At 38.7% G+C, this 72,089-nt stretch overlaps 2 protein-coding genes and 1 long non-coding RNA gene across 4 annotated transcripts; all 3 read left to right on the top strand.

Moving 5' to 3' along the window:
- Positions 1-1,545: 1,545 nt before the first annotated feature.
- On the top strand, positions 1,546-16,124 carry LOC141414103 (uncharacterized). Its single transcript, XR_012439193.1, has 3 exons — positions 1,546-1,593; positions 5,097-5,166; positions 15,496-16,124. It is a non-coding gene; the product is annotated as an uncharacterized lncRNA (long non-coding RNA).
- A 20,561-nt stretch (positions 16,125-36,685) lies between these two features.
- On the top strand, positions 36,686-37,867 carry Lce6a (late cornified envelope 6A). Of its 2 annotated transcripts, none has more exons than XM_074048082.1 (2): positions 36,686-36,787; positions 37,405-37,867. In XM_074048082.1, exon 2 carries the CDS (start codon positions 37,426-37,428, stop codon positions 37,666-37,668), a length of 243 nt encoding a protein of 80 aa, XP_073904183.1. In that variant the 5' UTR covers positions 36,686-36,787; positions 37,405-37,425; the 3' UTR covers positions 37,669-37,867. The 2 variants fall into 2 exon arrangements, with proteins under 2 accessions (XP_073904183.1, XP_073904184.1); XM_074048083.1 differs by lacking the exon at positions 36,686-36,787 and adding an exon at positions 36,807-36,893.
- Positions 37,868-51,974: 14,107 nt separating this feature from the next.
- On the top strand, positions 51,975-53,286 carry Lce7a (late cornified envelope 7A). Its single transcript, XM_074048969.1, has 2 exons — positions 51,975-52,061; positions 52,718-53,286. Exon 2 carries the CDS (start codon positions 52,736-52,738, stop codon positions 53,036-53,038), a length of 303 nt encoding a protein of 100 aa, XP_073905070.1. The 5' UTR covers positions 51,975-52,061; positions 52,718-52,735; the 3' UTR covers positions 53,039-53,286.
- Positions 53,287-72,089: the final 18,803 nt, after the last annotated feature.

Genomic DNA, 72,089 nt, shown 5'->3' with positions numbered 1-72,089 from the left:
ATGAAACATTAGATACTCCTGTTTTAAACATCCAGTTGTCTCTACTCCACTAGGGATATATTTCCCTTGGTTCATCCCCCCAGGCAATGTTCCTTCTGTACACAATCTCACTGTCTCTTCCACCTTTCCCCTTTCTCGTCTGTGGATGTCACCAAAGCCCATTTATGTAACCCCTGGAAAATCTGAATTTTCACTCTAATTATATGAATAATTCATCTCTCTCTTCTATAAACTTCATTCCTTCATAATTAAACAAAAGTCTTGCATTTTCTAACCAAATCAACTAGCCTGAGAAAGCAGCTATACTTTAAATTTTTTCTGGAATTTGCTTAAATAATATAGTATGCCATAAACTCTCTATCAGAAACTATCTTTCATTAATTTTCAGAGAGCTTTGGTGAGCCATTTTTTACATTTTATTATCATATTATTGTTGTACAGGGGGTACATTATGACATCTATAAAAGTTCTTACAATACACCGTAGTTGAATTCACCCCCTCCACCATTCTCTTTTATCCTCCCCTCCTCCATTCCTGGAATACTTTTAACAAGTCTCATTTTTCCATTTTCATAAATGAGTGCATAATATTTCAATGATATCCACCCTTTTACACACTTTCCTTATATGGTCCCCCTCTCCGACTGGTACCAACCCCCAGACAGGAACTGTTTTACCTTCCTATTCTCCGTTTTTGAAAAAAAAGACATTTTTGTTTGTTTAAGATAGCTATACAGGGAGTTTCATTGTGACATTTCATGCATATATGTAGTGTAACCTGAGTTGGTTAATATCCTCCATTTTTCTCCTTTCTACCTTAGTCCCCTTCTTAAGGTGATTTCAACAGGTTTACAAATTCTATATTCATTCTTATACAGAAAGTACATTAACCATATTCCTTTCTTAACTACATTCTTTTATCCCTCCTCTCCCATTAGTGATTCCCTTTAGCATGTGAGTTATTTTTATAATGTCTGTATTGTAAAGTTAGCTAAGAACAAGAATGACAATGTATTTTTCATAAAATCATGTAGGATATAGGCAGTGGAACCAGGATTCTTTCTAGGTCTGTTTGACACTAATCAATTGCTATAATACACAAACCCACATGTACACAAACATATGCTTACACATACACACACACACACTCACAGTCAACTTAAGATAGCTAAGGGTTACAGGAGTCTATAAAACTTGGTTTAAACCAGGTTTCTCTGAGCCATTGAGATAAGGTTTGAGATGCAAAAAAAGATAGTCAAGGGCTCAATCTCCAAAATTAAGTAAGGTAGATATTTTCCAGGGAGGGCAAAGTGGGAAATAATGGTAGGAATTTTCTTAGCCTCCCCTATTTCTTAGTCATATTCCAAGCTGAGAGTAGCTGCCCTGTGCCCCATGGAGGAAGGCAGGTGAGGAACATTCAGTCATCATCCATCACAGGATCACGTGGTATCAGGAGGCGGGTCGTCCCATGTTCTGTCTTGTCTCACATGCTAGGGCAGACCCCAAGGCCAGGATAAAAGGCAGTGAGGTCAGAGCATCTCCATCCACTCGTCTCCTGAGGTGTCCACAGATCCTGTGCTGCCTGTGATCTTGGTAAGTGTTCACTGGGAACAGGAGCCAGGGATTCCCCAGAGGGATGCTCAGACCAGAACAGGTAGGGGGGCTGGACGGGGTCCCTGGGGATGGAGGGCCACATGGTTAGAGACAGGCCTCAGGAAGACAAAGAGAGGACGTGCACATGGGCAGGGGTAGAAGGTGGCCAGTTGGAAATACAGTGAATTAGACAACTGTGCCTTTATACTATACCAAATTGATCTTCAGCAGGCTGGGCTCTAAGGTCAGAGAGGATTGAAGCCCTGACTCCATACTTTACTAGAATGACTTCAAGAAGGTCTGTCACCTTTGAAAGCAAAACTGTGACTCTTGTAAAACTGAGCCTGGAATAATTCTCAAAGAGTAGAAAAACAGATAATCGCCAGATCTTTGGGAAATTGTAGAAACTCATCAATCTATGAATCCAAACTAGAATTGGGAATCTCTTTAAAACATCAGATCCAACAAATTGAGAATCCCTGTCCCAAATATTAGTGTGAGATCTTGGTGTGCTAAACATAGCAAAGCACCAGATTAGAGCAGGGTGCCTGAGTTCAAATCCCCTGTCTGCATAGAGAATATGGTCTTCAGCTTCTCATTAACAAAGGAACCAACCAGTCTCCAAGAACACTTATGATTGTGCACACCCAAGGTTTTAAGGGAAAAAATCACCAAGGAATCTACTCCGATAGTGAGTCATTCATTTTCTTTCTTCATGGAAATATTTACAAGCCCAGTGAAGTTAGACAGTTTCATGGTTGTAGCTGACAAGGTGAGAAAAACTGTCTTCTTCACTTATTAGATGTTTAATTTTGGTAGTTTTTGTTCATACAACCTACTTAAAAGATATAACTCTAGACTATTTTAATAAGAAATTTAGAGGCAATTGAGATGGTGCCAGAGCATTTGTTAAGCTGTTAGAAGTAAAATGTCCATTGATTTATTATTTAGTATTATACTTAGTTCATCAAAATGAAGAGACTAGAAATGAAATGGAGAGAACAAGAGTGGGCAGGGTGGCCTCTGTGTCCTCTGTGTCCTCGGTCCCTCAGCTGCTGAACACCCACCTGCCAACATGTCCTGTCAGCAGAGCCAGCAGCAGTGCCAGTCCCCTCCCAAGTGCACCCCCAAATGCCCTCCCAAGTGCCCCACCCCAAAATGTCCCCCAAAGTGTCCCCCAAAGTGCCCTCCAGCCTCTTCCTGTTGCAGTGTCAGCTCTGGGGCCTGCTGCAGCTCTGGGGGTGGTGGCTGCTGCCTGAGTCACCACAGGCACCGCAGGTCCCACTGCCACAGACAGCAGAGCTCTGGCTGCTGCAGCCAGCCCTCAGGAGGTTCTAGCTGCTGTGGAGGCGGGAGCAGCCAGCAGTCTGGGGACTGCTGCTGAAGTGGACCCTGAACCTGGAAGAACAGACTTGGGAGGCAGCAATAATTCACATATTTCCTTCTACTGCTGAGCCTGCCCTTCTTCCTGAGAGATCTTGATGGTGCCTGAGCTCAAAACTAGAGGATTCTCTTGCAATGGAATCCAGGAACACCAAACTTCTCTTAAACACATTTACTGACCCCACTTACCATGTGTATGGCTTTTCTGGTGTCCTAATTTGCAGACCCTATGTCCCTCTTTGATTTATATCTTTGCATACCTATCATTATATGAAACAATAAAATCAGAAGTCTTCATTCCTTCTTGCCTTTACTGATTGTTACTTCTACTTCATTTTTCTTGTACTCTGTTCTTAACTTTTGGCTTTCCAGAGATGTCAGTATCTGCAGTCATCCAAATTTTCTCACTCTTCCCACTAATATTCCTTATAGAAAAACTTTTTAAAAAAACTTTATACATGGTTTTCCTGAGAGGCAGATTAAGTGTAAACAGTATTATGCCTTGTAAAAAGAGAAGCAGAAGTAGGCTGACTTACACACAAGACATCTGGAACCAAACTTCTTTTAGTTGATGCCCTAACCAATGCTTTTCCGTAAGACGATAAAACGAAATGCTAAACAAAATCATTCCTCATTTTTTCAACATTATAACCCATTTCCTAAACCATCTCAGCTCCTGAGGCACTATTTTAGACTGGTATTTCTTATATCTTCCTGTTTTGTTTAACTGACATAATTGAGATACCCTCTTCCCTTAATTCCTAACAAATACTAGGTAATTCTCTCCACTAGCATTAATCAATACCAGAGCCCTAATTAACTTCTCATCTAACACAGTAATCTATGGATTATGGAATATTCTATCTCCCTGCCACTCTCCCACATCTCATGCCAGCCAGAGGATTTAATTAAATATGAATGCAAAACATCTACCTGTCCCAGGACTTGACCATCTGACCACACACATCTTTCCTTTGACCTGCTCATTCACAGATACTAAGTTTTGTCCTTGGTCTCCATAGGAAGTGTTCCCCTAAAATACCAGCCAGCTACCCCCCAATACCACCCAGCTCTTTCCTTGTCAGTGAGTATAATACAGTACCTGACTTACTGTAGATGTTGGTGGACCTTCTTGTGGTCCAGTTTGCCACCCCATGTTTCAGCTAAGGGGGTCCTCTGTGCCTACTGCACAGCCTGTCTCATCTATTCCTCAAGTTTTGTGATGCTCCAAACTTTATTTAATCTTCCTTACAGTCTATCCTTTCCCCTTTGCTTCTCATTTTCCCATTCCTCACCCACCCAGCACTCAATTTTGCAACTAGCTTGGAAAGTTTATCCCACTGTAATGTGTCCAATAGCCTTCTCTCCTTGGAATACTTCCTGCTTCATAATGAACATACCTCCCAGACTTTTTTTAAATAGAAAACTCTAATTCACTTGATTTTAACATTTGTGCATAGTTTACTTCCTAGCTCTAAATTTCTCTAAAATCTTTGGAACTGTACATGCACACTTATCATTTATCCTTGTCAGTGTCATCTATTTTATATTGTAAGGACAAGGGTAGGGTTTGTTTAGCTTGTGGTGTAAAGGAGTAATCATTCGATATAAACATCCAGGCAATTCATTTAAGCACCACTTGATTAAAAGGGTCAACAATATCGCTTGTTGGAAGAGATGCTTTTCATTGTGTGTGTGTGTGCGTGCAATGCCAGTGAACAAAGATAATCTATCTCCTCTATCATTAGGTGAAAGGGTTGCTTATACAAAGTGGTCTGTTTCCTCAATACATCAAAATGTGGCAGTGGCCTCTGTTCATTGCAGGTTGGTGTTGAGCACCCATGAGGTGCATAACACTATGTTTGGAGTGTGCAAAAATATGAGCAATTCTCAGCTGGAAGCTTCAACTGCTGTTCCTATTACCACATCCAGCTGCCCTAATCTTTGGGCTTCTGGACCACAAGAGACAGATGAAATTCAGATCATGGGACAGAAATCAAAACTACATTTATAAATCTAGTTTTATTCTATTCCAATCCTTCAAGAACTTGGAAGTAACTTAGAAATCCAGGCTTCATACTTCAACATCTATATACAGTTTGCATTGTTTCCCCATACAGAGCACCTGGTTCTTGACAAGATGATTAATACGGCAGAACCAAGAAGGACCTTAACCTCTCCCTCTTTAAGGTAAATGAAAAGTATGCCTGAAAAATACGTCTTAACTGAGCAGGGAGAGTCATTATGTTTAGCACTTATATCACTGTGTAGAGAAGCTGGACACACTTAATTAGAAATGTAGGCCCCCAAAGTGACCACACGGAGAGGAGTGATCTGGCCAAGAGATTCTTTATTGCAGGCCTGAGAAGCGAGCTGCATGGGAGAGAGAGAGAGAGAGAGAGAGAGAGAGAGAGAGAGAGAGAAGGGCAGGGGCTTAAATACTCCTCAGTGAGACTTGGCACGATCTGATTGGTTAGGATGTTATGGTTCATGCTGATTGGAGGAAGGGGCAGAAGGGAAATTTAAGCTAAACATGAGGCAGGACCGTGACCCTGGGAAACAGAAACTTAAGGGTGCAGTAAGGACTGAAAACTATCAGCACCATTATTGCCAACATTCCTCCCTTTTTTGTTTGTTAAGAAAGGGGAGCATTGTGTCCACTCTGACTTCTTTGAGCTGGCAAGGGGCAGCCTAGGGGAAGGGAGGGTTAGTTGGCAAACAGTGTTGAGGTGGTGAGCCCCATGATGGCATACACCCAGGCTCCAAAAATGAAGATTTCCTCTTCCCTGAAGTTGATGAAGGTCCCTTGCAGCCACAGGTCATAAAGAGTCTCAAGCCAATCCTCTGACCTCTGCATGGTGGGTATCAGCCATCCATCTTCACGTAGGGAGTTGAGGAATTGTAGCAGGCATTCTGTGAGGGGTTCATGATGCCTATAACCCAGTGTCCTGGTAGGGTCCATTACAGGTGTCCTCTGGTTGTGCTATCAGGGGTTGGTATCCTTGAAGGAGAAGCTGGTTAAAGGTTTGGTTAGAGATTTTGTTGACCTGTGTTTGTAGAAACTTTAACAGACAAGGTAGGAAGGTGCAAAAGGCAATCAGCATGAATATAGGTCTGAGGAGGGGTAAGAGCCAAGAAGTGAGAGGAGAGTGTAGTAGGTCTATCAAGCTATTTTTTGTGGGCTTTCTCAGGAGGTCCTCGGCCAAGTCTGTTAACTTTTTGGTCTCTTTAGCTGCTTCCTTCTGGCAGGAGGCATTGTATGGGGCAGGATCCTCAGGCTCCTGTGTCCTGGTGGGGGCCCTCATAGCAGTCCTCTGGATGGTTTTGGAGAGGTTGGTATCCCTGGAGGTACAACTGGTTAAATTTTTGATTAGCAATAGCAGACATGCAGTGTGATACAAGGGAGGAAGCTTAAGAATAGGAGAGCAAGAACACAGGCATTAGGATGGGCATTGGCCAGGAGAACCACTGTGAAATGTTGTCCCTAGACAATTTCAAGAGTCCTCCAACTACAGATAGAGAAATGGGTGGCCATACATTATCTAAGACCCAAACAGGAATATTAAGAGGAGCATAAAATGGTGTCTGCTCAGGGACTGCATACCTAGGGATCTAAATTCTGCAAAAACCTATAACTGCCAGGAAAGTTGTAAGCTGTCTTATGGTAAGGGGGTTGGGAAATGGAAGATTGGGTTGATGCATTTATGACTCAGGGAGTGAGTCTGTCCCTTTAAGGCCACACTTAGGTAGGTGACCTGTGGGAGGCAGGGGCTGTCAGGATTTAAATGTAACACTCTTGGATGAAAGAGAGCTTTAGCTCATTATTTTATATAAATTCACACTTTTAACTTTTTAAATGTTTGTACCATATTTAGATAAAGTATAACATAATACTGTTACAAGGTGGTCATTTAAAACACATAAGCAAATATGTAAATGAACTCTGATTTAGTAGTACTTAAAGCTTGTCAAGATCAGCAGAAAACACAAATAATTTCTTTGATAAAATTTTTCTCTGTAATGGTTTTTTGTAGATGTTACTCAGAGCAGAACAATATTAAGATAACCTTGTTCTCAGATTATATTCAACTTCAATTTTATCACACATTGAAGCTTTTATTATACACTTTTCAAACTTACTCAGACCTTCATACAACATACTAAACCCTTTGATGGTTTGTCCTTATCCTTCCTATTTGAAACAATCTTTAGGACAAACCCTTCTTTACAAAATCCCTTCTCATCCAAAAAAACCATTCCTTTTTCCTTTAACTTCTCAAAAAATACATTTATTACCTATCTATATCCTTTCCAGTTGTTTACTTTGTAACTTGTATTTTAAAATTAACTTTTATAAGAATTTTAAATTTATTATAGGGGCTGGAGCAACTAATTAGTAGCCCTTATTGTTTTTAGGAATAGGCATAAGGCCTCATCATCCCTCAGGCTTGAGAGGATATTGTTTTAGGTGTGGAAACTGTGAGGGATTTTTGAGTTTTATTTGAATAGGGAGGGCCGTCCTGGCTCACCCTACACTCATCTCATCAGTCCACACTGTGGAATCTCTTTGTTCCTGAAGGAGGCGGCAGCAGAGATAGCTGCCTGGGGGGAGGAGAATTTGAGCTTTTAATTGAGATAGTAAATCCCATCCCAGCAGGGACACTGGAGTTTCAGGGACTATGAGGAAAGAGTGACAGAAGAGGAGGCCACACACGGCAGGCCAGAAGCCAAGTAAACTAGCACTCTAGGGGATGGCCAGATTTGCCTCAAGCGATAACTTTTGTCATTGGACTGGGGACCAGGAGAAAAAGGTAAAACAGAGAAATGGGCTCCACTGTCTAGGAGGAAAATGACCTTTTGTTTTTCTGCCATTATGGCTCCTCAACATTGATGCCAAGAAGTGGAGTGTGGACAGGAGGCTGGGACCCATCAATCTATAGGAGGTGGTACCTCGCCTTCCATCTGGTAACAGGAGCACTTAGACCTCCAATGGCTACCCTTGCAGAGGGCAGGGTCCCATTGGGGGCGGGGCTGTCTCCCAGGCTCTCCCCACTTAAGCATTCTCTACAGAAGTGCCCCTCCTGTTCACCATGGTAGCAAGTTCAGGATACAAGCCCCAGTCAGGTGGGGCCCTCTCTGAGAGCAGCAATGAGGCCATGGTGTTTCTTATCTTTTTCTCTCCTGTTAGTAAGGTCCTGGACATACAGACATAGCTATAAATATAGACATGGCTAGCTTTATTACTTGGTTCAATGGCTTTTCCCTTCATCTACAGTCTGAGGTTTTTACGAATATCTGGGGCTGACTGTTAGAAATTTATCTTTGAGGAGAATCTCTCTCACCTGTGACTCTGAGTCCACTGTGGTATGCTTTCTGATAGCATCCTTAAGATGCTGTACAAAGGTAAGAGGATTTTTTTTTTTAGGTTGTTGCTGTAAAGTAAAGTTGTTATTTTACATTGATACCTGACACTCTGGAGAACAAGTCTCTGAACTGTTCTGGGCCTTAGTTTCCTCGCTTGAAGAATGAGGGATCTGGTCTAGGTTAAACTACATTTTTCTACTATGAGATGGCTGAAGTGACATTAATGCCAATTATCTTCTTTACCATCTTAAAATTTTTTTAGTAGTGCTGGGGAATTGAACCCAGGGCTTTGCACATGCTGGGCAGACATTCTCCCATTGAGCTACTTCCTCAGCCCCAAATATTATTATTATTTTTTTTTACTTTGGCTGTGCTGGGCTTGAACTCAGGACTTTATGCTTGTAAAGCAGCACTCTACTGCTTGAGCTATATAATCATTTCCAACCTGAGTGGCCTGGGCCAGAACCCATTGCTTTTCTAATGAGATAAGAGTCTGGTCTAGTAGAAGCATAATATCCTTTCATGTCAGTTGAAAGGTTTGGATCACAGAGATAAAGGCTTGGATGTATTTGTCTGGGCATCAGTACAGCTGTTTAGATGTTTTTAAATTTCCCTTAGATCTGGTAACTGGAAGGGGACATACGACTTGCCCTCTTCCTACCATTGCCTGTTGGAGAGGGAAGCACTCGTTAAGAGGTTCTGAGTATTAGAGTGGCTTAGAAGGTAGAAATTTGTATAGGGGACCTCAGTTTACTTTTTTACTTTTATAGAAAAGGTCTAATTGGAGTATGGTATTGTAATTTAAGGAACCCTGTGAAGGCCACTTCTCTTGGTCACCCAAGGCATACTGAGGCCAGGCCTCAGTACAAAGCTTCCAACATCTACCAGCCAGAAGACTGGAAGGTGCAGGTCCCATCTAGAAAGAACAAAACATTAGGATCCTGTCTTTTAGGTAACAGCAGGCAGCCTCTTTAATAAAGCTTACCTTTTTAACAAAAATCATTTGTAAAGTTAGAGAAGGGCATTCAGAGGGCATTTCAGGCCAATAACAGTACCATACGGGACAACTAGTGTTAATATTTGGAGGCAAAAATTTATGTTGAGGCCAAAGGTATAGAAAATTCTAAATGAGAAGTTTAGAGACCACAGCAATGTCTATTTTGTTATTTCTGGAACTATAACCTTGAGCTAACAATTGGCTTACAATGACTGGGTCTGATGCTCTGAGGTCTGAGGTGGGGCTAGGATCAGGACTTGTGCAAGGCACCACTCCCTCCACACACACCTGGGACAAATGACCCTGACTGCCTAGGCCTGATCCTGCAGCCTGTCACCCTTCCCCACTTCCTGTGTACTCTGTGCGCATTTATTCTAGGGGAAGTGGCGGCAGGCCGCAGTCATCACCACGTGTGGCTGGTGACCCGGGATGTGCTGGGTCCTCTCTATGGATTTTCTTACCTATGGCAAGTGTTTTTGCTGTGTCTAGAAGCTGGCATCCTGTGCACAGGTGTGCCTGTTTGCTTTCCCTCTCCGGTCACTGTCTCAGGAAAAAGGGGCATTACATGTGGAGGAAGAGAAGCACTTGTCAGATGGCATAATCAAATAGGACTCCACCAGTGTAGCATGAGGCATACCTGAATAAATCCAGGGCTTGGTCTCAGCCCACAGGAAGGGAGCATGAGCTCTCCCAGAGCTGGAATCGCCTTGAGGCCAGAGTTGGCAAGGAGTGGCTTGCTTAACTCCATGATGGGGAAAGTTTTTCAGGAAGATAGGAAGAGATAGGTATGGTATACGCAGTGCATGAAGTCTGTTTACATGGGGAAGGAGGAGGTTTGGGAGAGGAATTGACTGATTTAGAAACTGGTTTACAGGCTGATAGAATCTGCACAGGGGAACAGAAAGTACAGAGGGAGGGTTTGAAGTACAAGTTTTGGCTTGCAAGTGGTGCAGAGAGCTGGATGTAGACAGAGGTATGAAAAGCTTGGACATATGGAATCTCTCCCCATCGGCCCGATCACTCACAATAGTTACATAGGTCCTGTAGAAGATTGGGATCTAAAAACCCGAAAAGGGGCAGTGACTTTGGTTGTCTAAAGGATAAGTGGGCCAGATTTGGGTGCAAAAGCAGATCAAATTTTTTTGTTTTATATTTGGGGTCAAACCCAAGGTGTCCAAATTATTGAGGAGGCATCTGAGTGGGGAGCCAGACGGCAAAGAGGAGGTGGCCCCCATGATGGGAGCCAGTCCCAAAGGACGAGGTTGGAAGGATATTTTGAATCGTGGGGCATCCCCACACAGCTCGAATATCCTGGAATGGTACAAGGTACACAAGAAGCAGTTGTCACTGCATTCAAGTAGCTTGCAAGGCCAAAAGGCTGGAGGCTGTGGGTCACCTGGTGTCAGGCTTTTGTGGTGTGGCTGAGAACACGAAAATAGACCCAAGCCACAGATGGAGGGAGGAGAACCCCCCTCTACTGTCTGAGCCCCAGAGATAGCCAAAAGGGAAAATGCTTAAACCCCAGAGACACTGAAGGGAGAGACCACAAAGGGAGCCCAAGAAGGGTATGTGGACTCACCACAGGATGTCTGGTATTGGATGTGAGTGCAGGCGATGGGGGGATGAGTCCTGGCCAGTCACGTCCTCAGGATGGTCATGGGGTGAGTTGGAATCCGGGTCCCACTGGGATTAATGGGGAAACCCGATCTGAGTCATGGCACCAAATGTAGGCTCCAAAGTGACCACACAGAGAGGAATGATCTGGACAAGAGATTCTTTATTGCCAGGTGGGAGACAGAGAGAGCAAAGAGAGGGAGAGAGAAGGGCAGAGGCTTAAATACCCCTCAGTGAAACTTGGCACGATCTGATTGGTTAGGATCTTATGGCTCATGTTGATTGGAGGAAGGGGCAGAAGGGAAATTTACACTAAACATGAGGCAGGACTGACCCTGGGAAACAGAAACTTAAGGGTGCAGTAAGGACTGAAAACTATTGGTGCCATTATTGTCAACAAGAAAAGCCTCACTTCTCCCTAAATTTCTACTACAATGGGCTTTCCAGTAAAATGCAGCTGAAAGAAGTAAATAAGGATGCACATCAAATCCATGTCCTCTCTATTACAGGAACTATATAGCACTGAGAAGGAAAATGTGTAATCCATCAGATTTAGTCAAGAAGAAGGATTACAATCTTCCTTTTACTCTTAAAACAACTGGGGATTTGGCTTTTGATCCAGGAGAATCATGAGAATAAACAATGTCATAAATCCTAGGGAATACTTCCTAAGCTAGTTGGAGATGGGTCTATATTGGAAGGCTTTCCAAACAATACAATGTTGAGGCCCTTTCCTTTCTATACAGGGGCTTATTTAGGCACTGGCAAAACATTTTGTAGTGCATGGATTTTTTGGTGCTTATTAAGGTCAGAGCTTTTACTGAAGCATTTGCCAAAATCATGACCCCAATTTGGTATCCTTCCTCTGTGGGTTCTGTGATGTGCACATAGGTCAAAGTTCTTATGGAAACTCTCCACAGTCAGGACATCTGGGTGGTCATTCACCTGTGTGTCTCCTCCAATATGTACTAAGATGTGAACTGTTATAGATGGTCTCTCAACACTCTCCAATGTGGGCAGAGATTTTTCTCTTGGGGGGTCTCTGGTGAATTAATGCCTGAGCGCTGATTGAAACACTTTACATACTCACCAGGTTGTTTCTCTCCCATGTCAATCCTGTGATAGATGAAATTCGGACTGTCAAAGAAATGTTTTCTACAGTCAGTACCCCAAAAAGTTTTCTCTCCAATATGGATTCTCCAGTGTATAATGACATACACAGTCCTACTGAAGCTTTCCCAATATGCCTGTATTTGGCACATTTATGTGGATTTTCTACCTGGTGGTATACCTGCTGCATGAAATGGGAATTGGAACCAAAGTTTTTGCTGTTTCTGAGCCATTGATAGGGACTTTCTCCTGAGTAAGGGATATTGCCTTAGGATTTCACCTAACTGTGTGTGTCTCTCTCTCTCATTCTCTCTCTCTCTCTCACATTCTACTGCTTGAAGCATACCACAAGCCCAGATTTCACCCAAATCTTCCCTGTGAGTGTCATTTTTCCTCTTTTCTCTACTGGAAATCTTCTTCCACTGTCTTCTGACCTGCATTTAATGTCAACAGATTTACCTTGAATAAGATGATAGGAAATTTTCACAAAATAAGTTTTTATTGGTCAGGATCCAATCCAGGATCTAACATTGCATTTAGTTATCCTGAGTCTTTAGTCTTCTCCAAACTATGACAGTTCCTTAATCTTTACCTTTCATGATGTTTACATTTTGTAAGAGCATTGATTTTGTAGAATGTCATTTGATTTGGGGTATATATGATGCTTCTCCTTGACCAATTCAGATTATGCAGTTCTACAGGGATCACAGATGTTCTTCTCAGGTCATGATATCAAGTCTCGCATGGTGTCTGCTTATCCCATTCCTGGTCATATAACTTTAGTGATTTGGGATAAGTTGATTTCTGCCAGGTTTCTTTGCATGTTACCACTATGGGGAGATATGGTGAAACAATTTAGATACTTATATTCATCAACTAATTACCAAAAATGTTCTTTAACATCCATTGTTGGTTCTTTTATGAAATAATTGTTACTATGCTATTATTATTGTCCTTGAGTGTAATTTGTATTTTCTAATATTGATCTTATTTCTACTACTTTGCTGAGGTCTTATCATCTATAAGAATAAAATATTCTTGTTGTTTATCTCTTCAATAGCCCATCTTTTTTCTTTATGCTAAATACCAAGAAGAACAATTATTTAGAAAGTACTTATTTTAAGTCTAAATTTATTCAGATCAAATAGGTACATATTGTTATTCAGAATAGTTTGCCAATTCATATTGCCACCCTCCAAAATTTAAAAATTTTAGAATGGATATTACTAAACCCTCAAACATATTGGATTTTGTTAGCACTGCAATCATTATTTTGAAATACATCAAAGAATCTGATAGCTTGCTCCCTGAATAAAAGATATTTCTTCATTGTTTTTATTGTGTCTGTTTCAATATTAGTAGAGTTGAACATCTTCCTCTTCTACATATGTGTGTGCTTGTGAATATGTATGTGTGTGTGAGAGAGAACAGACTACCAGTGTCTTTTGTTCATTAGGTTTTTCTATTTCTTTATTTTTTAATTTGCAAGATTTATTCATATATTAATGTTATTGATCCTTTATGTGGTGCATGTATTGTATATTTCTCTACTTGACTATTTGTCTTTTGTCTTGTGTATGGTAATTTTGCTATATAAAATTTATTTTAAAGTAATTTTAATTTATCAATATGTTCATTCATATATTGTAAGATTTATGACATTTTTTAATATGCCTCACATTAATAATGTTATACCTTAGCAGAAAATATTTAAGAAAGAAGACCCTATATTTCCTATCACTTTTAGACTATTGTTCATGGATTATTATTTTAAAGAAAGATTTTCAGTGATGGAAAAATCTAAATTTACCTTTGTACTGGTTTGTAGCACAGAAGGGAGGAAAGCATGGGATAGGAGCGTGACTGTGGGTGTGACTCAAGAGGCAGAGTGCTCCTAGCAATTGTTCAAACCCCAGTATAGTAAAAACAGAAACAAAAACATAGAGGGGAAGAATAAGGTTTCATAGGAAAATTAATTTCAGAGTGAATTTCAGCAGTGCTCCCAGCAGTGGTTTAAGAAGGCGAGAGAATAACAATGTGAGACAGACCTCTTGACAAAAATGTTGGTTCAGAGCTAGAGGCCTGGCTCAAGAGGTAGAGCGCCTCCTTGTAAGTGCAAAGCATTAAGTTCAAACCCCAGTACTGCCAAAAAAAAATAAAGGAAAGGGAAAATTTCATTGTGTGGTTCCAAAGTCATCAACAGCTAATGTCCAGGCCACACGGTTAGCCCCAGTGACATTACTACCATGTTGGTGACTCACTGCCTAAGTCCAAGCAGACTGATAGATTAGTTGCTTCCCTGTCTCAAGATTGAGGCACAGGGCGGATGACTTCCTCTCCCATAATTCCAAGAAACAAGAACTGGGTTCCTGAATGAACCAGAGCAAACACATCTTGGCCACTTCTCCACACCTGAGTCCATTGGAAAACCTGAGCAAAGGTTGAGTGCAGGTGAGATGGATGCAGATGTCTGCAGTGATGTCACATGTCACTGTACCCATCTCACAGTGTGTCTTCTGTAAGGATGACGTGAACCAAAGGATTAGCTATTTATAAACTGTAAGTCATGCTAATGCCAGTAACAAAATATTTTAAAATCTACTACCCACCCATGAGTGCATGTTGCTGATAGGAATATAAATATAAAACTTAAGTTGTCCTGCCAAAAGTCTGATTAAAAGTCTAATTTGTAAGATGGATCACTCCTACAATACCAGCTACTTGAGAGGTAAAGATAAGAAGATCAGATTTGAGGCTAGTCCTGTCAAATGTTAATGAGACTCAATCTTCATAAGCAAGCTGGATGTGGTGGTGGTTCATGCCTGTTATCCCAGTTACATGGGAGACATAGGTAAGAAGATTGAGGTGCCAGGCAGGCCAGGCAAAAATGCAGACCTTATAAACAACTAAAGGAAAAAGGGCTGGAGGTTTGACTCAAGTTGTACTGTGTTTGCCTAGAAAGCAGGAGGTCCTAAGTTCAAACCCTGGTACAGAGGCATTTTTGGAGCTTGATGTACACATTAAGTATGGGATGGAGCCTGGAAATTTTATTTAGGATATTGACATGACACTTGTCATAGAGGAATTACTTCAGTTCTAAATTAATCTTTACAAAATAGTTTCAATATTTAGATGACATGTGAAAAACAGTATTTTACTTTTTTTTTTTTTTACATAATTTGGTCTTAATTTTCTACTTGGTAAAATAGATGATGATCTCTTCCTAATTCAAAACGGCAGGTTAAGGTTCAAAGAAGATCCTTGGAGACGAGTTATAAGTATTGAGAAAGGATAATTGTGGTAGGAACTTGTTTTCTGTGTTTGACCCTTATCAGATAATTAAAATGTGTGGAATAGAAACAAAGCTGAAAGGACAAGAGCAGACAGGTTTATCTCTGAGTACTGGGTCTGACTTGTGTTTGATTCTCCCTCAGCTCCTGAACACCTGCCCACCATTACGTCCTGCCAGCAGAGCCAGCAGCAGTGCCAGCCCCCTCCAAGTGTACCTCCAAGTGTCCTCCCAAGTGCCCCACCCCAAAATACCCCCCAAAGTGTCACCCTAAGTGCCCTCCAGCCTCTTCCTGTTGCAGTGTCAGCTCTGGGTGCTGTTGCAGCTCGGGGGTGGTGGCTGCTGCCTGAGTCACCACAAGCACCACAAGTCCCACTACCACAGACAGCAGAGCTCTGGTTGCTGCAGCCAGCCCTCTGGGGTATCCAGCTGCTGTGGAGGGGGGAGCAGTCAACAGTCTGGGGGCTGCTGCTGAAATGGATCCCAAGCCTAGAAGAGCAGCATTAGAGCTGCAAGCTTCAGATGCCATCCTCCTTCTCCCCTTTGACCTGCCTTAAAGGCTAAAAGTTCCAAGGGAAGAAATTGAGATAAAATATTGGACCTCCCTATGGTCCAGAAACTCAAATTTGCTGAATCTTATCTACTTGACTTGTATCCATCTTTGTGCCTACTCCATAAAAATCCTATGTCAAAGGTCCTAACTTACCCCATGCCTTGCTTCTTCTAGTGTGCATCTTACTGATTAGAACAATAAAATAAGGAAACTGCTCAGCATCTCATTCTAAAAGGACCTCTATTGTCTTCTTTACCCTGTGATCTGCTAGAGGTGGCCTTGAAACCTCACAGGCCAGAGGGGTGCTCTGGCCAGAATTAGAATGGATGGGGCAGAATTGGGAAAGATAAGTGTTCTTAACTTGGTCTGTTCTATGTCAATCATCCAGAAATAGCATTGCTTTTAAATAAGCCTATAATGTGATTGGTTAAAAAAAAAAAAACCTCCATTTCTTCTGGTCTTCTTCAGAGACTTAATCTTTTCTCCACGCTCCTGCTCCTCAGTAAACTCGTGTTGTTACCCCTAACCTAGCCCCACCACCATGTCTTTCTTCTTCAAACACACATGTACACACCCATTCACACACATACACATGTGGACACGTGGAAGAAGAAAAGAAAAATGCATAATGAATGAATAAATAAAACACAAAATAGAAAACCTATCAACAAGTTTTGAAAATACAGATTTCTTACCCACAACTGCAATTAGTTTAGTTCTAGGTACATTTACATCTAAAATTATTCTCTTACTAGCCTTCCAGTAAGTCTTGTTTTTCTTTCTTTCTCCTATTCCAATATATCCTTTACATGTTATTTTTTTTCCAAAACACACATCCTATACCACATTTCTGAACTTATCTCTTCAATTCTGAAAAAAGCCGTGGCTCTCTAGAGAATAAAGCATGTGCTTCTCAAGAACCAACAGAACTTATTTCCAATTTCTTTTCTAAGATTCATAATTTCCCATGAAATCCAATTTTCTGCCACACGAACAACCCACAATTGCCCAGATATAACTTGCACTTGTATATCTTCATGCCTTTCTTTCCTCTCCTGGGAAGCAGTAAGTAGTCAGAGTTTACAGTTCTTAGCTTGGGGTATGTCTTCAGTACAGGGTATTTTTAAAGTGCTGCTATTGCTTCTGCTACTAATAATTACGACTGGCACAGTACTGCTCTCCCAGTAACCACTACATGGTAGCAGCATAGTAGTATGCTACTATTGGGACTAGCAACAGTACTTTCCTCTTCCTCTATCCAAATTATCCTTCAAATCCCTCCCCATCATCTGAACATTTTGCAATTCTATCCCTCCTTCAAGTTTACCTCAAATACCTCCTTCTACAACCTTGTCAAGTCGTGTGTCTTCTTAATCAGGTGGATGTTAAATAATCAGTCTACAACCCTCACACTGAGTAAACTTATCTTGTAGAATGTAATAAAAATGTAGCTTTTAAAGCTGTATTTTACTGTCCTTAATATTTACTTCCTGGGATGTTTCTCTGATTCCTAGATGAAAACATTGAAAGGTCTGGTAACTTTATAGCTATTTGCTTAAAATCACAAACTGGGTCTCAGTTCAGACATTAGAATATCCAGTCTGAAAAATAGCATCAACCCAAATTCAAGTTAGTGGTACATTTGTTCACTTCTGTGCTCCTGTGGTCTGGTCAATCACAGCATGAAGAGGGAGGTGGCTCCTCCTAGCCTAGTTTTTCACCTGATGGTTTTCCTGCTCCTACAGATTTTTTAATGCATTTTATAACACCCCAATAAAGATTAGGGGAAAGGGCACAGTCTCACCTGGGTGGGCACTTTTCTTCTGATAATGAGGGAAACCAGGCAGCAGAATCCAATTTCTCATTCGTCTCCTCTTGGGCATTTTAGTGTCCTTCCTCTGTCCATGATATGAGTGATGCTTCTCCCAGGAGAAATTATTCCAAAGGCAGCCCTGGTTCCAAAATCTTCTCTTAGACAAGGGATAAATGGCTCAAAGCCAGTTGCTTGCTCCCTTGTGTTCCCATGTCTGGTCACAATAAGCAGTCATGCATCATTTGGCTTATGTTTACAAAGGAACCAGAAACTCATCTTTGCTTAGGTAATACAGCTGGTTTCATTTCTTGAAGAATCAGGTCCTAGTTCTTCATAGATCCAAACCAGGAAGACACCTTTAGGCTTTTGCCTGGAAAAGGAGCATGATTCCAAGCTCCTAGTCCCAGAAAATTTACTTTTTTCTCTTTGTTTCCTATCAAATGCAAGTCCTAATCTGTATCCTGATATATCAGCCTGCAACTTTCACACAACTAAACCCCAAACACTATTACTGTTGCAAATTAGAAAATAGAATGAAATGAAATGTAAGGTTTTAAAATGTGACAAAACAAGTGTTAGGAATGGGGGAAAAGATGGCTGTTCAATATTTGGCGTTAGAGAATTTGGCTAATTGAAAAAAGTGTAAACCCTCATTTAGCAGCATTTGTAAGATGAGTACCCAGGAGTTAGCTAAATATTCTAGGAAAGTTAAATCATTAAGAAAGAAGTATGCATGGTCAAATTTTTAATCTTATATCAAGATTGAGTAAAATACTGTAGATATAAAAACACTTCAATTATAAAGAAAATAGGTATCCATGCATGGATATAAAATGAAATATCTTGCCAGGAAAGAATAGGAGAAAAAATGTTGCAGGATGAAAAACCAACATAGAGATATTAACGTTTTCTTTTTGCAGAGCTGGGGATAGAACCCTGGGCTTTGTGTATGTGAGGCAAGTACTCTATCACTGAACTACAATCCCAGCCCTGTCAGTAGCATTTTACACACCAATAACAAAATTGTTAAGAAAAAAAAACCAAGTAACCCCATTCACAATAGTTGTTAGTAAAATCCAGAACAAATTTAACCAAAAAATGAATAATCTCTACAATTAAAATTACAAAGAACTGATGAAAGAAATTGCAGAAGACACAAAAAGTGAAAAGACTTTTAATGTTCAATGACGTCAAAAAATTATTGTTAAGATGTCCATACTACCTAACACAATTTAGAAATTCAATGCAATCCCCATCATAATAGTAAAGGTATTCATTCTTCAAAGAAATAGAAAAATATTCTAAACTTTGTATGGAAGCACAAAAGACACTAAATAGCCAAAGAAATCTTGAACAAAAAGGACAAAGCTGGCAGCATCACAGTAACTGATCTCAAAAGGCACTGCAGAGCCATAGCCACCCAAACAACATGGACTTGGCATAAGAAGTGACACATAGATCAATGGAACAGAATAGAAAATTCAGAAAGAAATCCATGCATCTGCATCCAGTTGAACTTCTACAAAGGTACAAAAACCAAATATTGGAGAGAGATTGGATATCTACAGTCAGAATGAAACTGAATAGCTGTCACTTGCCAGTTAAAAAATTAAAGCGGATCAAAGCCCTAAATGTAAGACCTGAAATTATGAAACTACTGGAAGAAAACATAGGGGAAACCCTTCAAGTATAAGCCTTCAAATAGGTAATGATTTGTTTTAATAAGACTCCAAAAGCATAGTCACAAAAGCAAACATTGACAAATTAGATTTATATCAAGTGAAGAAACTTCTCCACAGCAAAGGAAATAATCAACACAGTGGAGAGACAATCTGAAGAAAGGAACAAATATTTGCAAACTGGCTTTTCCTTTGGATATAATCCATAATAGCAAAGTGATACCTGTACTCCCGTGTATATTGCAACATTATTCAAAATAACCAAGATAGGAATCAACCAAAGTGTCCAGCCATAGATGAGTAGACAAATGAAATGTCATATATAAACATACATATGTATGTACATAGATTTGTATACATATATACATATATCATTTTTATGGGTTTTCTGATGAAGAAAGATTTAATATTAATATAATCAAACTCAGGTTTTGTTTATGTTCTGGCTCTGATGTGTACACATGTTGGAAATCCTTCCCTACCAAAAGTCCTTAAGTTTATTCTATTAAATCATTTTTGAAATGTTTCAAATTTAATTTTCCATGTTCAGTCATCCATTTATGGAACTGTCTTTTATTATATAATGTTAGTTTAAGGTACTTATTTATTATGCAAATGGATAAGCAGCTGACACAGTACCATTTAACTAGTTGCTTACCTTTCTGCCACTGTTCTGTAATCCTGCTCTGACACATTTCAAGTGTTCATGAATTTATTTTTAATTACTACACTTTGTACATTGTTTCTTTACTAATAACTTATAGCTTTAATGGTAATGGTGTTGTAATTGCACTTGATATTTTGTGAGGCAAGTTCCCATGTCTTATTCTCCATGTGTATTCTGTCTATTCTTGGGCTTTTGCTATTTCATGTAATTCTAGAATCAGTTTGTGAAGTTCCTTAAAATTCTTATTGTGATTTTATTGGAACGTCATGGAATCCATACAGTGACTTGGAGACAATTGTCATGTTTAAGATAACACTTTTTTTTAAGCCATGGATATAATATAGCTTTCCATTTTTAATAGCTATTTTAGTGCCTTTCCATAAAGTATTTCTCTCCATTTGTACATCTTTTGAGACATTTATTCTTAGATAGCTCATATTTTTATTGCAAATATCCAGTCCTGTGCAAATAATAAATGACATTGTTGAATGCAACAATGTACCACATATGTGACATAATTGTGGTTCCATAATGCTATAATGAAATAGAAATTTTTCTGTTGGCCCAGTGATGTCATAAGCATCATAAATTGTAGCACAATTCCTTAGTTATGTGGGAATGCTGGTTTAAACAAACCTGTTATGCTGACAGTCATACAAAATATAACACATGTAATTATTAGTAACATATAAATGATAATGCTAATAAATAACTGTTACTAGTTTATGTATTTACTGTATTATATTTATCATTTTACTTAACAGTTACTGATTTTTAAATGATACATAAAATTATTCATATTTGTGGGGCACTGTGTGATGTTTCAAAAGTAGTATATATTTTGCAATGTTCAATTCAGGGTAAATGTATCTATCTCTTCACCCTAAATATATCACTTAGGATGAAAACATTCAAAATTCTTTCTCATCTTTTTAGAAATATATATTGTATTACTATCTGTATTCACCCTATCATCCAATATGGTACCAGAACTTCTATCATCTAACTAACTATAACTTAGTTCCTATTAAGTCCTCCCTACATGCCCATACCTATTGTTCCCAGCCTACTCTCAACTTCATACCTCTATTTAAATTTACCACAAACAACGTGCCATTGTTACTAAAGCAGCAGCTTCATACATCTCAAGGTTACTATGCCTCTTGATTGCATTATTTTCACTTATGATATTTAAGCTCACATTGTTTTCTTCATTCGTCCGTTAAGCATACAAAATCTACAGCTAATGTAAGTGGCCACATTGAGTAATCAACCTGGAAGCAAAACTAAAAGTGGTTAAGGACCACAGCAGTGAAAAATGAGTGATGGCTATTCTTTGCTATTAGGCATGTCTGCTTTCACCATAGTTATGAGGAGAAAAATAGAAGAAATGAACCAATTTAGGTTATAATACAGGTGTACATGGAAATGTTACAAAGAAACTCACCGTATAGATAACTTAAACAAACTAAGGGTCATTTTCTTTTACAAAATCTCAGAACAGTATGGCAGAACAGGTCATGTCTGGGGTATTGGTACCAGTGGGAGGAGGGAGAATGTGGGGAAAAGTATAGGAGGGTAAATATGGTGCAAGTGCTCTCTGTACACATGCATATACATGGAAAATGAGGCCTGCTGATACTATTCCAGGAATGGGGGAGAGGAAGATAAAGAATAATGGAGGGGGTGAATTCAACTATGATATATGGTATTTTGCAAGAACTTTCATAAATGCCACAATGTACCCCCAGCACAACAACTAAAAAAAAAAACTCAAAAAATGCATTTTGAATATGCATCATTAAAAAGAAAGATCTTGAGTAAAGCACAGCCACAGTGGTCATACACTGTGAACATCAAATTAAATATTAAAAACAAAAAGTAGGACTATAAAATAGGTACAGTGTGTGTGTGTGGAGGGGTACTAGTGGGAGGGAAAGGGTGAATGTAAAAGATTAAGGTGACAGTATATGGTTGATGGACTTCATATACCTATATGAAACAGGACTAAGAAACCTCTTCTAATTGCTTTAAGTGGGGTGGGGAGAGGGCTGAGGGGGAGAGACAATGGGGGAAATGTAAATAATATACAACATAAGTCTAATTGGAATTGTCACTAGGAATATCCCCCTGTATAATGAATATATCCTAATAAAATTTATTTAAAAAGATCTTGAAGAACAAAAACAAAGTTGCAGGAGCAAATTCAATGAATAAACTTAACAAAAAGGGAAAGTTGTAGATCAGATATAGAGAAACTTCTAAAGACCTGTCTTGAAGCCTAGACACAGAAGTGAACTCCTCTCAGCACCATGACAATCAGCCATAGCAAAAAGTTTGTTGTATTGAAACAAAAGGCTGGCATTTACTGCTAGCTCTAAGTGGTTTAAGTGACTCAAGAAATACAATGTGAAAGTGAGAGGAGAGTCAGAATGCTGATGTGAAAGCAGGTGAGGAATTTGAGGACACTTAAGATAAGGTACGTGGAGGAAAGTTACTCTTCAGTACAGACGAAACTTCCTTAATTATGGAAATGAATGCCTGAAAGGACTTTCACTCATAAGAAAGCCAATTCAATGCCAGGATTCTAGGCTTTTGAGGAAAGGATAATACTTTTTCTTGGAGATAATGTTGCTATGTACAAATTGAAACCCTCTGTGATCTGGCACAGGACCTTCAAGCATGTTCAATAAGTACATATCCAATGTACTTCAGTAGAAGCAAGAATTCAGGGATGACACAAACAACTTCTCTTCCAAGATGCCTTCGGAATTATGATTTCAGTGAAATGGAGAACTATTTGGAAAATAACATGCCTTTCAAGATTTTGCTTATTGTTGATAATTACCCCACACATCTACATTTTATTGGTGACCTTTGTTCTAGTATCAAAGTGATGTTTCTCCCTCCAAACATGATGGGATTTTTTGATCCAACCAATAAAGCAGAGTTACAGTAGCTTTTAAAGTCTCCACCCTGAGCAGGACATTGGCCCAGGTTATTACTGCAACTGAGGAAGACACTGACTCAGTTCTAAAAGGATTGCAGCATCTATCACTGCATCAGGAACTTTGCTTAGGCTTGGGTGATATCACCAAATTATATAAATGGCACCTGGAAGAAGACACGGGAGAGGTTGGTCCCAGACTTCAAAGAATTTGTCAAGGATGAAGAGGTTTCAAAAACCAATAAGGCTATGTTTGGGATGGCAAATACCTTTAAACTGGATGTGAATGGGGATGAAACTGAGCTCTCAGAGGTGGTTCCTGAACAACTGACTGATGAGGAAGTGTTGGAATTTTAACAGAAAGCATAATTGAGGAAGAGACAAGAGAAAAAGACACTGCAGAAAAGAAAAAGGAGAACAACCCTAGGACACAGCAGGAAAACAGTAACATATTCCTTCCCTTCATTGGTCCATTCCTCCTCTCAGTTCTGATATTTCCAACTCACCCCGAAAATTTTTCAGTCAAAAATATGCTAGAAAGTTAGTTAAGAACTTTCTGCAAATAGACCATGAACCTTGGTTAATTCTTTCTAGAAATATACATATAACATGTGTGATAAGTATGATAAAAATTAAAAATCCACAAAAATTATTCAAAAACTTAAAAAAGTGAGCTAATTCTTCCTTTTATCTCCAGAGTTCCCAGAACATTTTTAGGTTACATATTTCATCTTTAGGTTTTAAAAGAAGTCATGATTTTTCATTAAAATATTCAAATTATATGTTGCATATAAGATTTATTAATTTTATATTGTGTTTATTGTCAGTGATCTTGATGTGAAGTGATAAGTGGCCAAAACCTTGAACTTATTTTTTAATCCATGAAAAATCACAGATGTCTGGCAGACCAAACAGTAGGAATACATCACAGGAACATACTGGTGCTTGCCTCACCACTGCTGTGATTAACATGACCTCTAGATGTCCCTCTGTCATTGGTCAGTAACAAGATTCAGAGTCTCAAACTGATCCTTGGCAAATGCCTCCTCCTTGGCATTCTGGGAGGCTAGAAGAAGAATAGATTCCCTTTGGCTAAGTAACAAAAGGGAGCTCAAACACTACACCTACCAGGTGATTCCTTCCAAAGAATTCAACCAATATACTAATGAGTATGGAGGTGATTGCTGGCCAAAATGATGTAAGACCACTACAAAATTCCCAGAGAAAAGAATACTATATTCCCAAGAAAAGAATAAATATTCCAGTTGGGACCAGACACACTCTATTATTGCTCTTTACTTTTTTTGGTAGTATCAGGGTTTGAATTCAGGGCCTCATGCTTGCTAAGCAGATGCTCTACCACTAGAGCTATGTCCCTGCCAGCAATACTTTTTTGTTCAGGATTACCTTTTATACTTATATTATTTTGTGTTTCTACATGAATTTTAAGATTTTTTTTCTAATTCTGTGAAGAATGGCCTTGGAATTTTAACGGAGATTATGTTGAATCCATAGATTGCTTTCCGTAACATTAGCAATTTTAGCAATGCTAAATCTGCCAAGTTATGAACAAGGGAGGTGTTTCTATCTTCTAGTACCTCTTTAGTTTCTTTCTTTGATATTTTCTCCTTGACAGTTTAGAGGTCTTTAAGTCCTTGGTTAGGTTTGTGTCTAGATTTTTTTAAAGCTATTGTGCATGGGATTATGTTTCTGATTTCATTTTTCAGCAAGTTTGTTATCAGTGTGTAGAAAAGCTACTGGTTTTGGATGTTGACCTGCTATTTTGCTGAACATGTGCAGCAGATCTAAGGTCTTCTTTTGGAGTCTTCAGGGTTTTTAAAATATAGGGTCATATTATCTACAAACATGAATAATTTGACTTCTTACTTTCCTGTATGTATCCTTTTTACTAATTTCTCTTGCCTTATTGTTCTGGTAATGTTGTTTTTCTCCTTGATTTTATGTCTGTGCTATTTTATGTTTATAGACTTTCCTATGTTGAAGCATCCTTGTACTCTTGGAATGATACCAACTTGACAATGGTTATGATTTTTTAAATGTATGTTTAATTCTGTTTTCAAATCTTTTATAGGAATTTAAAAATCTATCTTGATCAAGGAAATTGGTTTTTAGTTTCCTTTTTTTGTCGTGTGCTTATCTGATTTTGGTATCAGGATAATAATGGCTTTGTAGAATGAATTTGGAAAGGTTCTCTCCCTTTCTATTTTATGGAATAGTTTGAGAAGCATTGGTGTTAGTTCTGTAGTATTCTGTTAGAATTTATCAATAATCTGTCCATACCTGGGGTTTTCTTGGCTGTGAGACAATTTACTATTGCTTCAATCTCATTGCTCATTATAGAACTGCTTAGGTATTTTATATCCTTTGTTTCAATTTTGGCAGGTCACTTTTGTCTAGAAATTTATCCATATCTTCTAGATTTTCCAATTTCTTTGAATATAAGTTTTCAAAAATGTTCCCTAATTATTTTCTGGATTTCAGTGGTATCTGTTGTAGTATCTCATTTTTTAGTTACAATTTTATTAACTTGAGTAGTCTCTTTTGATTAGCCTAATAGTTTTTCCATCTTATCTCTTTAGACAACCAATTCTTTGTTTCATTGATCCTTTGTCTTTTTTTTTTAGTTTCCATTTCTTTAATTGTAGTTCTGATCTTTATCTTTTCTTTCCTTCTACTAATTTTGTGGTTGGGCTAGTTCTTGTTTTTCTAAAACTTTGAGGTACATCACTAGGTTATTTATTTGGTATTTTTTTTGGTGTACTGGGGTTTGAACTCAGGGCTTCATGCTTGCCAGGCAGGTGCTCTACTTCTTGAGCAACACCACCAGTCCAAGGTTATTTATTTGAGATCTCTCTGATTTTTTAATGTAGGTACTATTAGCTATAAACTTCTCTCTTAAAACTTAGTTTTTGCTGTATCACACATATTGTGGTAAATGGTGTTTTCATTTTTCCCTGTAATTGTAGTGATTTTTAATTTTTTCAGTGGCCCACTGATCTTTCAAGATTACATTGTTCATCTCCACATGTTTGTATACTTCCTGTAGATACCCTTGCTTTTGACTTCTAGCTTTATTACATTATGATCTGCTAAGATAAAGGAAATTGTTTCAGTTTTTTCTCAAGATTTGCCTTGTGGCCTAAAATATGATCTATTTTGCAGAAAGTATCATCGCCTCTGAGAAGAGTGTGCATTGCGAAGCAGCTGTTGAAGGGAATGTTCTCAAGATGTCTGCCAAATCCATTTGAGCTACAGTGCTGGTTAGCTCTGAGATTTATTTGTTAGTTTTTTGCCTGAATTACTATCTTTTGACAACAGTAGGACATTGAAATCATCTACTGTTATTGTATCTAAACCTATCTCTCCCTTTGTGTTCAACAATGTTTGTTTTATGAAATTGGGAGCACCACAATTCAATGCATATATATTTATAGTTATTATAACTTCTAATGGAATGTTCCTTTCATTAGTATCTAGTATCTTTCTTCTTCTTTTCTGATTCATTTTGGCTTAAAATCTACTTTGACAGATGTGAGTATAGCTACTCCAACTTGCTTTCAGATTCACTTTGCTTGGAATATCATTTTCTATCATTTCACTTTCAGTCTCTAAATGTCTATGCCAGTTATCTGTGTTTCTTACAAAGATCAAAGAGTTAGATTTTGTTTTTCAATGCAATCAGCATTGTGAATCTTTCAGTTGTACAGTTAAGACCATCTTATGGCTACTGTTGAGAGGCATGTGTTAATTCTAACAATTAATTTTATTGTTTTTTGTCTTTCCCTTTTGGATTTGAGTACTCTGCTCTTTTCTTTCTCCCTTACTCATCTTAGAGGTTTGGTGATTTACTGAGTTGATAATATTATGTTCTTTCCTAATTCTCATTTATGTATTCTTCTACTGAGATTTTTTTCTTCTCCAGGCTCTCGTGATTATGAATTTCTTTCTTCTTTTCTCTGTGTGATATTTCTTTAAGTGTCTTCTGTAATGTTGGCTTAGTGTTCATGAATTACTTTGGCTTGTGGTTATCTTGGATGGTCTTTCTGTTTTGATTTTAATTTCACTCAACAGAGTAAACTTTATTGTAGGTTATTGACTCTCATGGAATGGAATATATCATTCCATGTTCTCCTGGATTTTAGGGATTCTGCTGAGAAGTCTGATGATTCTGACAGGTTTCTTTTGTAAGTAACTTGGCACTTCTCTTATGCAGTTTTCAATATTTTTCTTTGTTCTGTACTCTTGGCATCTTAATAAAAATATGATATGAAGAGGTTCTTTTCTAGTCTTTTCTATTTGGAGCTTTAAATGCTTCATGAACTTGGATGTTCATATATTTGCTTAGATTTGGGGGATTTTCTGCTAAGACTTCATTACATGAGTTTTCTATGCCTTTTGTCTATATTTCATATCTACATCAAAAAATTCATAGGTTTGTTCTTGTAATTGTGTTCCAGAGTTCCTGAAAGTTGTGGTCAGGACTGTTTTTTGTTGTTTTTATTGCTACCTGAATATAATAGTTCCTAAATCCATGATATTCTTTCTTCCGCTTGATCTAGTTTATTGATGTTGCTTTCCATTAAGTTTTAAAATTTGATTTATCTAGCTTTTCATTTCTAAGATTTCTATTTGCTTATTTTCTTCCCAGAACCTCTATTTCTCTGCAGAATTTCTTATCTAAGTCTTAAATTGGCTTCTTTACTACATTCATGTTTGACCTCCTTGAAGATATTGATCATTTTTTAAATTAGATTTTTGAATTCTTTGGCATTTCAACCATTTGGATATATTTGGATTTAGTTATTACCTTTTGGAGGAGTCATGTTGCCTTACTTTTCATACTTGTTGTGTTTCTTCATTGTGATTTTCACATTTGTTGGGATGGACATCTCTTTCAATTTTCTACAGGGATATTTTTAGTGAACAATTTCTCTTGAGGTTTCAATTACCCATTCTACACATAGGGGAGAAAACAGATCTTAGTAATAACAACAGTAGCAAAATAAATCAAATATTTAAACATAGTTAAAACAAAAGCAATTAGAAATACCAACTATACCTTAATAAGAATGGAAAATGACTGAGTTAAGATAGTATAGAATGAACAAGGAGGTTAAAAATTGATGAAGGTAACAGTATTAACAATAAAGTGATAAAAAGTAAAGATGGGGAGAGAAAAGAAAAAGAAGTAAGGTAAGTAGAGAAAAGGTATGTGGGATGAAAGTTTAAAAAATAATAGTGAGGGAAAGCAAAACAATAAAAAAGATAAGTCAACAGTCTCTCCAAACCAAGGAGATGGAAGATAATGATGTTTAGCTTTTATCTCAGGCTTCTCATTTTGAAATTTATAGGTGTGTGTGTGTGTGTGTGTGTGTGTGTGTGTGTGTGTGTGTGTGTATGTGTATGGGTGGAGTTGGAGGGGTTGTTTTCTTTCTCACTCCAGACAGGTCAAACCAGAAAGAGCTGCATGGTGGTTGATCCTTGCTCTGCTTTGTACACTTGTATGCTAGCAATGACAATGATCTCTGTTGTGATGATAGTGTCAGTTATTTCTGTAGGCAGGGCCAGTAATGCAGTGAGTGCAGGAGCTGCTGTCTAGCTGCTCCTGCTGACTGAGTCTATCAACTGCCCAGTTAGATGTTCCCTTCCACAGAGGTTCTCTACCACTAATGTCTCTGGAGCTACAGATAGGAAAGGAGAAATGATTAAAGCAATATGTATTGGGGAGTAAGGCTCAGGCACTGAGTGATCCTGCTTGCCCTGGCTTTTCTGGTCCCTATCCCAGACCCCACTCATATCCATACATAGCTGGTCTCACTCCTCTCTCACTCCTTTTCCAAGGGATGGGCCACTGTTTCTAAATTGAGCAACATCTGTTTCCTTGTGCAGCACTGCCTGTACTTCCCACCATATAGACATCTGTCTATATAGACATCTGTCACAACTAGTTTTGTGGGCCCACACTGACTTTCAGAGTGGTTACTTGCTTAGCTAGGGGAAGACAGGAGGCCTCTGGGGCTTGGTGATATAAAAATGCAGAGGTTTCTGCTGCCCTTGACTGAAAAGCCTGACAGTAAGATCTTTCTTAAAATGATTCACCCCAATCATGGCACCAGTTAGCAAACTTGAAAGTATTCTTGCTTCTTGCACAGATTACAGATATCCTACCTTAAATAGTATTTTGACAGAGTACAAACACTTAAATTTTTCCTTTTTCTCTTTCACTTAAAGCTCTGCTGAGGGTGATTCTCCCCCTTCCCTGCTATGTTTCCAAGCTCCTGATGATAGGGATTTTGTTTATCTTACAAATCTGAAGTTCAGTCTGTCTGGATTTCACTTGATTTTTAACTTTATTGCATTTACTATTATAATTCCTCTGCCTTTCACACCACCCCACCCTTGTTGTTTTTTTTCCAGTCACTTGGTAATAAAAGAATGTCCTGGGTGTCTCTAATCTGCCATTTTCCCTTCACTCCTTAGTTTTTTTAAAAAAATAATTTCTAGTATCAACTTAAGAGTTTGGGGTCTGATATTAAGATCCTTGATCCATTTTGAGTTAATCTTGGTATAGGGTGATATACATGGATCTAGTTTCAGTTTTTTGCAGACTGCTAACCAATTTTCCCAGCAGTTTTTGTTGAAGAGGCTGCTATTTCTCCATCGTATATTTTTAGCTCCTTTGTCAAAGATAAGTTGCTTATAGTTGTGTGGCTTCATATCTGGATCCTCTATTCTGTTCCACTGGTCTTCATGTCTGTTTTTGTGCCAGTACCATGCTGTTTTTATCATTATTGCTTTGTAATATAGTTTGAAGTCAGGTATTGTGATACCTCCTGCATTGTTCTTTTGACTGAGTATTGCCTTGGCTATTCGTGGCCTCTTGTGTTTCCATATAAATTTAACAGTAGATTTTTCAATCTCTTTGATGAATGTCATTGGAATTTTGATGGGAATTGCATTAAACATGTAGATTACTTTTGGGAGTATAGACATTTTTACTATGTTGATTCTACCAATCCATGAGCATGGGAGATCTCTCCACTTTCTATAGTCTTCCTCAATCTCTTTCTTCAGAAGTGTATAGTTTTCCTTGTAGAGGTCTTTCACATCTTTTGTTAGGTTTACACCTAGGTATTTGATTTTTTTTGAGGCTAGATACAAGAAAGAGTAGGAAATACTCTGGAGTTAGTAGGTATAGGTAAGAACTTTCTCAATGAAACCCCAGCAGCACAGCAACTAAGAGATAGCATAGATAAATGGGACCTCATAAAACTAAAAAGCTTCTGTTCATCAAAAGAAATGGTCTCTAAACTGAAGAGAACACCCACAGAGTGGGAGAAAATATTTGCCAATTATACATCAGACAAAGGACTGATAACCAGAATATACAGGGAACTTAAAAAACTAAATTCTCCCAAAACTAATGAACCAATAAAGAAATGGGCATGTGAACTAAACAGAACTTTCTCAAAAGAAGAAATTCAAATGGCCAGAAAACACATGAAAAAATGCTCACCATCTCTAGCAATAAAGGAAATGCAAATTAAAACCACACTAAGATTCCACCTCACCCCTGTTAGAATAGCCATCATCAGCAACACCACCAACAACAGGTGTTGGCGAGGATGCGGGGAAAAAGGAACCCTCTTACACTGTTGGTGGGAATGTAGACTAGTACAACCACTCTGGAAAAAAATTTGGAGGCTACTTAAAAAGCTGGACATCGATCTACCATTTGATCCAGCAATACCACTCTTGGGGATATACCCAAAAGACTGTTACTCCAGAGGCACCTGCACATCCATGTTTATTGCGGCACTATTCACAATAGCCAAGTTATGGAAACAGCCAAGATGCCCCAGCACTGACGAATGGATTAAGAAAATGTGGTATCTATACACAATGGAATTTTATGCAGCCATGAAGAAGAACGAAATGTTATCATTCGCTGGTAAATGGATGGAATTGGAGAACATCATTCTGAGTGAGGTTAGCCTGGCTCAAAAGACCAAAAATCGTATGTTCTCCCTCATATGTGGACATTAGATCAAGGGCAAACACAACAAGGGGATTGGACTATGAGCACATGATAAAAGCGAGAGCACACAAGGGAGGGGTGAGGATAGGTAAGACACCTAAAAAACTAGCTAGCATTTGTTGCCCTTAATGCAGAGAAACTAAAGCAGATACCTTAAAGCAACTGAGGCCAATAGGAAAAGGGGACCAGGAACTAGAGAAAAATTTAGATTAAAAAGAATTAACCTAGAAGGTAACACCCATGCACAGGAAATCAATGTGAGTCAATGCCCTGTATAGCTATCCTTATCTCAACCAGCAAAACCCCTTGTTCCTTCCTATTATTGCTTATACTCTCTCTACAACAAAATTAGAGATAAGGGCAAAATAGTTTCTGCTGGGTATTGAGGGGGGGAGCGGGAGGGGGTGGAGTGGGTGGTAAGGGAGGGGGTGGGGGCAGGGGGGAGAAATAAACCAAGCCTTGTATGCACATATGAATAATAAAAGAAAAATGAAAAAAAAAATAATAATTTCTAGTTGCTTATTGGCATTCTTTATTTGATAAAACATTTTTATCATATCTTCTTTTACTTAAGCATGATTTTTAATAATTGTTTAAATATAGCTACAATTGTTGTTGTAAATCTGTGTTTATTCAGTCTAGCCTTTGGACATTCTCAAGGGAAGTTTTTGAAGACTGTTTCTTTTTTTGAGTAACAGTGAAATTTTCCTATTTATCAACACATAGCAAATGGCTTTTGCTGAAAAATAATTTTTTGGCAATACTGGAGTTTGAGCTCTGGATCTTCTACTTATTAAGCAAGTGCTCTCTCAGTTGAGTCATGTTCCCAGCTTCTTTCTGGCCTATTATGTTTTTATATAGGACCTTCCACTTTGGGCCAGGCTGGCTTTGGACCATTATCCTCCTACCTCCACCACCTGAGTAGCTGAGATTATGAGCATTTGCCACCATTCCTAACTTGTTTTTGGAATAGGGTCTTGCTAACTTTTAGTTTAGGCTTGCCTCAAACCATGATCCTTTGATCAGTACCTTCCAAGTAGATTGGATTACAGGTGTGAAGTTCCACACCTGGCCCTCAAAAATGGTCTTTTTATATTATATTGTAGCATTTCTTTATAATGATTCTTCCCTGCCCCCTCAGAATTTGGTGTCATTTGCTTGTCTGCTTTTTTTTTTCTTTTTTTTCAGTAATTTACCTAGGCACTGTTTTAATTATTTGACTTCAAATCTCATATGCTTCCCCTCTTTCATTGGATGGTGACAGAAGGAAAAAAAGAAACTGACCCTTTTGATGAAAAAGGTTACACTAAGCTCATCTTTTTATAGCCTTAGGATAAGTCTGGATAATGTCTTCTCAGGTATAATCCTACCTGAAGCAAAGAAAAGCTGGGACCAGAATATCTCTTAGCCCTCCTTCCTGAGAAAATGTGATCAAGGCTGGCTTCAAAAATAAGATACTTGAAGGAGTAAACAAATACTTAGAATCTGCTTTTGCTAAAAAGCACTTACTGCTTACTTGGGAACACAAGTTAACTGGAAACAGCATTAAAAAGCTTATCATTCCTACCTCCATTTTACACCTATTTCCTGTTCAGAGCCATTCTCTCTCCAGTCACTTCAAAGTCACCTTGGATTCCAGGAAGGAATGCTTCCTGGAATGCTTTCTTAATTGGTAGCTGCTTTTAGGCCAACTATCGCTGTGTAGATGATTTTACTGGTCTGATTGATAACTTTGTGACAAGAATTGAAATTGCTACCAGATAACACCTTTTTGTAGTGACCAGATTGTCCCCCTCAAATGATGACAATGATAACAACTTCTTTCCCTCTTGATAACAACTAATCAGGCAACACTTTGACTGAGACTGTTTAATTATGTATACCTTTTGGCCCCTGACCCAATTCTTCCTCTACTTAAACCTAAAGCTCATGTCTATACCACACAGATGGCTGGAGTTCTTACTTTGCCTCTTCCTGTAGCATGCCTGTGCCACATAATAAATCTCCATTTTCTGCTCTTCATCACTAATCATCTCTTCATTTGGTATTGGGTATTCATATTTAGGTAATGGGATGAGTAGCCAGACCTGACATATGGAACCTCTGGGTTAGTACTCTGGCCTAGAACTGCAGGTTATAAGAGTCACAGTATAGATTTCCTGAAAACTTCTCTCAAACTGAACTCTGACACAATCTAAGTAAAAAATATACTCAAAATTATTGTTGAGGTGTTCACAAGTGTGATGCGGATTATCTCAACCTCATTGTGTGTGATTTTGTCATAATCTGAGTCCATATTTCATCAAATTAATCAACTCAGAACATAACATTGGGAAGGCATCCTGCAAACTAAAGAGTTTTGAAAATTCTAGCAATGGGGACTTTAAAAAATCTTTTAACCAGTATGTACAATGAAACATTGTATACACTGAAAGGGGTTACAAGATGTATGAGTCATAGCCCCTTGCTCAAAATGTTTACAATCTCAGATTTAATAATATGTTGATCATAATAAATTATATGCATAACATAATAAATGCTCTGAAAGACTTTCTTGCTCAGGAACCTAGTGCAGAGAATATAGGGGGAATGCTCAGAAGAGGAACTATCAGAAAATGGAAAGGTAAAAGAAAGAAAGAGAGAGACAGAGAAAAAGAGAGAGAAAGAAAGCAAGGGAGGAAGGAAGGAAGGAAGGAGAGAGAAGGAGGATGGAAGGGAGAGAAAGAGAGAGGAGGGAAGAAAGAAAGAAGGGAAAGAGGGAAGGAATAAGAAGGAGAGGGAAACAGAAAGGATGGAAGGGAGAGAAAGATGGAGAAAGATAGAAAGAATAAAAGTCAATCAACCATACAATGAATCCATTCATTCAGCAGAGGAGGGCATATAATGATGAAAGGAAATGTCAAGAGCTAAATATGAAATTATAAGATGGGGCTCAAGTAGACAGGTCCTTGAATGCTGACCAAAGGAGTCTAGATTTATCCTGAAGACATCAGAATGCCCTGATAATATCATAACATTTAACAGAGCAATTATTCACAGAAAAATAAATCAAGATAAAATATTTTAAATATATATTTGGAGAGTTGTCTCAGAAATATCCAGATTATTTGGGGCACCAGAGGAATGGAAACAAAGAAAAGTCCAGATGTGTAGGAATTAGAGTAGCCTCATTTGAGATAAGAGGCCTGGAGGTGCCTCTATTGCTCAGATAAATTGGATTGTGAATAGTGACTGGAAATGAGAAGGGATTATTCTCAGGAATGGGGTGCTGTCTTCAACTCATAGTAGTGGGAGCCATATCTCTACAGACACTGTCATTCTAATTTGATACATTTAAGCTTACTAAATCCACTTTCCACTTACGACCAGAATTCACATGCTTCTCTGTTTCTCCATCTTCCAGTTACTATCTTTTAATACATCTACTTTCTCTCTAGGTGAGAGTTTTGAAGGATGAGATGGGTCTTTTATTCCTTCTTATATACAGTACACAGTTGTGCTTAATAAATTTCAAGTTACAGAATTCTACTTTTAGATACAACCTGAACTAGGAAGAGAGGTAGAGTGGGGAATTGAAGAACATTAAATTTCTAGGGTCTTGATTTAGAACTAACTGGACTTATAAGTCCATTTGGAAGATAGTATAACTCTAGAGCCTTGAAAATCCTCTCTTTGTGAGCTAAGCAAACTTAGAAGCTGAATATACTCCTTTGTAAGTACAAATCTTTTTTGGAGTTGACCCCAACAGCAACCTATATGTAATTAAATTGGCTTAGTGAAAACGACTGCACCTAGAGATTTCTGTGGTTGATTTATTATAAGGAGTGATCTGGGAGAGATGTAAAGAGGAAAGGATACGTAGTTCACCTACAGCACTGTGCTCAGGGAAGAACCCCCAGAAAGAATCATCAGCCCTTTGATATGGATTATAAGGGTTGGGTGCTTATTGGTCAAATTCAAAGAAATGGGCATGTGATGCATCAGGCTTCCATAACATGGGTTTATGTCTTGGGTGGGGAAAAGGAAGAATAGATACCTTGGAGATTAGAGTCACATTGCCTTCCCACTAATGCTTAGTGCATGTAAAATACTCCTGAGGAGCAATCAGAGTTATTTCTTGTGCCTGAGGGGGTAGAGGAGAGGAAGGAAGGAAGAAGGGGTCTCATATCTGAGGTCAGAGTCTCTCTCTCTCTCTCTCTGTGACTCTCTCTCTCCCATCCTATAGGCTGCATACCATTCTCCCACATGGTGGTGGTGTTTTGCTCACAAGGACTTTTCTCATCCTTCGTCCCAACTACATGCAAAGTCTTCCCAGAAGAAGCAGGTGTGCCCCAGTAATCCTGCCCTGTTGGATTTTGGGCTCCAGCAGTAGCTCCTTTTTTGGCCTTCTCCTGTTTTGCATCCTAGATACATCCTTATACCTATCCCACTCCAGCACTGCTTTCCTTTGAGCTATATTTGACTTGAGGAATGTTTGTATGATCCCTTATAATTGCTCATCTTTTTCTCACTTGTTTCCTAATTGCAGTGTGTGTGTGTGTGTGTGTGTGAAATTAGGAATACAGAAGTAGCTAAAATGTAATCCCTATATCCCTATGGACAGATTGTTTATCAGTATCTTTAAATAGCTGTGCATGTTAGTAGTGATTTCCAGCTGGAAGTATCCAGAAGTGAGAGACTGTAGGCAGATGAGAGTATTCCCACATTAAGACACCCAACATGGAATAGTATCAATTTTTATTAAAGATGAAGGAAAGCTTTTCATTCTTTGGAAGGCTTTTCCACAGGATTCCTTGGTAAGTACACACACAACTCCCTTTCTATATCTTAGAGGAAGCAGAATCATGAACATTATTCTCTCTGCCCCTTCTCAGCCTGTTGTGTAAGGTGAGCTGCGCCCATACTTTCACGAATGTCTTAGCTGAGAATTATGGAAACATGACATGAACATCTGATTCAAAAAGAAGAATGAATTGGGCTTTATTGTCCTAATTTTTCTCCTGAAATACGAAGTCTACTTTAATGGCATATTGCTTGTTTCTTTAACAAATATTAATGAACATTTTCTTTCTGTCAGACAGCATCAGGCTCTGGGAATGCAGAAGTGATAAAGATAAGGTCCCTGTCATCTAGAAACAGTTTAGTAGAGGAGATAAGATATGCATCTAGGTCACCATGATCCAGAGTAGCTATATAGGTTGTAAGAGACAGCCTAGAATCCAGAGAATGTAGAACTCTAATGTGGCTGGGGAATCAGGCAAGTGCCGTGGGGCCCATGGCATGCATCTGTACGTTGAGTCATAAGTGACTGTGTGGACAGCAAGGGTTTTCCTCAGACTCTGCATGGCATTAAACCTCATATTCCCTGTCCTAAATAGAACTCAATAGCAGCACTTAAACCCCTGGTCAATAACCTAGGGCTGTCATAAGACTGGGTCAGTGCACCCACTTCCACCCAGGCCAATCTGAAGGCCTTAGTCTTCTGATGGCTCCCTCACATGGAAATCCCTTTGCATCACTTCCCAGTTGAGTGTAGCTAAGGAATCCAGCACTCGGAATTGTGAAACATCCAGATAGGTCATCTGTCCCATGGCTGTCCTCCAATAAGAGGTTGCCTGGAGGCTTTAGTTGGATGATGTATAAAAAAGCTTCCGCCTTCCTGTCCCCACAAGGCCTCCAGAATCCTCCTGGGATGCTTGCTCACTCATCTTCCTCTAGGGTAAGGCTACTTCTAGGTGGAGAGACACTTGGACATCCCTTACTGGGGAGCTGCTAAGGCAGTCCTGATTTCCCGTATTGTCTCTTCCAGGGTGCTGTTAAGCCAGGTAGAAGAAGTTTGAGGGAATGAGAAAGGAAGGGAAGTAGAAGTCCTTAAAAAAGATCCCAAATAATTTGACATGGGAGAAAACCATAGATGCCAGAGGGCCAGAGAAACAGAGGAAAGACTTCACTCAAGTTTAGTGGTCTCAGGTCAGAATAAGCTTGAGTGGAGAAAGAGCAGAGACTTGGTTGTCATTTTTACTTGACTGTGGTAGACACCAGCCTGGGAAAAGTGAACTGTTAGTTGAGCTAGATTCTGATTTATTTTCCTTTTCTTAAGAGGAAGAGTAAGTTATTAACCTGAATGTTGGTGAGTGAGATATCTGGGAATTCCTTTCAGACTTTACATCCCCAAGTGTTTAACTCTTTTGATTTTGTTGTTCCTTCTCCCGGGATGGACTTCAGCAGGTTGTTAATGCTAAGCTCTATTGCTGACAACTCCAGCTCCTAGAGAAGAAAGACAAACACTCAAGCTGCCTGGGTCTCTGACATAACCACATGCCATTTCTCTTCCAGATTTAACACATTAGCTGAACAATGTCACAGCAGAAACAGCAATCTTGGAAACCTCCAAATGTTCCCAAATGCTCTCCACCCCAATGCCCACACTCCTGCCTGACTTCCTGCTCTGATCATTGTATGGCTTCCTGTCAAGAAGACTGTTGTTCCTGCCCCCAGAAACCCCGTGCTCAGAGTGCAGCTCACCCCAGGAGGGCTCGCCGAAAGCCCCGTTGCCTCAGTGGTGGCACAACCTACCACTGCAAAGAGGAGGAATGCTAAGGAACCAGGCACAGAGGAGCAGGACACAAGTATAGCTGCTCTCTCCCCAACCAACTTCATGTACTAATTCTACTTGGAAGCCCAGACCCTCCACCTCTCTTTTGGGTTGAGAACACTTTTCCTGGTCCCTAGCATGTGAGAAGTGAGAACTAGGCTGAGCAGCTTTTCAGCAACAATAAAGCTGTGTGCCTAGAGTGTGGCTGTGACTTCTGTGAGTCCTTTATCCCTGCTCAGAAGTACTGAGGCCCCCTCAGGTAGATGCTTTCCTCCAAAGAGAGCAAGTGTCCTCTCAGAGACGTGTTTGGAGATTTGTGCTCCAGTTCTCAGTAGCGTCATGGCCATGATCCTTTGTGATTACAGGATTCTAGCACCAAGGCTTTAATACAATAAACCTATGTTCAGGACTTACTATGTACTCAACATAGGTACTATGCCCTCTGTGTTTACAGATGCAAGTGGCAAATTTGACCCTACTCTAGCAAATTTGATAAACCAGTAGAAGAAGCAAGGCACACTCCAGAGTGAAAAATGTGGATTAATAAATGTAATTTTAAGTTAATTATTTATTTTTATCTCTCAACTAGTGTCCAAAAGAACTTAAAGCAGAAAATAGAAAGTATAGAAGGTCAAGGGCAGCATTGAGAGATTCATTTTGATGGAGTGGGTCCAAAGTGGTTTTTGGGCCTTGGAGACAGATTAGAAACAGGAAGAGTGGCCCACTTGGGAGTGAGGAAAGTAGGCTTCCTTGAGTAGTGTATAATTAACAGGGCTTTTAAAGACAGGCATGATTGGTGCTAGAGGTGTGGAATGAGGAGGAACCACCTTCCAGGTGGAAGTGCAGCATACACCAACACGTGGCAAGTGAAGCACTGCTCAGAGGTATGAATTTCAGTTTGACTGGAGTTACAGGTGTGAGATGACTGACTTGGTACACTTGAGAACCCCAGCTCCTTATGGTAATCAAACCTGCTGGGTTTGCTGAACTTTAAGTATAAAAATTCCAGCTACTGGAATATTGTTCCTCTGGGGAAAGTTTGAGCCCAAGTCCAGGGTCTAATGGCCTGTGTCGAGAAGAGCCCGATGTAAATTATAGAGGTCTGGAGGGGTTAAACCATGTTACATATAAGTTTCATGTAAATAGTTTCAACAGAATACATTTTCAGAGATGCACTGAAAACATATGTATCTAATGAAATAGATTTTATTGACTAGTCTCAGAAAAGAATTTCAGCCTACCATTTCCAAAGACATAACGATGATCATTTCCAGAGTTTAGTCATCCTAATGATGCTGGGGATCTGATTTTATCTCTGTTACAACATACATCTGTATGCATCTATGTGGAATAATAACATATAATTTTATATGGGTAATTTTTCTCATTAAATAAATGATGCATACCTATATAAAGATGTATTAATGCAGGAGGCTGGAGAGGTGGCTCAATGGTAGAACACTTGTCTAGCATGCATGAGGCCTTGGGTTCAATCCACAGAACTACACACAAAAAAGTTTTGTTAATGCAAATAAGCATAAGAGGAATAAGAGCAACCAAGATATTATCACCTAGTGTAGGAAATAGGATATTCTTATACATCCAAGTTAACACAACCAAAAATTGATATTTTGCATTTTAGGTGTTCTTTCCAAGAACCTTTTATACAAATGTATTGACTACTTGAAATCAATATTTAAAAATCTTTCAACTAAATAGATGTATAAGAATATTCTATTTCCTACACTTTATTGAAGGCAGATATTAACCAAACAACAATGAAAAAAAGGGTTGACAGAAAATATTTTTTAAGCAAGAATACCACTTAATATTTTGGCTTATTCGGGTTACTCTAGTCAGTTTTTGCATTCCTTGTGCTAGTTGTCCAGGCTATAGTTTATTATACGGATGGATTGTTTTGACTGTATCAAATTCATTTCAAAATAGTCAAAATACTGCAATGAAGGTAAACTAGTGATTTGATCACTATTTTTCTTCACAAAAATTTGTGTTTGAAACTGCATTTTCTAAAACATGTTTATTCATCATAACTGTCAATATTATGAGTGCCTTTTTTACAGTAGCTTCAGTATGACTTCAGTTTAATATTAAACATGCATTATACTTTTGCTTTATACAAATAAGTAACGAAAAGCACAGATTCATACTAAGTATTCTATATACTGACAACCTATATAGACAGGCACACTTGAAGTGTTCTCACCATAAGAGAATGTCAAGTATGAGAAGTAATGCTTATTAATTAACTTCACTTAACCATTCCACAATGTACATATTTCAAAATAGTTGTTCATGATACACACAAGGTTTATTTGCTAATTAAAATAAATTTTTGGCAGTACTGAGGGCTGAACTCAGGGCTTTACACTTGCTATTCAGACACTCTACCACCTGATCTATACCTTCAGCCCTTTTTGCTCTGGCTATTTTGGGAATAGGGTCTTGCCTTTTCCCCAGCCAGCCTAGATCATGATCCTCCTAGTTTACAATTCCCACGGTCAATGGCATGACAGTCATGTGCCACTCAGTCCAGCTTTTTCCCATCGAAATGGGGTCCCACAATCATTTTTCCTGATTTGGCCTGGAACTGTGATCCTCCCAATCTCAGCCTCCCTTGTGGCATGATATAACAGGTATGTGGCACTGCAGTCAGCTATCAATTGAGATGGAGTCTCCCAAACTTTTTGCCTGGGCTGGCCTCAAAACACAATCCTGCCAATCTCAGCATCCTAAGTATTAGAAGCACAAGCCACAGATATCCAGCTAAATAAATATTTTCAATGTCTTGCATAAAAAATGTAACACTTCATAAGAACAACAAAACTGGGTAATTAGCACCATTTATTTTTTAGCATATATCTAACTTTATATTTTTAACAAAGTCTAAAAACTTACATATTTTTAAACATTTTCTTCTTGCAAATTAATTTTATTTTGATGGAGAAACTTAACCTATTGATATTTAATTTGTTCTATTATCTAATTTTTAGAAAATTAAAATGCTGTATCTTTTGGACTAAATAAAGAACATGTAAGTTTAAGAAAAGGCTGCTGGGTATGTAAGAGAGTTCCCTGAGATGTTTTGAAATATCTTCAGGTGAATAAAGGTAATCTACATATTCAATGCAATTCCCATCAAAATTCCAATGACATTCATCACAGAGATTGAAAAATCAACCCTAAAGTTCACTGGGAAGCACAAAAGACTGTGAGTAGCCGAGGTAATACCAAACAAAAAGAACAATGCTGGAAGTATCACAATATCAACTCAAACTGTACTACAGAGCCATAGTAATAAAAACAGCATGATACTGGCACAAAAACAGATATGAAGACCAGTGGAACAGAGAACCCAGATATGAATCCATGCAGCTACGTCCACCTGATTTTTGAAAAAGGAGCCAAAAACATACAATGGAAAAAGGACAGCCTCTTCAACAAATGTTTCCAGGAAACTGGATATCTTTAGGCAGAAAACTGAAACTAGATCCATGTTTGAAACCCTGTACAAGTATCAACTCAAAGTGGACTGAGGACCTTATATGAGATCTGAAATTTTGAAGCTAGTGCAAGAAAGAGTGGGGAATACACTGGAATTAATAGGCATAGGCAATGACTTCCTCAACAGAGCTCAAATGGCTCAGCAACTAAGAGAAAGGACTGACAAATGGGACTAGATGAAATTAAAAAGCTTCTGTACAACAAAAGAAATGGTCTCTAAATTGAAGAGGCTGCCCACAGAATGAGAGAAAATCTTTGCCAGCTATACATCTGACAAAGGATGAATAACCAGAATATATAGGGAACTCAAAAAACTAAACTCCCAAAAAAATCACTGACCCTGTGAAGAAATGGAAAAAAGAACTGAACAGAACTTTTTCAAAGAAAGAAGTTCAAATGGCTAAAAAACACATGAAGAAATGTTCAACATCCCTAGCCATAAAGGAAATGCAAATCAAAAGCATGTTAAGATTCCACTCACTCTTGTTAGAATGGTAACCATCAAGAACACAAACAACAATAAATGTTGGTGAGGGTGTATACTATACTGCTGTTAGGAATGTAAATAAGTACAACTACTGTGGAAAACAGTATGGTGGTTCCTCAAAAACCTAAAAATAGAACTGCCATATGATCCAGTAATTCCACTCCAAGGTATATACCCAAAGGAATGTAAGTCAGGTTAAAACAAAGGCACCTGCACACCCACTTTTATAGCAGTGCTATTCACAACAGCTAAGTTATGGAAACAACCAAGATGCCCCACTACTGCTGAATGGATTAAGAAAATGTGTATTTATATACAACAGAACTTTATTCAGCCACAAAGAAGAATGAAATTTTGTCTTTTGCAGGTAAATGGATGGAACTGGAGAATATCATCTTAAGTGAAATTAGCCAGGTTTGGAAGGCCAAAAGCTGCATGTGTTCTCTTATATGTAGAATGTAGACCTAAAACAAATATAACAACATTATGAAAAACAGGTCATACTAAGATGAGGTCACATTTGAAGGGGGAAGGTAAAAGGAGTTAAGAAGGTGAATATGGTTGATAAACTCTCTGTACAAGAATGAATATGGAATTTTTAAACTAGTTGAAACAACCATAAGAAAGGGACTAAGGTAGAAAGAAGAAAAACAGAGTAGATGAACCATCTAGGGCTATAATACATATATACATGGAAGTGCCATAAGGAAACTCCCTGTGTAGCTATCTTGAAAAAGCAAAACTGTCTTTTTTTTTTTGTTTTACAAAATTGAAGAATAGGAGGGTTGAATAGGTCTTATCTGTGCAGGTTGGTACCCATAGGAAGGGGAGAAAGGGGAGAAAAGTTGTAGGAAGGTGAATATGGTGTAAATACCAGGTGCACATGTATGTGAATGGAAAAATGTTGAAACAATTCAAGGAATGGGGGGAGGGGAGGATAAAGGTGTATGGTAGAAGGGGTGAATTTAAGTATGATATATTCGATATTTTTAAAGAACTTTTGTAAATACCTCAATGTACCTCCCATCCAGAACAATAATAAAAAATAAAATATCTTACAAAAAAAAAAACAAAAAATCCTTAGGTGAAAGTCCCACCAGTGTTTTGCCCTCCCTGAAGTTTCAATTCCAGCCTTCTGGCAAAATAAGATCTTACACAACAATCAAATTTGAACCCATTGATCCCACTACATCAATTAGTTCAATGTACCCAGTTTCTCCTGCATTTCTAGTCAAGACAATGGGACCCTCTTCGACCTGGTATCACTGTCAACCTCTGCTGAGGCTGTTATTCCCTCAGAATAACACTTTCAGTAGTTACTATTTTGTGATGCCTGACAGTCCATATTTTATTATTGGATACTATAAACTTAAAGATATAGCATAAATAATAAACCATTGCTTTTACTTATTTCTGCAAACATAGCAAAGATAAAATAGAAAAAACATGAGGTAAAAGAAACTATGTGCTTCTAATTTTTTCTTTTATTTAGTGGGAAATCAAGAAATACTGTCTCAGCTTGAGGGAAAAAGAAATAAAGTTTTAAATAGCATTTAATGTTGTAGAGGCTAACAATTACATTAAAAAGTAAAACCACATTGGAATAAGAAGAGAAAGAAGAATGGTGAACATAGGCTCAACCCTTGTTTTACATTAAGAAAGTAATAGTATGGCTAACAGGCAGAAAAGAAATAAGTATATTTGCAGATTATTTAGAGTGAGACAATTTTTTTAATTCTACAAAATTTTGGACAACTTGATTTTAAATTCTCATGTAAATGTATTAATTTTCTATTAATTAATTAAGTCACATCTCATTTTTACATATAACTGCAAGAGTTCTAAGCCAAACCTTCCTTAGCTAATCCAAGTATTATCAGATGAAATCCATTTCAAATCCTTGATAACTTTGTGGCATAACAGAAATTTCTGTACCTCTAGATGCTTCAGTTTTCTCATCTAGAAATTAGGTAAATTAACAGTACCTGCTTTGGGAGACTGAGGAGGGAATTATATATCTTAGGAATGTAGTACACTAGTAATAGTACATTTAGTACATATTAAACTTAATAAAGTTAACTGGGTTGTACTCTATTTTTAAATGGCCTTTCATTTTAGAATGTCTTTAAAGTCACAGGAAAGTTTCAAGTGTACTAAAGAATACCTGTATACTTTCCTTCAGTTTCCCATGTTAACATCTTATATTAATGGTGCATGCGTTACCAGTATTTATGTGTATTCATAGATACCATTCAGGATACTATATTTCACTCAATGACCATCTATCCTTAGGTCCTCCTGCCTATGACAGTTCCTCAGACTTTCTTTACTTTGATGACCTTTGCAGTTTTCAGGAGTTGGGTACTTTGTATAATGTCTCTCAATTGGCATATGTCTAGTGTTTTTCTCATGATTATGATAGGATTACAGACTATCGAGAGGAAGACCACAGAGGAATGGTGCCATTATCATCATATCATATCAAGGTTATATGCTAACATCACATCACTATTGATACTGACCTTCATCAATAGGCTGAAATAGTGTTTGTCATGTTTCTCCACTACAAAGTCACTCCTTGTCTTTCTCTTTCCACACTCCTTCTTTGTAAAAATCACTATGTACAGCCTATTTGAAGGGTAAAAGTGTGCTCCACCTCCTTGAAGACTTAGTAGCTATATAAATTTGGAATTCTTCTCTATGAAAGATTTGTCTGTTGTGTCCCCCATTTTAACCTATGCAATCATTTATTTATATAAGAATGAACTCATGAATGTTATGTATCTATCTATGTCATAGTTTGGTTTACAATCCAATAGTACATTATTTATGCTGTGGTTCATGTTGGTATAGCTTTGGGAGCTCTTTAGTTGGCTCCTGTGTCCCTTTAAAATAACACCATTGATTCCTCCTTGAGCACCTCCTGGATTTCTGGCACTATAATATGCTTCAGGCTCATCTTGTATATTTTCTTCCTTAGACCTAGAATCAACCATTGTCTCTAATGGGCCTTTTATTGAAACATTATATCATTAAACCATTGGTTGTGTTCATTGCATATATGAGAATCATTCCCCAAATATATGACTCTAGTCAACTTGATTCGTGCCTGATTTATCTCAGTATCCATTATCACAGCTACAGTCTCAACCCATGCAAGGTTCATGGAAATTTTTTTTTGTAGGGGATACTTCTGTGGGTGGAATAGGGAATGTTGTGAAACCAGCTTTATCTAGCCACTCACAAGTTCTCTTGGTGTTCATGGTATTCATACCATCTTGGAGAAATAAAAAGCCTCTCTCATCATTGAGGGAGACTGAATTAGCCAAATAACAGCAACAATAATAATAGGTGCAAGAACAACATTTATCTATATGTATAGTTTACTATGTACCAAACATTTCTTCTAAGCACTGTACATGTGTTACTTATCTAATTCTCACAGCAGTTCTATGAAGCAGATGTAATTGTTATCACCATTTTACAGATCAACAACTAAGGCAGAGATGCCAAGTGACAAGCCTAAAGTTGTACAATTAATGAGGAATAGAACTAAATGATCTGACTGCAGAAGTTAGACACTGAGTCACCATTCTGTTTTCTGGAAAGCAGGGTACTGGCATGGAATTATTCTATGTCATCTCTGCTTCTCTGCCCATCCCCAAGCATAAACGCTGTGTTGAAAATGAATTGCCCTTAGGTTTAGTCCTGATTCTTTCCCTATTTAAACATTGTGCATTGAATAAGATGACTTCTGTGAAGCTTCAAGTCTCATTGGTGAAATAAAGACATATAAGCAAAGTAAATGAATTGTTTTATTTGTAATTAACTAATTCAACAAACTTCTAATAAGTATCCACTATATATAAAGAACTGTGTTTTGAGCTATCATTATCATTGTTTCTTTAGTATTTGTTCTTATGCATTTATTGGAGGAATTTTCAAACAAAGATAATAGTCTGAAAAAATAGGCTTTCTTGTGAGGTAATGAATTCTTCAACTAAAAGCATTTCCTTTTATGCAACAAAGCTGATGATTAGGCATGTGGGAGAGAGAACATAAGAACTTGGCTAGACAACCACCACCAGATATTTACTGAGGCCTTTCCAAAGCTGAATGATTTTAGGAGCTGCCTGTGATTCCTACATTTTCAACTTTCTATGAAGATCCCCAGAGTTGTTCAGTGGAAGGTAGTAGAAATCCATGAAAATGTTGTTAACAGGATGTTCTATGATATGCCTATATTTCTATGGTTCTACCAGAACACTCTAGGACTGTGGCTCTTAAATTAAGCAAAATCACCCAGGAATTATTTAAGTGATGCAAATACTTAAGACTCAGTCTTTGGAGATTATGATTCAAGTAGGTCTTAGTTAGGGACCAGGGGTTTGCATTTTAAAACAACTTGCCCTGTGTCTCATATGTATAGCCAAATTTGGAATCCCTGATCTACAACATCCCCAGAAATAAAATAGAAAAACAGTTTCCTTGCTTCATCAATTCCTTGCTAGGCTGGCCCAATTGCTGTGGAACCAAGACACTGAGTGATATATATTTGCTTTTAAATTCTCCGATATTCATTTTTTCCATGTACCCAAACCATAGCATTGTTAAGAAGAGAAAACAAAATGTGTGGAATATATATTTGTAGTACAAATATGGAAGAATGTTATTGACTGTCTTTGTGTGACCACCATCTGTTAAAGTAGGAAGGGTCTAGAATTATAAGCTTAGAATGACAGGACAGAGAGCACTAATGTCACAGGTGTGTTAAACCAAAAACTCTTAGCTTCTCAAATGACTCACCCATGCTCTTAAGAGTGCAAAGTACTGGCTTTCCTCCATCAACATAACAGTATTTTTCAAATGGAAACACGTTTTGAGGTGAGGAGTGGTGGGAAAGGGATTAGCCTTCATGTCTTTCTCTCAAGGCATGTTAATAGCAGGATGAAAGTCTGTGGAGCCAGGTCCTCTTATTTTGTAAAATTAGAAAGAACAATAATAAACTACCACATGGTTGTGGTGATCCAGAGACATTGTCAGTACATTAGTCTCCAAAACTGAAAGGTGACAGAGATCTGCTCTGCTCACCTGGATGAAAGGAGCCCACCTCTAACATCAGCAGAAAGGGCTGAGTTGACACAGGAGTAAGAAAACTATGTCATTATAAGCTGTAGAGTCTCCTTTCTTGGAAGATTTAGAAATACTTTGGGATCTTTGCCTGGAGAAAAATAAGAGATAAGGAAGTCTCCTCATCCTTTGCTATCTTAGGACTAATAGGCATCATTTGATGTTGACTTTTGTAAACATATGCTCCTAATAGGATGTTTAGTTATTGCCCACTCAACAAGGTCAAGAGGGGCCAGAGTGATGTCCAGAATCCAAAGACGGAATCATTTTACTTGTTACAGAAGAGACTGGACAGCTCAATCATCAGAGATGATCAATCAAGGAGTCACCCAAGTTCTCATATGATCTGGAGCAACCCCAAGCACAGAATTCTCATAATTACCTCAGAGATCAAGATAAAACAACACTCATTTTACAAGTGAAGAAGATGAGGCCCAGAAGAGGTAAGTAGTTCACAGCTGGTCAGTGTCAGGACTAGACCTGTGTTCCAGGGATGTCCTGCTACTTCTTTCCATGGGAGTTTTCCACAGTTGGTGATAGAGGAAGAGAGAGCTATAGCCTTAGTTCCAGATGATATAGAAGTGTTGCCTTGAATCCTACAGGAATAGAACTCAGGAGCTAGAGAAAACCCAAAGACTGTAATAAATAATACTGCTTATAATTATAACTACAGCTTATAGAACACCCACAGTGTTGGACACAGTGTTAGTTTTTCCAGCTCACACTATTTCTTCTAAACACATTATTATACTTGATGGACCTATATCGCAGACAGGGTGAGTGACTGACTTTTGAGGCCATTTCACAAAAATGATGAGAATGTGTTATGCTGAATACATCTTGCCTCTTTCTTCAATCCACTAACTGAAATTAATGTTCCAAATACATTGAACATGGGTCATGACTATTTCCTGTGACTAAGAGAAGCACAAACAGCAATGATCTCTAAATTATTCTGGTATGAGTAACATTGTCCTTGGGGGGACCATGAATCCTCTCACAGTGTTGTTTTCCAGAGTAAGATAATATGCCTTCCTGTTCTTTTGGCCAACAGGAAGACTGTTCAAAGACCAACTACTAAGGGAAAAAAAATGATCCTTGCTTTTAGTTCTTTCATCATTTAGGGATTAGCTTGATAAGAATCTCATGCATGTCAATGCTGGCCCTGGCTGGTACTTCACCCTTGTGTTAAAGGACACACCTAAGCCAAGGAGGAATCCATAACATTCCTGAATCCTCATGTAGGAAGGATGGTGAAGAAGCGTATGGACAGATGAGAACAGAGTCCAGGAATGTACCAGCTGTGCATAGGAATTTACCAGTGTGCCCAGACATGGCACAAGCAGATACTCTCCAATCATCTTCCAACCAATCCCTACTTCTGCAAGCTCATTAATGAAGAGCTCTCCCTAAGTCCAACTCTTATCTTCAAATCAAATGTGCAGGCTAGCCATTTGCCATAGACTTCAGCTTCTTAAGGGTCCAAATCAAGGCATTTAAGGCCACCTTACCTTCTTCATTCTGAAATTTAAATTTGATCATACATCTCTGTTAATGGCCAGGGATGACCAGGTATGTCTGGTCATTTCTTTTTAAGCAGCATGATGTTATTTTCAAATTAAATCATATGTATAGCACCAATGTATAAAGTTGGTAAATGTGTAGTTAGAGCAGAAGTTAGGAACAAAACTCAGATTATTGTCTTCTAGGGTTCTTCCTGCCAAACAGACAAAATAGTCAAGGATTTGTACTTAATGATTTATTAAAATAAAATTCAAATAAGAGAGATGATGGGAGAAAAGGAAGGAAATTAAAATTTATTCTCACTCTATTATCTGTCAACTCTTACTTGCATTATCTCAGTATGAGAGTTCTATAAGTTTGTTATTGTTAATCTCATTTTACAAATTAATTAAAAAATAAGGCTCAAAGAACATTAAGTAGCATACCCATACTCAAATACCAATGCTTTGATTCTAAGACCCATAGTCTTCCAGCTTTCTATATCATTTAAAGACATGAAGCTGATGCAGCAGGCAATGATGCGGGCATGGAGGAAAAGCTGGGAGTGCCAAAAGACTCTTATTGAAATTGTGGCTCTCAGAAAATATGGCAATTTGATAATCTTGGCATCAGGGTTCCAAAGAATATAACTTATAAACCATGAATCTTCAGGCTAAAATCATACAACCAAGCAAATAAAGCTCTCTATGATTGGTGCTCTCCTTCCTTTCAGTGTAGACACTGTTCCATTCCTTGTTCTTATATGTCCAATATTGATACAGCAACTCTCTCTTTCCAGAGCAGACCAAGCTCATTCTGAGCTCTCTGCTTATGCATGTATTCTTCCATTAATCTAGAATGCCAGTTTTCCCCTTACCCTCTGACTTACTCCTATTTACCTTCCTAAGGTGATCTCTTCTGAAAGGAATGCCACCAGACAGTGACAGTTGCTGTTTTTGGACATGCCTAGTTCTCCTTTTATGCTGCTTCCATTTTTATATGTCTTTATTGCATCAGCTTCATGACTTTACGTAGTATATAGAAGCTGGAAGAACATGGGTTTTGGAATCAAGGCATTGGCATTTTAATTACAGATATATTATTTGATGGTTTTGAGATTCAGTTATTTTTATATGTATTATGTGATTAACATTAAGAAATCCATAAAACTATCATGCAATATTGTATGATAATTAATGCAAATGACATGTCTGATGGATTGGAGGTTTAGAATAAATTTTAATTTCCATCCTTTCCTTCATTTCATTCCATTTATACCACTCCCTAAGGAAAAGTGTAAAAAAAAGCTCAATCTTTGAATTCCCAAAACTCTGCACAAAGCAGGGACTCAATAAACAAATTAATACCCTTAAAGTGGTGTTGCCAAAGTTACTATAAGAAAGGCTTAGTTGGGATAATTTTTTTCATTTTTGCATCAATAATTAACTGATGGTATTAAATCAACACAATAGAATGATGTTTTAATTACTTGCATTTTAGTGGGGTTAATTGCAGGTAATGGGCATAATTTTCCCCATATCTGCAGATACGAACTTCGATAGCTCCCACCTCCAATCAGGAGAGGCACAATTAGGCAAGAATTATATAGATATACACTCCTCTCCTTTGGCACCATGAAGCAAAATGTTAAGTAAGTAATTTTCTCAAACAAAAACTGAATAGACTAGAATATTCAAAGGACAGACTAAATAGACTAGAATATATGGAGTTCTTCTCACTTGGTGAACTTTCCTTCAAATATTTCATGTATTCACACAACAGCCTTCATCACCAAGTTCACCGTCACTCTCATCCCCAGGTAAATTGTGTTCAGGATGAAAATCAAGCAAGAAAAGGCAGTACCTGGTCTAAGTGTTGGCTTCCTTGAAGTCTGATACTCATAAATGAAAATGTAGACTCAAAGACATACTTGAGATCATCTGGTCCAGTCTTCTCTGAAACCCACAGAAAGAAGCAGAGCCAAGACCAGAGTCAGGCTCTTCACAAAGACTCAATGTAAATTCTTACTGCTGAACAGCATCAAGTACTCCACTCTGGGTACAGCTTCCTACACCTGTCCCAAGTGTCTGCTGCTGACCTGGTCTCCCAAAATATTTTCTCTAAAAGAGTGAAAGGAAGGGAGATCTTTGCCTCAAACACAAACCATTCATTAATTCACTGAACAAATAGTTTTGAGTACTTACGTCAGGTATTTTGTAGGCATTGAGAATTAAAAGTGAATCAGTAAACACTGAAATTTATTCTGTCCAGGGTGACAAATATTGAAAAATAAATATAAGCATGGTGTTATAAGAATACAGAATGCTATAGAAGCATTTTATAGGAGAAACAGTACAAATGAGGCTTGAGATGCAAGGATGCAAAGGGTTTGGGACAGGCATTAGAAAAGACAAGAACTCTCCCCCCATGTAACACGGGAAGTCATAAAGGATAGTTATGGGCATAAATGGGGTTGATATCTAGGAGATGTAAGACGAAGTACTTTATGTTTTGAAACAACTGTTTTCTCTGTGCAGTAGAGGAAGCATTCATTTGTCTAAAGGCGACTGAAGGTTTTGAAAGTTCAAAAGAGGAGAAAAGGCATGGTGTATGCACACTGTCAATGCAGGAAAGTACATGTGAGCTTCCAACCAATGTTTGGGGCATAGGCAAGATATATGACCAAGATTTTCTGATGAAGTTAATCTGAAAAATATCTTTTTGTTTACATTTTTATAGCAATTAGGAATAGCAGGCATGATTTGGCCGGAGTTGTGTCAATCAAGGGCACTGATAAGCCAAACAGGGAAAATGTTTATTATATTGGCAAAAGAATGGTGGAAATGATGGACTAAGGAAAGAAAATGGGGTGGGGGTGGCATGAGTGAATAAGGGAGTTGATGGGCAGGGGAAAAGTAGGTTTCAGTGGATGTAACTGAGCAAGTAGAAAAGAAGTGGCTGTGAAACAGAAAAGTGCCTAGATTAATGGTCTCGGGAGTCAGAAGATATGGTTGCTAGTGCAGACTGTGCAGAAGCTTAAGATTCTCCTCTGCCTGATGTATGTGTAGAGTGGAAGCAGTACCCTAAAACCATTTCCAGTGGGGCCATTCTGTGATGCCACATTACTGGCCAACATTTTAGGTGCATTGGTGTCTGAATTAAATACACTGAGCCTTCAATATACCCCAGGAGTGCTTCAATACAGGTTCTACAGTTGTTGATGAAATCTATAGACACCCTTATCTATGCCCTGGGTTGGTCCTGCATTTGCAGTTGTAAATCTGCTGCCCAGCCATGCTTTGGCTTCCTCCATATGGGATTGGGATCATGGCTCAAATGGTAGAGAACTTGCCAAATAACTGCAAGGTCCTGAGTTCAAATCCCAGCATCACATAAAGAAAAAAGAACCTCTGGATTCCTCCAGAATTTCTAATTTCAATCACCAAGCTGTGTCATTATAAACACATTTGAAAACCATGATCTTCTTATCTTTATAGAAATATTTATGAGGTTTATGGAGGGAAAGATGTTCTGAGAAGATACTTATGAGGATCTGGTAGTGACCCAGAGTGATGAAATGACAGAATGATGGGGCCACTGGAATGTGGGAAGTTGTCATATCAACCACCTGATTGGCAAACAGCTTGCACATCATCCATGGTTCATTCCCTCAAGTTGGATGCAGTATATGTATAAAAGGCTTCTCTCCATAGGGTCTCCTCAATTCCATCACCTGCTGAAGGTTAGGAGGTCAAGGTGAGTATTCTTACTGATCTGATGGCAGTTTGAGGATGGTTGGGGCTGCCACACTTCTGTTTAATGGGATAAGCCACTTCAGGATGGAGTGAATGAGAACCAATAGGCAATTTCAGGAACAGTAGGCTCATGGAAATCATGAAGGTGGTTCAAAATTGCCATCTAGGAGGAGTAAATGTTAGCCAGAGAATGGAGTTGTAAGGCTTCAAGGGGAGAGGGGCAGGTAATTTGTAGGACAAGAGACAGCCACACAGTGCTGGAGTAAGATAGGGCAGAGCCCATGATGCAAGAAAGGAAAAAGAAAGAGTGATGATGAAATGATAAAACAATGCACTTGGGCTAAAAACATGATGAAGGCAGAAACTAGAGAATGTATTAAAAACTAATTTAAGATTTGAGGGACTATCTAGTAACCTAAGATGCTGCTTTTGAAGTCAAGAGTTGTGGGAGAAACAGCCCAGGTGGGAGAAGGTTTACCAAATTTTAACTTACTTGTTGCTGGACTTCTCCTATTCCAGGAGCAAGGTTGCTCCACTATTATGTTACAGCCTCTGGAGCCACATACTCAATTGCAGAATTTCAGACTCTATAGAAAAATATTAATACAACCACAGTTTGCATTCATTGGATTTTCAAAATATCTCTGTTATTTTTAGGATAATTGAACTTTCTCCATGATGTCCTGTCAGCAAAGGCATCAGAAGTGCCAGATCCCTGCTAAGTGCCTCCCCAAATGCCCACCCAAGTGTCCTCCTCAGACCCCTCCAGTTCCTGCTTTGTGCCCCCCTCCCTGTACCCCTCCAGCATCCTCCTGCTGTGTTTCTACCTGCTGTATTTCTGGTTTTGAAGATAGCTGTTATCTAGTGCCTGATAGGTTTCCACGAGTCTACCTACCCCAGCCTCAATGTTCTGATTGCTGTGAGAATGAGTCCTCTGTATGTTCCAGCTGTTGCCACAGTTCTGGAGACTGCAGCTGACTTTCAACCTTTGGGAAACCAAGAATCATGGCCACGGACCAGCCTTGAACTGATGTCCTGCCTCACTTTTGCACTTCTTCTCTTTCCTCCTGAACTAGCTTCATAGGTGATAGGCTTCTCTTCTGGAGAAACTCCTGGTCTTGGCTCTGGTCCTATCTCAAGGAGACATAAATTCAAGAGAAAATATATGCTTCCTAAAGTCTTAATCAGTGTGTAAAAATAAAGTTTATCTTTCCTGGTACCCTCAATTTTGTGGTGTTTTTGGTTTCCCTGGTGGAGCCCGCATTAATCTGATTCTTTAAGCAGATCCCCACAATGTGCCAGCCAGGTAGAAAATTTCCAGACAAACCCAGAATCAGAGATGTTTCAGAGGGATGTGACAAGGAAAGATGCAGAAGAGAGTAGGAGTGGATGCTTTCAAAATACAAGTGGCCCTGTTGCTCTACTGCTGCTGCAGTTGTCACTGTCACCGAGCTTTCTTCTTGCTCAGTGAGGACATTCAGCTTCCCAAACACTTCTTATTGGGAGAATCCCATGCCCAAGAAGGACCTAGCACAGGGGTACCTGTGGTTCTAAGATCTTAAGTTTAAAAGCCATGAAAATAATGTCCTTGATCATATTCAGACAACTGAGTCCCTACTCTATCTCTTTACACAGGTGTCAGACTCCCTGGCCAGTTAGTACAATACTTGTCAAAGTATTATCCCTTCCAACCCAACAATGGGTCACAGGCAACCACAATGCTTCTCCTATCCCATAACACTATTTTTATCTTTTTTTATTATTGGTATACTGGGAGTACATTGTGACATTAACAAAAGTTCTTATATCATAGTTGAACTACCCTCTCCATCATTCCCTTCTATACCCCCCCAATTCCTGGACTAGTTTCAACCGGTCTCATGTTTCCATTTACATACACCCATACATAGTATTTCCACCATATTCACCCTCTCGCCCTCTTTCCTCACCTCCCCCCGCCACTTGCACCAACCTCCAGACAGGACCTGATCTGCTTTCCTGTTCTCTGTTTTGTGAGAAAAAAAAGACTTTATGTTTGTTTAAGATAATTATACAGGGTATTTCATTGTGACATTTTCATGTATATATGTGTTATAGCCCAAATTGGTTCATCCCCTCTATTTTTCTCCTTTCCACCTTAATCCACTTCTTTTGGTGACTTCAACAGGTTATTCATTCTTATACGGGAAGTGCATCAACCATACTCATCTTCTTAACTTCCTTGCTTTACACACTACCTATCTTGTATGTGACGTCCTCTTAGTGTAACCTATTTTTCATAATATTGCTGTATTTGTGTTAGGTCTATATTCCACATATGATGACAGAAAACAAGTGGCCTTTGGCTTTCTGAACCTGGCTAACTTTACTTGTTTAATGTTCTCCGGTTTCATCCATTCACCTGCAAACAACAAAATTTCATTCTTCTTTATGACTGAATAAAATTCCATTGTATATAAATAACATATTTTCTTAATCCATTCATCAATAGTGAGGCATCTTGGCTGTTTCCATAGCTTAGTTGTGAACAATGATGCATTAAACATAGGTCTGCAGGTGCCTTTATTATAACCTGACTTGTCTTCCTAGGAGTTGTATCACTGGATCATATGGCAGATCTATTTTTAGTTTTTTGAGGAGCCTCCATACTGTTTTCCATAGTGGTTGTAATAATTTACATTCCCACCAACAGTGTATGAGGTTCCTTTTCACCTATATCCTCACCAACATTTGTTGTTGTATGTGTTCTTTTTTTTTTTTTTTTTTGAAGTACTAGGGTTTAAACTCTGGGCTTCACGCTTGCTAAGCAGGCACTCTACCACTTAAGCCACTCCGCCAGCCCATGTATATGTTCTTGATGATAACCATTTCTAACAGAAGTGAGTTGGAACCTTAATGTGATTTTGATTTGCATTTCCTTTATAGCCAGGGATGTTGATCATTTTTTCGTGTGTTTTCTTCCTTTGAAAAAAAGCTCTGTTCATTTCTTCTGCCCATTTCTTCATTAGGTCATTGTTTTTTTGGGAGTTTAGGTTTTTGAGCTCCCTGTATATTCTGGTTATTAATCCCTTGTCAGATATATAACTGGCAAAAATTTTCCTCCCATTCTGTAGGTTGCCTCTTCAATCTGGTGACCACTTTTTTGTAGTACAGAAGCTTTTTAAATTCATGTAGTTCCATTTTGTCAATCCTTTCTCCTAATTGCTGAGCCATTTGAGTTCTATTGAGGAAGACATTGCCTATGCCTATTAATTCCAGTGTATTCCCTGCTCTTTCCTGCACAAGCTTCAAAGTTTCAGGTGTTATATTAAGGTAGGAATGGTTCTTAACAATGATATTAAGACACACCAGTGCCTATAAGATCTATGAGAGACAACGGGATGGAGTTAAGATCAGTAACTCTCAAATTGCACATAATCAACAATTTTGATTCATCTAACCACAGCTATGAAAACATCTGGGTTCATGTAGTAGAGTGTGTCTCATACATGAATGCCATCCATTAGGCATGTCCAACAGAAGAGAGATTGGGGACAGCTGTTTCAGGCCGTTTCCTTGGCCCTAGATAAGTCACTAAAAATCATGCTTGGACTGCAGCACCTAGGGCGGTGAGAGCTTTAAGGGTTAGAATGAGGGAAGGCCAGACCACCTTTTCTGACGTCCCAGTACTTAGTCTGAGGAAGAGCACTTCCAGATCAGCAGTTTCAACCTACGGAAATGAGTAACAATAGGATTCCAGAGAGGTTTCTCTCTCGCACGCGCTCTTTAAATACTGATAATATTCAGCATGCCTACTCAAAAATGCCAAATAATAGGCCATAAATAACATTGTGGAGATCACTCTGCTCTGCAAGTTATTCTGGGGTGTTAGTCTAATGAGCAGACTAAAGGTTCCAGAGTAAAAATTTTGTAACAACTCAGTATGCATTTTTAACTTTTTAGTCACTCTTAATTGATTTAAGAAGAAATATCCTTTTCTTCACATTGTAGCCTTATTCTTTAAAATATCTTCCATATCAAACTCACTCTTAGCCACTTGAAGTGAGTCATATGGCAAGTCAATTGCTCCTGTTTTGAATACTGAAGTTAACCTAATATAAAAATATGCTTAAATTGGAAAGTGAATCATTGAAAACCTAAATGGTAAGTAACCTGACAACTGTGAGTGCTGACACTGTGCTGGCTGTCACAGGCTTGTGTAGTGCACAATCTGTACAACTGTGAGCAGAGGTCTTGATGACCATCTGCAAAATAGTAGTTATCATTTAACCAATACTGTCTGTCCATCCAGAAAAAAAATCCATAAATAAATTGGTCATTGAGGCTAATAAGTCTGCAGTTGTCATCTGTAACCTGTGAATGCCCAATTTTCCTAATTAACTGAAATAAAATTTAATGTGAAAGATAAATTGAAGTCAATAAATTCTTTTCTCATATATATATATATATATAATGGTTCCAATGTAAGATTTTGTTTGAAAAATAGTTGCAACTGTTAAAGTGTTTGAAAATTTTTAGAAAATATTAAGAGATTCCAAGCAATATCAATAAGTATTTTATGAAAAATTCCACATATTTTTCTTCATAAATATTGTGAGCAATGTAAGTTCATTATGATGCAAGTGACACATGTTATTTTAATTCTTAGAATGCAATGCACATTTAAGAAAATAATACACCTGGTTGGAGAGAACCAGGAAGTCACTAACATATTATCTGACTCTAGAGCACATGACCTTTAATCTGACACTAATTCATATATATTGATGTATATTGTCTAATGGACAGGAAAAACTCATCAATACTATTTTTATTTTTCAGTATCCACATAAAGTTGAGATGCTGCCCCCTTTTATGTGTTACTGAGCAAATAAGTTTTAAGACCTTTTTTCTCACTTTCATGCACAGGTGCATTTTCTATTTTACTTGGAACAAAATTAAGTGGATTTTTTTCATTATTAAAAATATTATATCAGCCGTGTTCAAAGAATTTTGGAAAATGTAGCTCTAGAGAAATATCAAACTTCAGTAAAACAACATATACTTTTATTTATTAGGGAATTTCATGCTTATTTTACTGTACTAAATTTAAGTACATTATAACAGAAAACAAAACTAAACATTGAAAAAGACAATAATCAGGAATATCTCCTCTTTGAGTAGGGTTGGTCACCTTCCAGTCTTGTATGGAGTCTTCTTTTGGAACCAGAGTTGGTTTCAAACCAATAATTACCATAGCTGAACTTTTCTGCAGGCCCCAGGAGCCAATAATGTGGTTTTAAGTATCAAGTGTTAAAATGTACCATACCACAAGAGGGCAGTGGATGAATCATCACAAGATTGGCCCTCCCATTTACAAGCTAACACTGAGACTTGCAGCCTCTGGGCCTTGTTTCAGATATTTGAGAATGGAAACATGAACAATGACAACACATACTAAGTTGATTTATTTTGAAAATTTAAGATAACGTGTTTGAAAATAATTTCTAAATTGTAAAATTCAGCAAGTATTAAATGTTTGCAGTAAATTGGAGGGCCTACTAATCTGTTTTTTTACTTCATTGTCTATTGACCTCTTGGATTTTTCTTGAGGTGTTTGTATTCACATTTCTCACTGCCTTTTGTTTTCTCTAGACATTTCATTTTCTAACCCTTTTTTCTTTTTCTGTGTCTTTTGTTCCTCTCCTTAATTGGTTGTGTATAACAGCTTGCTAACTCTGTATACTCTTCTGGGAATTTGACACTATCTACTTTCATCCTCACAGGAACTATATAGAAGAGAACTGTGTGCATCCCCATTTTACAGGGAGACTTTGTTAAGTAATTTGTTCAAGTCACATATTCCAGAACTAAATCTTGGGTCAAAATAGCAGTGGGTTCAATCAGGAGATAGAAGACATGAAGTTAAACAGGGAAAATTTAATAGAAAGTATAACAATAAGAAAAAACTATAAGATATAAGAAAATGTTGAGGAAGAGAACCCAAAAAAGGACAAACTTGGAGGGGTTCCTACTTCACCAGAAAAAGTGTGGTTCTGCCACCACTGAGCACAGAAATTCTCTTGTTTAGTTAGACCCAGACAGGTCTTGGGTTCTAGGCAAACAATAGACCACATCCCAAGTGCAGGCCTCTGAATAGACATTGGGATCATGGTGGCTTGGGTATAAAGTGGGAATCCAGAAAATAGTGGAGACACAGGCCTTCAGAGAAAGGAGGCTTAGAAAGGGCCCACAGTTCTATGTGGACACCTCCTGCCCTCACTCTGTATACAGTTGGGTGCAGCTTTGGTTTCAGGATCAGAGGGTGGTGAAAGGTCATCTTCACACAAGAGCTGCATGAAAGCAGAGTAATCTAATACTGGGTGTGTGGTTGGGTGGCTGGCTGTCGGATGGCCATGGAATTTTAGTTGCTTGCTTCTCACCTCCTCTTCTTCAATGTCCCTTCAGTGCCTTCTATTAAAAAATTTAACAGTACACTCACTTTAAATGAGAAATGCTTTGAGGAATTCTATTATTTATCATACAGCATTTATTAAGGGGGACTTTTGGAGCTGGTAGAATATGAATTGATATAACATACTAACTCATACACACACACTAGCACATACACAGTGCCACAGAAACTTGGTGCAACTCATTGATCATATAACTCATCTCTGAAGGAAATATTGCTTATTCTTCAGGACTTTTAAGGATCACCCCATCTTCCAGCAGAAGGCAATACAGCTAAGCCTTAAACTAGACATGGCAGCACCAATATATAGTCAATTACTTGAAACTGAATTACTTGAAAAGTCTTACACATCATTACCCTGAAGGGACTCCTCAGCTCCTGCTGTTGGTTAGGATCATTGGATCTGAGTAGAAAATTTGGGGGATAACCACAACTATTTTCATAAATAGATCCTTCTGGAACCCAGGATGTCAGAGTAAAGTTGGGGAAAGGCTATGGCAGGTTAACCTCTAGAAAGCAGAATCGTGACAGAGAAGATGCATTTCAAATACCAGTAAAAGGCAGATAAGGGCTCAAGTAAAAGATGGTAGCTCCTGTTTTGGTTCCAGTTTATCTGCAGATACACAGGGGATATGAATGGTCACTCAGCCACTCTTGTCAGGTCTTTCACAGACCACAAGCTGATACAAATTCAGAAATTTCTTTTAGACTATTTCGTACATGGAGGACTAGAGATGCTTTTGTACTTGTTATGATGTTAGCAGCAACTGATCTCAGAGGTAAGGAACTAATTATACAAACCCTGCATGGCTCCAAAATACATCCATGTCTTAGGGACAGAACTCAAGAAGGACAAAAAGAAAAATGAGGGAACTTGTTGAAAAGCTTATTTGCATAGCAAGCACATTTCTTTTTTCCTTTGATTGTTAAGTGACAGTTCTATAAACATACAAAATAGTCAGTCTTCATACAATATTGACAATGCTTCAAATGCTCACACAGAACACAAAGACACCTTGGCAGAGAAATAATGTCTGATTTTGAAGCCTCATTCTAAATTGTCTGCCTCCTGGGAAGATGCATGTTCCCAGGTTGAAGGCCTGTGGGAAGGGTCTGTGATAGGAAAGCCCAACAGCTTCTAGAGTACCTGAAATGGAGAATATTCAGCTCACTGTGCAAAGGAAGACAGATTCAGGGACAACTGCTCCACAAACTGAAGGAACTTCTGAGTCTGACAAGAAAAGGTGTCTTCCTTGCAGGGGTTCACTAAAACCCAACCAAGAGAAAGTTCACCTTCAGAGCCTGAGATAGAAAAACCTTCTTTTGTCATCTCTGCCCTTGCTGATCAGTTGCTGGAATTTAGTGCAGAAGTCATGCAGAGAAGCAATGTTCTATTTCTTGACTTGGGTGGTAGACTCACAGATGTGTTTACTTCAATTCATTGAGCTCTATTCCCAATGCATGCATGTTCAATGAAACCATGCTAGAGTAACGTGCACACCAGTGCATAATTTAAAAATATCAAGGAAAGTCTTTAAAAATAAGAGCATGGGTAGCAGTTAATTTTACTAGCTGTTTAATAACCTACTATAATAACACAGTGGCATACTGGACCATGAACATACAAATGGATCACTAGAACATGCTAGGAAGTACAGATATGGAAATTATCTATAAGCCTATCTATCTACCTACCTACCCACCTATCTATTAGAACATGATAAGTACACCTTTAAATCTATGAAGATCTCAATTATTCAATAAACAGTGTTGTCACAATTAGCCATTGTAAGTTTAAAAACTCATCCTAGTACAAAAAACTCCCATTTTATAGAAGGATAAGTTCCTAAAGGGTTAAATATTATTCCTCAAGAACTTTTTAAAGTATTAGCACATAATTTCAAAATGGGGATCAGTTTTATAATTATGATTTGGTTGTTAAACCAAAACTATACAAGGTAATATCTTAAAATGTATTCACATAAAAGTTAACATTTTCTGTCTGCCTGAAATCTAACAAAGTCAATGTCAAAAAACACATTGGAAGAAATTTTGTACGTCATCACACAAAGACAGGCTAATAGTCCGATATAGTATAAGCACTACAAATCTGTAATAAAATGGTCCTACATTCCAATTAAAATTAGATAAATTGTATTACCAGAAAATGAAATACTGCGGCTCCCTCCACATAATAAAGAATAATTGAGATTACTTTAGAGAACTCAAATTAAAGTACTTCAAGGTATTATTTTTAACCTATCAAATTGGCTAAGAACAATGAATTTACTAACATTGTGCTGATGAGTCTGTGAGGACGGTTTAGGGAAACACAGTTTAGTCACAGACAAACTGTGACTAGAAGATGTGTGTTAGATATCCATGTAAGAATATTAAATAAGCAATTGGATATGAAAGTTTGAAGTTCTGGAGAGATGTCCAAGCTGGTAATAATGGTACCAACATAATTAACTTAGAGATTGAATAAACCCATCCGGGAAAAACTGTAGATGATGAAGAGAAGAGAACTTATTGTGGTATAAGTTGGAGCCAAGAGTAGGAAGAGATCAATGGGTGAACCATAGGAGTCTGGAGCCTCTGTTTGTGCTTTTGCTTGGTGTCCTGCAACTGTGAAGGGCAGGCCTGCTTTCTCAAAGAGAAGTTTTTAATCACTATCTTTAAAGGGGCCATGCTAGAGAAAGAAAGGGAAAGCACATATGTAACCAAATGCTTCTCTTTTACCACCCTATTGAGTGACGATTCAGTTTCAGTATCCTCTATGTGCCAAGTGCTAAGCTAGATGCTGAGAATATCAAAGTGAATGAAACAGGGTCTTTTTCCTCGAAGAGTTCCAGTTTCTTCCCAGTTTAAGACGCTCCGGTGGCTCCAATTGTCCTCAATATATAATCTAAACTTTTTTTATACTTATGAGGTCCTCATCAATACATCTTTGAGATATTTTCATAGCTTAATCCATCTCTTCTTATTCCCCACTCTGCTCCAGCTACACTGAGATTTGCTCCCAAAAAGTCCTTTCATAACAAATACTTAGAAACTGCTTTTGCTAACCACAGTACTTCCTTTCACTAACAGCAAAATAAAGGCCTGGCATCCCTACTTACATTTTGCAGTTGTTTCTTTGTCGTAAAGCTTTGACACAAACTCTTGCTTAATTCAGTATGGAGGCATGTTAGTCTCTCAAGGAGTATCTCTTTACAAACTGTGATAACAAACTTACCCATTCCCGCTTCAAGACTGAAAGCACAGTAAACAGTTTCCTGACCTTGTCAAGGTCTTCCATTTCAAGATTTCTACAGTGCCCCCTATCAACAGGAAATAGTTTCTGAAAAAAATTACCTTTGGCCTTCGATGCTCCCATTGAAATAGAATGACAACTCAACAATGGGGATTCCAAGGAGGACGCCAATCACTGGCCTTACTCCATTTGTCTTTCTTTGACTTTATTTTTGCCTCTTTAACTTCCTCCCTCCTGAAGTCACTTTAGATTCTGGAGATTACAGATTAAATATCTTCAAAAATATGGAAACTATTCTAAGCAACAGTGACAACTTCTCCAGAATCCCTTACAAAGCCAGAATGAAATAATGATTGATCAGACCACTGACCTGGGCAAGATTGTCTGCTCTGTCAGTTATGCTTACCTCAACCCTCTCTCATTGTCTCCCTTCTCTATAAAATCTTAAAGTTTCTGTAATACCCTTGAAGATGGACTTGAGGTCACTGAACCCATTTTCTGTTCTTTCTTATTTGGCTCTTCCCTTCACGATTACTTGTCTCTTTAGTTGGCATATTAAGAGGAGAGCCAAACCTAGTTCTGTTGGGATTCTCACAGTATGAGTTTTTGCCCTATATCCCAGTAATATTTTTTATTCTAAAGAGTGTTTTTCCATTTCTAAATTAAAATGTCCTCTCATACACACCCCACATCCTACTTCCTACTGCCAAGTTTCAATTTAAAAATCACTCTTAAGAAGCATTTCTGACCCAAAACCTGATGACTATACACTATTGCTCATATACAATCCTCATATACAATCCACTTTCTTAAGACAAAGCTTGATAGACATTAGACACTCAATACAAATGAATGCTTTAGATGTATGTTTTAGGTGATCTAATCCTGATTTAGCAAAAAGAGCTTTGTCTACCTTTCAAGAAACTAAGTGCAACCACACTCTGCAGCCAGCAGGGGGCCCAGCTGAGTCAGTCAGCCAGTCAGTCACAAAGCCTTACAGAATTGTGTTGTCACAGAGGCTTGGAATCTCAGAATTTTTATATTAGGAGGGCAGGGAAACACATTTGGTTCAGAGGACTTTGGCTTCTGATAGTCATGGACTCACTAGGATGCTGAGGAAGATCCATCATCTATCTGCTGAGACAAAGTGAACTATGGAAATGGTGAATTGAGAAAAGTCTGAAGAGAAATACGTGACCAGACCAGGTAACAGACAGAAAACTTGTCCTGTGAGTCTTCTTCATGTCTTGTTCCTTCACTCATTACTTATATACTGAGGCCTATGAAACACCGTGTAGTAAGAACAGTGTCAAGATAGTAAGGATGCTTGAGTTCATGTTAACTAACAGACTACAGGAAAATGGGTGTTTAGGAAAATTACTATTGTAAAAATGTTAATTTTAGTTAACATTTAGTATAAAGAGATCCAAGAAAGCATATCAAAGGGACTAAGCCTGCGGGCCAAAGAAATTATTTAGTGAGGTGTGGGGATGGAGACCAGAGAAAGATAACTAGGTCTAGGAAGAGCACATTCAAAGAAGAAGAAAGCAAAGAGCAAAATTCAGCCATGAGATCTGCTCTGAGCTTTTCTAATAAACATGAGAGAATGGTGACTGGAGATTAAATGGGGCTGGTGGTCAGAGATCAGAGAGAGGGCAGCCCTGCCAGGAATTTCATGGACTTGGATTTGGCTATATATTGATCCTCACTGAAACAGAGCCAGAGCAGTGACAGAACATCAGAAGATGGACCTGGCCCTTTGCCATGGGTATTATGACATCAGGCAAGTTCTCTGGGAAGGCTTTGTGAGGCTGGATTAGGAAGGAGGAACATGGAGCTTGGGGAGGAGTTCTTTTAAGAAGAAGCTGTCTTAGAGGAGGCAGCAGGCAACATTCCAAAAGGCAGGAGGGTTCAAGGATGGTTAACTATGCATGGATTAAAGGAGTACCTGACAGAAGGCATGTGATAAGGGGACACCTTCTGATTAAGGGGCCACAGATGCTGATCACCAGGCAATAGGAAAACAATGGTGACAGTCCTGACTCAAGTGATGGGATCTGTTCCAGGGTGAGAGGTCTTGTCATGGACAAGACTGATTCCTAACTTATTCTCCATCTTTGACATGGCATCACCTCCACATTTGGGACCTATTCACCACAGATGTGACCACATGGCCAAGCTTAGAGATGTCTGTAAGAACAGCAAGGTGAGCCTCTGGACTGGAGCTCTAAGGACTCTGCTTACTGTACCCTCTGGGTGCATATCTCTGGGATGAGAATTGCTGCTGTAGTAGGAAGAGCCCAACCTAGACCTAGAAGGATGGATCCTAAGTGACAAGAAAGCTATGAACTGTCCCTTCATGACACTGACTTTTAGGGGAGAGAAAGAAATAGAATGAAAGACAGGTCAGTAATAGAGACAAGGAGGCAGGGAGAGGAAATACTGAAGGAGAAAACAAAAGACCTAGAGAGAATAGCAGCAGAAATCAAAACTGAAGGGATTCATTCCTCCTTCTCCTCTTTCAGAGTCTGGTCTAAGTCAGGCCCCTCTGGGAGGAGATGCAGACAATAAGGCAAAAGACAGATACAGTACAATGCATGTCCACACCCTAAACTCACTAAGACTACATGGGCTCCAAAGCACACTCATGCCACACATACATACCCCCACATACTTCCCGTCAAATAGCTTTGAACACTACAAGGGTTAGACAGTAAGGCACCTCTAGCCCTTTCCTGGCTCTCCTTTTGCCTATCTTTATGCTAATGTGCCTCTGCTCTAGTTCAATTTTCTGTGTGTCTCCTGGATATCTCTCCCTCCTGCTCCCTCCCAGACAAGTTAGGGCATGGCAGGCAGATCTGCCACCTCAGCCTCAGTGTAGGTCTCTTGTCCTGGAGGGAGGGAATGGATGACTTGTTCCACCCCTGCTTCTTATGAGTGCTGCTCTAGTGACTTTTAAAACAGAAATGAACCTTCTTCCTAAAGGACAAAATGAATCCTAGAATCACCAGCAGACCTAGAGTCACCAGTGAATTAAAGCCAACACCCTACCCAAAGAAGTCACTTTCCCCTTTGAAGTAGGAACTGACCCTGACCCAGTTCTGGCCACATCACACAGCCAGGGGCTAGGGAGTATAAAGCATTTAGACCCACTCGCGGAAGGCTTGTGAGGTGAACCTTCCCATATTGTTTTCCTCCTGGTGCTCTAGTCTACAAGTGTCAAAGCATCAGGACCTCTAAGGGCTTCATCACTAGCTGTACCTTAGGTAGCACCCAGAAACACAGTGCAGCTTCCTTGGCACATGCCAGGGTCTTTCTTCCCACACAGAAAGCCCAAAGTGAAGGTTAGACAGTACAGAAAGTTGAATGATGAGAGAGACCAGACCAGGCTGGGCCACTACTTGTCAGTTTGAAGGTTACTGTCTTTGAAGGTGGGTAGAAGCATAAGCCACACCTGAGTCAATGGGACCCAGTTTGTCCAGCATGAGCTGGTTTTAGGTCAATCCCCAAATGAAAAAGTGTTGAGTCTAAAAGTCTCACATTCATCATCCAGGACAACCAAAGGTCCTAGTTCTGCTATAAAGTCACCAGGGTGGTTCTGATAGCAAAGTAGGTCATCTGATAGGTGTCATTTAGTCACCACCTAATTCAAGAATCCTGTATAGTTTCAGGGAAGATTAGATAGCTTTCTGTCCCTCTGGGGTAATTTTTAGGAAGTCTTTGGTGTGAAGGATTAATATGTAGTTTTAGCCCCTGGATTCCCCCTAATCTTCAGGACAACAGAACAAGACAAGATATGGCTCTCTAAGCATCTGATTATTTGGAGTATGGTAGGAAGAGTCAGGATGGCAGGGTAGGCATGGGATGAGGGCATATAGAGTTCACTGGTAAGAGACTGAGGCCCTGACAGAACCAGCACATTAGAGGAGCTATTCACACAGACTCTGATTTTAAAGCCTCATGAGAAAGTACAAACCATCTCAACTTGATTCAATGCAACAGTCACTGTTACAAAATTCAAGTTCTTCCTTCCTTGCATCTATGCATGCAGAGAATGGAGCAAGAGAGGGAGAGGGAAAAGAGAGGAAAGAGAGGTGAAGGAGAGGAGAGGAGAGGAGAGAGGAGAGACACAAGCATGTATACTTGAGGAAAGCCCACAGCAGTAACCAGTTAAGTTTAAAAAAATCTGGCTGGGGGCAGACTTTTCTCAGTCCTGTGGGTGTCAGTGGTTAGAAGGCGATTGAAACTTCACCTCAGCAGTCACCACTCAAAATCCCACACTCATCCTTCTCCACCTGTGTGACAGGGCTCTGACAGGCCTAAACCTTCCCACATTGGCATGCAGCCTTGTGAGGTAAGCCTCCCATGGTGGGTTCCCACAAGCTCAATTCCCTTTTTTTACATCTCCTCCTTAACAACATTGATCTCTGCCTGCTGACTCGTGGCCACTTCTTGACCCTCAAAGTCCTCTGGGACCATGACACTGGTTTTCATTGATGTGTCATAGAAAGGACAGGGCAGAAATCATAAAGGGGCTTAGTTAGAGGCCACATATGGGGCCGATGTGTAAGGACCTTCGTAGGAAAACTTGGATTTTCTAGGCAAGTTCCCCCCATCATGACACCTTTATAGAGGAAAACATAAAATTCAGAGAGGTAAAGATTGCTGCTCCAGCCCTGTGGCTCAGAAGCTGTGGAACCAGGAGCAGAATCCTTTCCATTTCTTAATGCTGTAACTTCCCAGCAGTAGCTGGCCACTTACGTGCTGAGGTTCATGGAGTTATCACTTGATACCTTCAGGAAGTGCTTAACTGTTGGTGGCTGTAAAAAAAATCCATTGTACAGTCTTCATATCAGAACAAGCACATGCTGTTGAGTGAGAAGGAAGATGGCTTGAATCTATATACAAGCAACTGAGGTAGATGTCCAAATTTCACTTGTCCTCATATTTAAAGAAGAGTTAAAAATACCCACCTGTTAGGCTGATGGAGATCATTTTATAGGATAATATTTGTCAAGGACCTAACCTTGACTCAGCCCATTCCTCACTAGCTAAGAGACTTTAGGGAAATTCATTACATGTTCAGGTCTTTCATTTCCTTACCTGAAAAAAACCCACTTAGTAAAGAACACACATGTTGACACCTGGGAAGGCAGCATTATGGGGTTGGCTGCCCTCTAAGGGATCCTGCCTGTTTTTCCAGGGTCTCAGTCATTACCCTGAAAATGGATGTATTTGGAGGATCAAGGAAAGAAATGAAATCAGGTCCTTAGATTTCCTTCTCATATGAATATTCTTTTTTTCTAGGATCTGCAAATCTAAGGAAGATGTGTGACCAACCAAAAGGCAACCCGTGCTGCCCATCAAAACCCCCATGTTGCCCATCAAAGCCGCCATGTTGCCCGAAACCATGTTGCCCTCCCAAACCGCCATGTTGCCCATCAAAATCCCCATGCTGTCCACAGAAACCTCCATGCTGCCCCTCAAAGCCGCCATGCTGCCCACAAAAACCATGCTGTCCCCAAAGTCCTCCATGCTGCCCTCAGAAACCCGTATGCTGCACTCAAGCTAAGTGCTGCTGCTCTTTGGAGGCTAAGCCTGAGTATACTTACGTGAATACGGAGACTGACTCAACACAGTCTCCAACTCAGGAGAAGAGCTCCCAAACCCTGCAGAAGCCCCAAAGTCCACAAAGTGGAACCTGGTCAGGGCAGAAGAAGTCAAGCAAGTAGATCGTCTCTGGCACCATGCACATCACCTGTAGGGGGATTATCGGCAGACTCAAGCTGTATTTAGAAAAGCTGTTTCTTTGCTGACCGCCCATTCCACAATCAGAGGTCCCTATTTTCTTTCATGGCTCCTACCATAGGGAGCCTCTCAACTGGAAATGGGAGATAGAAAAGGCTGGATACATCGTTCCTATTCCTAGTGATCCTGACATTTAGATAGCACAGAAATAAAAGAGCAATAAAAAGAACATTGTTTCCCTTTGTTTCTTTGCTTACCTGTGAAGCCATTTTACATGTCTGGCCTAAAGTCCAAGAAAATATTCTGGGCATTCTTGGTCACAGAGCCAGAAAACTAGAGTACCGGAGCACAAGGCCTTTGCTGAGTCAGTCAGTGTGACTGACTTATCCTAGTGTTAAAATTAAACTCCTGCATTCCTTTGTCACAGCAAAGGGCGGGGGGGGGGGTAGTCACCCAAGAATCCCAATGCCCTTGAGTCTTTGGGTATCACCTTTGACTTCAGACCAAGCAAGAACATGTAAGGCCCTTGAGGTGATTTCACTTCCCCTATCCTTGAGAGTGTAGACAGAGGTTGAGTACCCAGGACTCAGCAAAACTCAGGATGGAGGCAGGCAGCAGAGCCTCTGGCATTAGTGCTAGCTCTGGGGTCAGAGGGTAGTAATCATAGAGCAAGTTGTCCAGCCTGTTGGAGGCTCTATTTCTTGTGTAGAATGAATATAATAGTATATACTTATCCCAAAGGATTTTTATGAGAATTAAAAGGGATAATTGAAAGTATTTAACATGAGATTGACACATAGTGGTATTCAGTACCTGATTCTTCTCTCCAAAGGAGCCTCCATGCTCTAATAATTTGTTCTCAAACTCACGCCCACTAATCTAGGTGAGCAAGTAGGTAATGAGAAGTCAGAATCCTGCAGAATACTAGTAAACATCTACTTTTACTGCTTTTTTGATGTATAATTGACATCACTTCAAAAATTTTTAACATTCCTGACCCTTTCTATTCTTTTCCCTCATGCCTCTCCTGACACCAATCTCCAGAAAACAACTGACTTACATTTTGTTTCTATAAATTTAAGAATTTTGTGTAAGCAGAACAATAAAGTACATTTTTTTTAACGTTAAGAAGTTATTCCTTCAGATCTCCCCAATCCTTCAAGCATTACATGTGATGTTGAAACCTCAAACTGGAATTGCTATTTTGGTAGCATCTAGGATCTACAGAAATGATTTTCATTTCCTTGGAATTTCAAAATAAAGGCTTCCTAATAAAAATGCATTAGTGGCATACATTTTGTTTTGTTTATAACAGAAAATTCTTAAAGTGCAAGGATATTGTAGTCCTGAAAATAATACATTAGAATTAGTTGATTCTTTCCTCTAAGCCATTTCTCCAAAAGTTTTGGTAAAAGTTAAGGCTCAGACTTCAAAGTGTAAGCAGATGCTCATGATGTATTAGAAATGGGCCACTGAAATTTTAATTTATAGAGGAGTACTGTGGATTAAGCCCAGAGTCTCAGTAGTGCTCTGCCACTTGAGCCATGCCCTTAATCCTTTCTTTTACATTTTTTCAGATAACTGTCTAACTTTGTGGGGGCTAGTCTCCAACTCTCCATCTTCCTGCCTCCAACTCCCAAGTAGTTTGGATTACAAATGTGCACCACTAAACCCAGCTATTCCATTTCTATTCTTGAGTTGTGGCCACACTGGTTGTAACTATATTCCAATCTAGGAAGGGCAAAGCCTATCCATTAGGTATAAACTTTCAAGAAAAGTGGGACAGGAAATTTTAGGAGTTTCCCAAGTGGCTGGTGGTTCTAAGAACCCAGGCTGGTTGGGGAAAATCTATATCTATCCATCCTTTTTTTTTGGCTTTTTGAGACAGGAGCTATCTTGAAGCAAGATAGAGCCAGGCTCATGAAGGATTCCACTTGCTGCATTAGAGGCCTCAGAGAATTTGTGATTACCTCAACAGGTAGAGTGCAACTCCTTTTCACAACATAATTCCAATGTCTCCCCCCATTGCAAGAGTAGTGTCACTCCAGCTTTTACCTCGGGATCCCAGGACCCACTCTCTGCCACACCAGGTAAACTTCCAAGGGTGGGCCGCCTCCCATGGGGTGCTCTGGCTGGGAGGTAGCCAGTCCCTCTTCTGCTCCTCCCTGCCCAAACCAGTATGGGTTCCTTTATGCCGAGCTTCTGTCAGCACAATTTTTGAGATATATGTTGTTGCATGTATCAAATTGTTCCTTTCCTTTTTATTCCTGAGCAGTAAATACTGTCATTGTGTAGTAAATGCCCTCATTGTATGGACAGATCACTTTTTGTTTATGTATTAGTACATTGATGGATATTTGGGTCATTTCCAATGTCTGACTATTACAAATAAAGCATATGCTTTCATTTGTTTTGAGTAAAGGCTTAAGAGTAAAATGATTGTTATATACATCAGTTTTACCTTTTGAGAAACTTCCTAATATCATGTGCCATTACACATTCCCACTAAAAGTGTATGAGAGTTCTGGTTGTTGCATATTCTCGCCAATGTTTTGAATGCTTAATTTTTCTGGTTTTAGACAGTCTCACAGATGAATAATGTTATTTCTTTAATTTGAATTTCCTTAATGATTAATGATATGGAGAGTCTTTCCCTTTGCTTATTGGTCTCCACATTCAATGAATTATCTGTCCAAGTATTTCCTCCATTTTTACTGAACTATTTTGTTTCTTATTACTGAACTTTGAGGGTCTTTGATCAGTAAATGATTTACAAATATTTTTTTCCAGACTTTTCGCTTTTTCTCAAATACCAGAAGTTCTTAAGTTTGATAAGGTCCAATTTTTTTTCATGGATCCTACTTTTTCGCATTATAGTTAAGGAATCTTTGCCTAATTATAAGGCACAAAGATTTTTTCATGTGTTTTTTAAAAATATTTTTGTGTATGGTGAAAGATATGGACGAAGGTTTATTATTTGTTTGTTTGGGGAAGAGGGAAGATATAGACATTAACTGTTCTAGCATTGTTTGTACTAGATTATTCTTTCTTACTGAACTATTCTTGCACTTTTGCCAAAAACAACTGGTTGTATTAGTTTGCATTTGTCTTTGCTATGTTATTCAGTTTGCCTACCTGGACACTAGTGTCTTCTTTATTGTAACATTAGAGTAAGTCTGAAGACAGCTGAAGTAAGTCTTGTAATTTTGTTATTGTTCAAAGTTGCTTTAGCTGTTCTAAGTTCTTTGAACTTCTATGTGAATTTTAGAATAAACTTGCAAATTTCTACAAAAAATTCTGGGATTTTGACTGGAATTTAATTAAGTGTATACATTAAATTTTTCTGGAAAGTAGGCACAGATATCTTTACAATATTGAGTCTTTTGAGCCATGAAAATGGAATACTGCTATTTAAGTCTTTAACTTAAAAAAATGTATTGTTTTGAAGTGAATGTATTTTGTACATATTTGGTTGATTTTTCCCTGGGCATTTTATATACTTTAATCATACTATGAATGATAGTTTTAAATTTTTGTTTCTGATTATTCAGTTACTATATAGAGCTAAAAGTATTTTTCTATATTAATCTTATGTATATATATATATTAATCTTTATAGCTTTCATATAAAAAAATTCTATAGGATTTTCTACATTCCACCTAAGCACATTTTTACTTCTTTCTTGCCAATTTGAATGTCTTATTTCTCTTTTTTTCTACCATTTGAGGCTCTTCCTTCTCTTCTTACTTTTTTGAGAATTTTTAACAGAAATGGATATTAAATTTTGAGAAATGCGTTTTCTGTTATCTATTGAGATGATCATAGCTCACTTTTATCTATTAATATAGTAAGTTACCTTGCATTCCTTACATAAACCCTATATGATCAGATTGTATTTACTTTTTTGATATGTTATAATTTTGCTAAGAAATTTTGCCTCTATGTTAATGAAGGACATTAGTGCTGGGATTACATCAAATTAAACCCAGAAGGTTGGAACCCTTCAATCTAGTGATACTCCTTTCACACTGCAGTCTCCTGGCTGCAGTTCCTGTCCTCTTCCACCTCTGTTTTCCTCTTAAAGATGAGCATAGCACAGACTCCTCAGGAGAGTCTGCCTTGCTCATCCAGGACTGGGAGAAAGGCCAGGGCTACCTGTCCTTACTTTATCTCTAACTCCCATTTCTCTTTGGCCCCATAATCAGTTGGATCAATCTATTGCTTGGAGGCATGGTAGGGGGTAGTCATAATTTCTGATGGTGCCAGGGCCGGGGGAAGGGAGCCAAGGAGAAAACTTCCACCACAGAATAGCCATCAACCAAGTGTCATGGCAGATGCAGAAGGAAAAATGAGGCCCTCTCTTTGTTCTTGAAGTTTTGAGCTATTGAGGGGAAGGAAGGGATATTTATATTTATATGATAAGCACTGCAAAAATTGGAGAGTTTGTGTACGGGGGATGAATTGGGAACACTGTCATTATGTCTTTCTTCACATAAAGCTTCCTTAGGAGCCATCTCTTTGAGGTCAGCAGCCCACACTACTCATGGGAGTGTCCAGAGCTGAGTCCTCA

This window comes from Castor canadensis, chromosome 11 (assembly GCF_047511655.1).
Source record: "Castor canadensis chromosome 11, mCasCan1.hap1v2, whole genome shotgun sequence".
In the NCBI taxonomy this organism is placed as follows: domain Eukaryota; kingdom Metazoa; phylum Chordata; class Mammalia; order Rodentia; family Castoridae; genus Castor; species Castor canadensis.
Note: the sequence above shows the minus strand (reverse complement) of the source record. Positions and strands in the feature narration are given on the sequence as shown.

What these genes read in the sequence shown, in the direction of transcription:
- Lce7a (XM_074048969.1), top strand. Translation starts at nt 52,736, where the DNA reads ATGATGTCCTGTCAGCAAAGGCATCAGAAGTGCCAGATCCCTGCTAAG.
- Lce6a (XM_074048082.1), top strand. Translation starts at nt 37,426, where the DNA reads ATGTCACAGCAGAAACAGCAATCTTGGAAACCTCCAAATGTTCCCAAA.